This window comes from Anomaloglossus baeobatrachus, chromosome 1 (assembly GCF_048569485.1).
Source record: "Anomaloglossus baeobatrachus isolate aAnoBae1 chromosome 1, aAnoBae1.hap1, whole genome shotgun sequence".
Lineage (NCBI taxonomy): Eukaryota > Metazoa > Chordata > Amphibia > Anura > Aromobatidae > Anomaloglossus > Anomaloglossus baeobatrachus.
The window spans coordinates 846,724,901-846,796,989 of record NC_134353.1 but is presented as its reverse complement, the minus strand read 5'-3'; the positions used below and the strand labels follow the sequence as shown (position 1 = coordinate 846,796,989).

General features: G+C 45.7%; 1 protein-coding gene across 1 annotated transcript; it reads left to right on the top strand.

The window, feature by feature from the left end:
- The first annotated feature begins 23,508 nt into the window (after positions 1-23,508).
- Positions 23,509-63,613, top strand: TMEM171 (transmembrane protein 171). Its single transcript, XM_075342166.1, has 3 exons — positions 23,509-24,136; positions 47,082-47,217; positions 61,058-63,613. Exons 1-3 carry the CDS (start codon positions 23,509-23,511, stop codon positions 61,272-61,274), a joined length of 981 nt encoding a protein of 326 aa, XP_075198281.1. The 3' UTR covers positions 61,275-63,613.
- Positions 63,614-72,089: the final 8,476 nt, after the last annotated feature.

The following is a 72,089-nucleotide window of genomic DNA, read 5'->3' as shown; positions in this document are numbered from 1 at the left end:
TCCTCCAGACTCCCTCTACCTCTCTCTCTCTGCCCTGCTTCCTAGCAACCAGCCCCTGAACACACCCCCAGCTGGGAATTGAAAGTTAACTCCTTCTGGCTACTCAAGGGTCCCCTCTGGTAATGTGGGAGGCCTGGTCACTATATGTTTGTGTGTGCACCTCATCCTGGCCTTTGGAGATTACCTGGAAGCATTGTCCCCGCATGGGTGCAATACTCTGTGGTGCCTGACCAAGTCAGGGGCGCCACATTCCCCCTTAGTTATCATCAGCACGTCCTCGGGCTGCAAAGACAAGAGAAAAGGTAAATACAAACTTTTCCCACACAGGGGCAATTATTTACATTTAAACATGCCAGGTACCATTTCACCACCAACCACCCACATGTCCGAAACCCACCCAAAAACCTCCAGGAGGTAGGTCGCCGGTCCTTTTGGTGACCAGGTCTGGGCCATCACATTCCCCAGACCTTTCCTCCAATCTTCCTCTCCTGAGGAGAGTGGTGTAAGGTAGGCCCCATAAACAGGCGTACCCGCTTCCGAGTGTTGGAGGGCAGGCCCCATAAACAGGCGTGCCCCCTTGTTGGTGCAGAGCCATGCCCCTCAACAGGCAGACTCTGGGGTTGATACCAAGGAGGCAACTTTTTACAGTGCAAAGTTTGTGGTTAAAGCCAGTTCATAACCAGTGGTCTAACATTTTTTTTTTTTTAAAGTGCACGTGAACTAGTGCAAAGAAAACATTTTAAAGAGGTCTCACAATAGTCCTTGTGGGCACATTTCGCTTAAACGTTACTTAACTATAAACAGGTTAAACATTACCTTTCATACCGTCACTTTGAACTAAACTGTACTTTCTCTATAGCGTAATGGGAGCTGACCAAAGTTGCTGCGGGTTGATCTACGCAGTACTATACTGTCATCTGTCTGAGGTTGTGTCCTCCCACCCGATGTATGTGTCTCAATGTGAATAATGGGTGTACTGGGTATTGATACCAATGCATGGTCTTCTGCTTCAGCTACATTTGGCTCTTCCAGGTTCTGAACAGGTTCTTCTGGGTCTCTTACTTCTCCAGATTGAGGGAATGTAATAACCGGAATAACTACTGCTCCATTGTATTGAGGCCAACTTGCTGGAAAATCTCCAAGTACAGTATGGATCATCTTTTCTTTTGGTTCTTGAACTGGCAAAGGGTTGGGAATTTCTTCAGGGGTTCTTAGTTGTTCAGGACATTTCTTTAAGCGATCTCTAGAAACGACAGCTGTTGTTTTTCCTCCATCTTTGCTGATAAGGCATGTCTTTTCATTGCTAAGCGTCGATGGTAACACAGTATAGGGTTCTTCTTCCCAGTGATTGTCAAGTTTATGACGTCTTCTCTTTCTTTTGAGAACTATATCTCCTGGCATCAAAGGAACAGCAGGTGCTTTTCGATTGTAGGCCTTTTCTTGTTTCTCACGCTGCTGAGTCAGGCTTCGCTCCACACACTCTTGTACTTTCTTGTATTGGGCTTGGCGGTTGGAATCCCAATCAGCACCTTGTTGATGGTCTTCAGGGGTCTCAACTCCCATTTCCAGATCTACTGGCAATCTCCCTGGTCTGGCCCTCATCAGGTATGCCGGTGTGCAGTTCGTGGAACTCACAGGGATGTTGTTATACATGTCCACTAGATCGGGCAGTTTTTCCGGCCACTGACTTCGTTCTTCTAGTGGGAGCGTCTTCAGAAGGTCGAGAATGATGTGGTTCATCTTCTCACACATGCCATTGGTCTGAGGATGGTAAGGCGTAGTACGGATCTTCTGGCAGCCGTATAGGTTACAAAACTCCTTAAACACTTCAGCTTCAAAGGCTGGTCCTTGGTCAGTGAGCACTTGATCTGGATAGCCATGTGGTCGACAGAAGTGTGTCTGGAAAGCTTTGGCTGCAGTTTGACCTGTCAAGTCCTTGACTGGTACTACCACCAGGAATCTGGAGTAGTGGTCAACCATAGTGAGAGCGTAGTTGTAGCCTTGTCTGCTGGGTGCCAACTTTACATGGTCCAGGGCCACGATCTCCAGGGGCCGTTTAGTTTGGATTGGCTGGAGTGGTGCTCTCTGGCTGTGCTGGTCTTTTCTTCTAAGATTGCAGGGCCCGCAGTTTCGACACCGCTTCTCTAGGGCAGATCTCATGCCCACCCAGTAGAATCTTACTTTAAGTAGGGCCTCCAGTTTCTTCCAACCAAAGTGGCCTGCACCATTGTGATAGGCTTCTAGCACCATCCTCGTATCCTTCTGTGGTACAATCACTTGCCACACCTTCTCATGCGTCCTCGGGTCAATGATGCTCCTGTAAAGTTTGTCTTGATAGATGAATAATCGACCCCTCTCCTTCCATAGGTACTGTGCCTCAGGTGGGGCTCCTTTGTCAAGGCTGGCGCCCGGCTGGCTGATCAGTTTCTTTACCAAGCCTACCGCTGGATCATTTTCCTGGGTCTCCTTCCAGTCGTAGTGAGGTAGTGGGTTCAGGGTCACCTCTTGGCGGTTGGCACGCGACTGCCGACACTGTTTTGCTCCATGGCGATGGAACGCTGGCAGCTCAATCTCTTCAAGATCATCTACATCTTCACCCTCGTCTGCTAGGTGAGGCATCCTGGACAGAGCATCTGCGTTGCCGTTCTTGCGGCCAGCTCGATACTTGACAGTAAAGTCATAATTCGCCAGTCGGGCTACCCAACGCTGCTCCATGGCACCCAATTTAGCAGTATCCAAGTGGGTCAGGGGGTTGTTATCCGTGAAGACAGTGAATTTGGTGGCTGCCAGGTAGTGCTTGAACCGCTCTGTGATAGCCCATACCATGGCCAGGAACTCTAGCTTGAATGAGCTATAATTCTCCGGGTTTCTTTCAGTAGGCCTGAGCTTCCTGCTGGCGTAAGCAATCACACGCTCTTTGCCTCCCTGCACCTGTGAAAGCACTGCTCCCAGTCCCACATTACTGGCATCTGTGTACAGTACGAATGGCAGACCGTAGTCAGGGTAGGCTAGGATCTCTTCACCCGTCAAGGCCCCTTTCATTTGTCTGAAGGAGTGTTCTTCTGCTTCTCCCCAGTGAAATGGCGGGCCGGAGATCTTTCCTCTCTTCTTTGGGTGGCCTACCAGGAGCTCTTGCAAAGGCGCTGCCATTTTCGTGTAGCCCTTGATGAACCTTCTGTAGTAGCCTACCAAGCCAAGGAACTGACGTACCTCCCGGACGGTAGTAGGTGTGGGCCATTCCTGGATGACTGTGACCTTCTCTGGGTCCGGTGCTACTCCTTCTGCACTGACCACGTGACCTAGGTACTGGACCTTTGGCTTCAGTAAATGGCACTTGGATGGTTTCAGCTTCATTCCATATAGGGATAGTGCTTCAAAGACTTCAGCCAGGTGTTTCAGGTGGTCCTCGTAGGTCTTGGAGTACACGATGACATCATCCAGGTATAGCAGGACGGTTTCAAAGTTGAGGTGCCCTAGGCAGCATTCCATAAGCCTCTGGAAGGTCCCGGGGGCATTGCAGAGTCCAAATGGCATGCTGTTGAACTCACAGAGGCCCATTGGGGTGGTGAAGGCCGTCTTCTCCCGATCTTCTTCTGCTACAGATACTTGCCAGTAGCCACTAGTAAGATCTAGGGTAGAAAAGTAGTTAGAGGCTTTCAAGGCAGCGAGGGATTCCTCTATCCTTGGCAAAGGGTAGGCATCCTTGTGTGTTATCTGATTTATCCGTCTGTAATTCACACACATCCTCATCGTGCCATCCTTCTTTCTTACCAGGACCAGGGGAGCCGCCCAGGGGCTACAACTGTCCCTTATGACGCCTGCCTCCTTCATGTCCTTCAGCATGTCCTTTGTGCGCTGGTAATGGGCTGGTGGAATAGGCCTATGTCTTTCCTTAATGGGAGGATGACTGCCTGTGGGTATGTGATGTTGCACCCCTTTGATCCTACCAAAGTCTAGCGGGTTCTTACTAAAGACCTGCTCGTATTCCTGCACGACCCTGTAAACCCCATGTTTCTGGTAGTCGGGTGTAGAGTCAGTCCCCACGTGTAGTTTCTGGCACCAATCCTCTAACTGCTTTTGGGAGGTCTCGCCCTCTTTTGAGTCAGCTTGTGTCAGGGGACCTACAGGTGTTATGGCGTCATCTGAGCATGTAAACAGTTTGGCTATGGTAGCGTACCTTGGTAGTCTGGCTTCCTCCTCCCCACAGTTCAACACTCGTACAGGCACTCGTCCCTTGTGTACATCAACTACCCCCCTGGCTGTCAGAATCGTGGGCCAGTGGTCTGAATGAGTGGGCTCTAGTACAGCCTGGTAATCCTGTCCTCTGAGACCTACCGCTGCTCTACACCACATCATCATTTCACTCCGTGGGGGTATCACAATGGGGTTTGCATCCATCACCCGTACACTACCAATCTCACCGCCACTCTGTTTTACCTGTTGCTTCCTCAGAATGATTCGGATCTCCTTTTGCAAGGCCCTTTTCGACCCGCCCTCAGCACCTTCAACAATCTGGTGAAGCAACAACAACACTTCCCCTAGGCAATTTTCTATGACATTAGTGCCTAAAATCATTTGCGGGTTCCTTTCTCTAATATCAGTGTCCACAACAATCAGTCCTTGTCCCTTCATTTCCTGCCTTCCCACCTTTATGGTTACCTCTTTGACCCCGATCTGGTCTATAGGTTGTCCGTTGGCAGCATAGATGGTGAGGGAGGGGTCCGGTGGTCGGAGATCGTCGTCCGACCAAAACCTCCGATAAAGGACATACGGGATCGTGGTGACCTGAGAGCCGGTGTCCAATAACGCCGGGGTAGGGATCCCGTCCAGGACGATGGACAGGACAGGACGTCCACCCACGTACTGATCACAGCAGCGACTTGGGCCTGATCTTCTTAATCCTGAGGACTGGCCCCCGGCCCCAGGTTTGGCTCGTTTAAAGGACAGGCCCTTGCATAGTGTCCTGCCTCCTGGCAACGACGACAGATGGGTTGTCCAGATGAGTCATAGCGATCACTGCTCCTGCCTCGGGTTGGGGGACCTCTTCTCCTCCGCATCCAAGGGACGTCCTCTGGGTTGTCAGCTAGCAGGATCCGATGAGGGACTTTGGTCTCTGAGGGCAACTGTATTGCTTTCAGGATTTGTGCGACGTCCTTAGTGAGCTGTTGCACCTGGGAGGATAGTGTATTTATGGTCTCTGCTGGCGTGTTGAGTCCTTTTGCAGTTACCAGGGCCTGCGAGGAGGATTCCGCTCCTGCAGCCGTGGAACTGGCAGGCCATGCTGGTGCGACGGGGTCTGTGTCCACAGGAGGTTGGAGTGCTTTCACTGCCCTGTCTTTCAGAATGGCAAAGTCCACGTCAGGGTGTTCCAGGGACCACAGCTTCATCTGCTTCCCATCCTCAGGAGAGCGCAGGCCCCGCAAGAATTGTTCCTTCATCATCCGGTTTCCTTCCTGATCACTGACAGGGTCCACCAGCTTGAGAGCCCGCAGTGCAGCCTGCAGCCTGAGGGCATAGGCTCTTATGCTATCTTGGGGCTTCTGCCGGCAGTTATAGAAGTCCGTCCTCAGCTCTCCCTCGGTGCGGTGTTCAAAAGCAGCTGCTAGTTTGGCAAAGATGGTCTCAACAGAGCTCCGGTCATCATTGGTCCAGGACTCAGCTTCCAATTCTGCTGCTTCAGTCAATTGTCCCAGCACCACAGCGGCCCTCTGCTTACCAGTCATCGCGTGCATGTCTAGCAGGGTGTTGATCTTCTTCTTAAACCCGGTCAGCGTGTCTATTTTACCGGCGTATTGGGGCAGCCATTGCGCTCCTGGGACATACAGCAAGGAAACTGGCATTATGGGGGAGATTTCGGCCGGCGCGGCTGCGACCGCGGCACCGGCACCAGGCGCTGCTGCGTCCAGCGCGACGGGGGCTGGCATCGCTTGGGCTGCGTCGCCCTGACCAGGGGCATTACCTCCTGCAGCGTCCATTTTTCTTCAAAAATCTGCGCGCTCCCTTTCCACTTCCTGGGTCAGTACGCTCTCTGAATTGTGTGGGTTCTGGGGCGGCCACACCTCTTCGTGGGCGGTGCTCTTCTCCCTCGCGCGGGCTGCAGCGCGCGCTTTTGAAGATGGCAATATGGCGGCGGTTCAATTTTTGCGGTCGGACCTCTGAGGCACACGGTCACCTGTCTGAACAGGTCTAGTCCTTATCCTGTTCGTGACGCCAGAAGTTGTGAAGCCCCGCTAGTATGTGTCGGTGCAGTACCTTCAGGGACTCCACGTGGATGGAACAGTCTGGTCACAGGTAGGGAACCTTCTTTTAGGATTGTCGTGACGCCACTCTCAGTATTGCGGTCAGCGGGGACCGCCACTGCAGATTAAGGGATGCCTGGGGCTGATGGTGGGTGCAGTCAGTATATTAGCCCCCTGAGAGTGAGGCAAGCCCCAGGCCCCGGTGTATGTGTGTGGGACCACAGGTCGCAGAATGACTCAAACACAGTCCAAGAAGTCTTTCAACGTGTTTACTCACTGTTTGGAGGTCACGGTGAGATGCCCGGGCGACACTGTGATAACCAGGTTGAACCAGGAATTCCAGGAGGCCGTTCTGAGGGTAGCTGTCCACTCGCCTTCCTTGCACTCTTTCTGTTTTAGGAGGATCCTTTGCTTGAAGCGTGGTAGGACCCCTCCAGGGAAGCTGTTACCACCCTGCTCCCCTCTCTCTGGCTCGTCTGCCGGCAGCGTGGCCTTGGTGGGATGGCTTCTGGCCCTGTCCCCTTATGGGCCTGGTGATTGCTGCTTGGCTCAAGCTCTGTGTAGTCGTGGTGAGGGCATGAAGTACCCCCCCCACCTGTAGGTTAAGCAGCTCTGGATGATCTGCTGCCTGTACTGGGGACCTAGTTCCCCTTGTGTGCTCGGATACCGGGATCTCCGTACTCAGCCACCCTTCTCTCTGGATGATTTTCAGGCCGACCGACGGTACTCCTTTCTCCCCCGCTTTCAGCTACTGCACTCCTCAGGACCTGTCTCACACTCTAGAGCTCCTCTGCCCTGCTTCCTCACACTTCAACTTCTTCCTCCAGACTCCCTCTACCTCTCTCTCTCTGCCCTGCTTCCTAGCAACCAGCCCCTGAACACACCCCCAGCTGGGAATTGAAAGTTAACTCCTTCTGGCTACTCAAGGGTCCCCTCTGGTAATGTGGGAGGCCTGGTCACTATATGTTTGTGTGTGCACCTCATCCTGGCCTTTGGAGATTACCTGGAAGCATTGTCCCCGCATGGGTGCAATACTCTGTGGTGCCTGACCAAGTCAGGGGCGCCACATTGGCTGATAGTGTCACCCCTTTGGCCTTCATCTGGACAACCTCCTTCTGGAGAATTTCAGTCACTTTGGAGCAGCACACCATTTTTGCAAAGTCAGTGCAAGCTGGAAAGTTAGGCTGCCAGTTATATAGGGTTTGTCAGATAAGGCAATTAGCACCAGGTGCCAGATTAACACCAATAACTTGCAGGTATCTGAAAGTGTTCTCTAATTTTGATCAGTGTTCTTTTTCATTTCTCATTTACATTTTTATTATGGGCTTTAAAGTAAATTCAATTTATGAAATAAGCTCAAAACACTGCCAGTTTACTCATGTTAGGATACAATCACATAGCATAACATTGCATCCTTATACCATATTGATAGAAACTTTTCTAAAAGAGGACATTATATAATGCAACTCCTGCATAAACACAAGGCATAACATAACTAATTATATAATTCCATATCTGTGATTTAACAAAATGTAAGTGTAAGGTTGTCTTGATTTGTTATATTGTGCCATGTGTTTATGCATAATGTTTTATTATATAGTGTCCCCTTCTAGAAACAAGCTAGAAAGTGTATTGTGTCTTTACTATGGACTTTAGGCTTCAGTGATATGTCAGGGTTTGAAGTCCATTTACTGTCCATTATTACGGATACTTTAAATTAAATGGGTGTTAAAACGTAAAAACGTATGTTTCTCTGGTGTATTTGCAAAAACAATAATAAAAAAAAACAACAGACTTGTCCCATTTTAGTCTTATTTATTTATGGACAGGAATCGCCTATTCAAGTGAATAGTTCCACAAACAAAATGGACAATGCATGGAAGTTTCATCATTCTGTATCACTTTTTTTTTGCATAGGAAAAAAAATGGGTGACGCATGGATAGTAAAAAGGGAAACTCTGACGAATAACAGTTGCCAAGTGGATTCCATATTTGAAAAATGATCTGTTTGTTGTGGAGATAAGATTTTTTTTTTTTTTTTAAATCATGGGCTTGTAGTGACTACTGGGGTTCCCCCAGGTATAAGGGAACCAACGGTAAGTGTCACAACACAGAGGGTATACAGGGAACACAATACAATGGTGAACCCACGTGCTAGGGAGAGGGCAGCGGGGTCACCTCCTGCCATTGCCTGAGGCTGATCCCTGCACTCCCTAACATCGCCGATCACGTGCCTAGGCCCTTGCTTGCCCTGAACTCACCCTGGCTAGTGAGAAGGAAGGCAAGAGCACTAGTCTCACCACTGCAATAATACAACACAAGGGAAGAGAGACAGACAGGGGGGAAATTAGACACAAAAGTAAAAAAACTCCAAGCTCCTCCAATGCAGCTAAACACCAAGGCTGCAACTGTCATAACTCCTAAACTTCATCCAGAAACTAGCTCCTTCCAAAGTTGTCAGCATAGGAATGAGATTGTATCACTGGTGTCACATGGTAAGACACTTTGCTTTTTATAGCAAACAGGAGTGGTCACAAAACTGCTGCACCTGGAATTAAGACTACAAAGGACAGCCAGATAGGAAAGAGTCCATAAACCCATACAGCATTAAAAGCAAGTAGATTTCACTCAAATACAAGTAGTGCATCTGCAAGCAATATGGCATTGGGAGCTTTTGATCCCAGACTCGCCAGAGGTCTTGCCAGAGAGGGACAGACTCATAACAGGAGTATAGTGGACATAGACAAGCTTTTGTGTTTGATGTAGGCCATGTAATATGTGTTGTAGCATATGAACTATTGTGTTTTATGTCAGATAAGGTTCCCTGTGGTGGAGTCTTGTCCTCCTGAACCTCTCAACACTAATGATAACCGTGTTATTTGATCAGTTCCTACAATAACACTATTATATTGCTTCCTTGTAAGGCAGTGGCAGTGACCTGAGGTGTGTGATGAAGATTGCAAACAAGGAAGCAGGAGAGGCCATTACAGTTTAAAACAGGATTTAATTCACTGTAGTTTTGTAAGAAGAACAATCATAACTGACAGCAGATAAAGTGCTTGATTCTTCTCAAACGTGGCGGCACTTCACTTAGGTTCTTCAGCACAATCTCAGTGATACAGATCAGGCATCATGTCTGTCATTCACAATCTGACTACAGCAGCTGCCCTCTCAAATGAGACAAGGTTAGAATTCTCTCCAAATTTCTGCACCAGGTTGGCACCTATGATCAGTCCACCACTGTTACAGGGTGACATTCTCAAGCCACAGCGTTCAGGACAGCTCCGCTCCACCAATGCACCCGCTGATACAGCTCTCCTCACTTTCCAGCTTCCCATTGATTTATACTCACTTGCATCTGATTTTTGGTTACTAGTAGTTCACTGAACTTTAGTTATTGGCACATTGTGTCTGTTGGTCTCTACAGCCCCTCATATAACCTACGCCACTCACCATCCTGAAATATTTTGTATCCCATCTAACTGTTAGAATTTCCATCCACCTTTGCTTCTTCCATGTTGTCGAGGTAAACTACCTCGGCTAGCAGCCTGGGAGAGAGCAGAGTTTGGATTAGCAGTACAATCAATGCTCTGAAATGTCAATCTTTAGAACTGTATTGACTTTGGCAAAGCAGGTTATGGAACACTTTCTAAACCCCAAGATTTGCTTTGGACTGCACTGTATATTGGGCCTGCTGAAAAGAGTGCCAAGGAAGGAAAGGGACACCTGTATCCCGCCTATACCAAAACATGGTATCCATCCACAGCTGTATCGGGGTATTTGCCCCTCATCATTACCTATGTAGTCTTCTACTAGGCATTGCTCCCACTAGCCAGTTTCCTACTCCACACTGATGAGGGGCAAATACCCCGAAACAGCTGTCTGTGGATGGATACCATGTTTTGGTATAGGCGGTTTCCTTGATTGGAGACTGCCCTTCCCGTGGTTGTTCCTTCCCGGTGAAAGACCTGGCTAGTTTCCTGCCAGCGTTGAGAAACATGTGATGGTGTCTCCGCGGCATTCTTTTTTTTGCATATTTTCCCAGGGGGCCTTGTTCTAGTGTCACTGCGTTGAGAATCACGTGATGGTGTCTCCGCGGTGTTGGATGTTGATCTCCCCGAAGTCAACCATCCTTACCTATGTATACATCTGATTTACAACTAGAAGGGACACCTAGGCAAAGTTCGTTACTCCTTGTCCTAGTGCAGCAAAGAAGTTCCCATGAACTGACCTGAGGAAGTGTTGAGGGAGCAAACATGTATGTCTGCAACCACCTGTAGTGAAATATACTTCAACTTGCACAGATGAGTAATATAGTAGACTGCACCAAGAATACAGTGACAGTGCTGTCAATTGTGATAAGTGAATCTCTTGATTCCTATACTGTGAGGTTGTGAATCTTGCAATTGCCTGTGAATTATATTGCGAATAGAAACCACCTAGATTTATGCCTCTACCCTAATGTGTAACTGCCTAACCTATCATCAATTCTATAATCAATTGTGTAACTATCAAGCTTGATGCCACTATTCGGTGTGTAATCATCAAGCTCTGTGCCACTATTTGGTGTGTAACCATCAAGCTCTGTGCCACTATTTGATGTGTGACGGTGAAGCTCTGTATCAGTATTCGGTGTGTAACAATCAAATTTTTAATTTCAAAAATACCCCAAAATTGTTAAAAAACCTTTTTATTACTTTTCGCTAAAATTTACCCATAGACAAACAAATACAATCATATTGGTATCATAATTAGGTATGAATGTACATATCAGAACTGATATAATAATCAGACTTATGGTTATACACTTAAATCCCCAGAGGTTAATATCCCTGTTCCCATTAACCTCCAATCATACTTAAATTAACCAATAACCCAATCCCCTTTAAATCTCCAGTAGCTACACACAGTAGTATAATAAAGAGATATTAATAAGCAAAAAGAAAAGGGGAGGAAAAAGAATGAAGGTAAGAGATGATTAGGGTTGTGAGAATGTCTGGTATAAAAATAACCTTATTGTACAAATATATACATTGATAGACAGGGTCGGATTGGGGTGTGAGGGGCCTACCAGGGAAATTGCCTCTAGGGGCCCGCACTATAGCTGCTGTAAACGTTTTTATTACTTGTACATTTTCGGCTTCTCTCAGTAGAACGTGCGCCTATTAGTAAACTCTACAGTGCGCAGAAGAGCCCTGTCCTGGGCCTGCAGATAGCGCAGAAGAGCCCTGTCCTGTGCCTGCAGATAGCGCAGAAGAGCCCTGTCCTGTGCCTGCAGATAGCGCAGAAGAGCCCTGTCCTGTGCCTGCAGATAGCGCAGAAGAGCCCTGTCCTGTGCCTGCAGATAGCGCAGAAGAGCCCTGTCCTGGGCCTGCAGATAGCGCAGAAGAGCCCTGTCCTGGGCCTGCAGATAGCACAGGATTTCTTGTAGCCTCTTATTTATTGCAGTTAATAATGGAATCTGTTATTTACAATCAGTCGCAGTTTTTCTTGCACTCGGACATTCCTTGTCCTAGGAAAACCACCGAGTCCATCAGCCAAATAATATTCAAAGAGAAGCAGAACGTTATCCAGCATCTTCATATGGAAACATTTACTAACATTAATCCCCCTCTGCCGCCATCTATCTGGGAAATCCCCTGTAAGGGTGCGTGCCCAGCCGTCCACGATCAGTGTTTGCAGCATGTTGGCTGTAGCATGGTTCAGCTGCATCCAAAACGCTGCGTTGTAAGTACAAGCACAGTGGATGGATTTCTAGAAATCCCGTGCCCAATGTGATTCTTTTTTCCGCAGCAAACACTGACCTGCGGATCTTCTTTCTAGACCGCAGCATGTCAATTGTTTGCTGCGTAATCACATGCTCCTCCGTATGGAGAACACAAGTGAAAGACCGCAGCGCACTGAAGCCTGATCGTGGGTACTGACAGCTGCGGTCTCCTGCGGAGGAGACTCGCGGCCCCGCAGGTCAGGACCCGCTCCATGCAGAACACAGTGATAAGAGTCAGTATGTGGAGGTGTGAAGCATTACCACCCAATACACTTTACCATTTGGAGACTGTGGTGAATATTTGTCTTCACTATGGTTTCCAAACTAGTGTTACATGTTGGATAAACCCTTCACTAGTCCTGTGTATTCTGACAATACTGCTCTATAGACAGATCAGGCTTTTTTTTTTTTTTTTTTTTTACATATACAGTATTTATACTGAAACTCCTCCTGTACTATCATCACATATAGAGGCCCCCTCAAGAGTAATTACATATAGCCTAAGATAATAGCACTGACACTGGGGGTACAGGATAATGACACTGACACTGGGGGTGCAGGATAATGACACTGGGGGTACAGGATAATGACACTGACACTGGGGGTACAGGTTAATGACACTGACACTGGGGGTACAGGATAATGACCCGTACACTGGGGGTACAGGATAATGACACTGACACTGGGGGTACAGGATAATGACACTGGGGGTGCAGGATAATGACACTGGGGGTGCAGGATAATGACACTGACACTCGGGGTACAGGTTAATGACACTGACACTGGGGGTACAGGATAATGACACTGACACTGGAGGTACAGGATAATGACCCGTACACTGGGGGTACAGGATAATGACACTGACACTGGGGGTACAGGATAATGGCACTGACACTGGGGGTACAGGATAATGACACTGACACTCGGGGTACAGGATAATGACACTGACACTGGGGGTACAGGATAATGGCACTGACACTGGGGGTACAGGATAATGACACTGGGGGTACAGGATAATGACACTGGGGGTACAGGATAATGACACTGACACTGTGGGTACAGGATAATGACACTGACACTGGAGGTACAGGATAATGACCCGGACACTGGGGGTACAGGATAATGACACTGACACTGGGGGTACAGGATAATGACACTGGGGGTACAGGATAATGACACTGACACTGGGGGTACAGGATAATGACCCGGACACTGGGGGTACAGGATAATGACACTGACACTGGGGGTACAGAATAATGACATTGACACTGGGGGTACAGGATAATGACACTGACACTGGGGGTACAGGATAATGACACTGACACTGGGGGTACAGGATAATGACACTGACACTGTGGGCACAGGATAATGACACTGACACTGGAGGTACAGGATAATGACCCGGACACTGGGGGTACAGGATAATGTCACTAACACTGGGGGTACAGGATAATGACACTGACATTGGGGGTACAGAATAATGACACTGGAGGTACAGGATAATGACATTGACACTGGGGGTACAGGATAATGACACTGACACTGGGGGTACAGGATAATGACACTGACATTGGGGATAGCAATGGGCCCCCCAGCCTTGTGTACTGTAGCAATGGGCCCCCCAGCATGGTGTGCTGTAGCAATGGGCCCCCCAGCCTTGTGTACTGTAGCAATGGGCCTCTCTTCCTGTCCCCCATTATGCCATTGTTCACACACACACACACACACACACGTTCTCACCTGTTCTCCATTCCTGCGCTGTCCTTACCTTACCAGTCCGCAGGCTCATGGACCCCTCCATGATCTCGTCCAGTGCACGGAGCCGCCGCCGCAGGATGCCATCATGGCTTTGCTGAAGTTAAATGCTTTGCGGCTCCGTAAAGCATTTAACTGCAGTAAAGCAATGAAGTCAGCCTGCAGCGGCAGCTCCGTACACCGGACGGGTCACTGAGGGGGTCTGTGGCTTGCGGTCTGCAGCACCGCGGGAACCGAGGAGAACAGGTGAGAATGATTTTTTTTTTTTCTTCGGCTCCTTCTGAGCGCTTACCTCTCCTCTGCAGCCCTGCGCGTCCTCTCCTCTGCTGCTCCGGCGGCGGCAGTGTGATGACGGCCGCTGTGTCGGTGCGGGGCTGAGCAGCTCCTCCGCCTCCTGTCACGTACATTTGAATAGCGCGCGGTGCAGGACCTATGGTGAGTCACATGACTGTCTGTGATGTCACCACAGGTCCTTCTGCACCCGCAAAAACTGCAGCGATAGTACAGAACTTGTGCTATCGCTGCGGTTTGTAATTGAAAGGCTGGGGGCCCTCAGAGTGTGGGAGGGGGGGCCCATCAGAGCGTGGGGGCCCTGCCCAGTCTGCCGCACATAACGCCGGCCGTGAAAAACCGGCGGCCCCGCAGCGCTGTACACAGCGCCGCACTAATTAAGGCATGTGGGGCCCACTGAGGGCCCGAGGCCTACCGGGGGATTCCCCGGTACCCCGGCAGGCCAGACCGAGCCTGTTTATAGACCAAAGTTGTAAGGCAAAAAATAACTTAACCTCTTTAAGCTGTCTCACTATTCATGATTGTAATACCCAATTCATGATACCTCAATATGTTAAGAACCGAAAATTAGAAGGGCACCTTTCCAAAGCTATATTTTTTCACTGCCAGTAACCATTAATTCATTAATCACATTTGTGTTGTCATCATAATAGAGACTAGTATAGTCTAGACATTTGCGTTACCCTTCCATATATATTTTAACTCCATGATGGAATTTTTTAAAGATTCCCAACAGGTCAATGGCATAATCATAACAACTGCCCTTTACCTGACCTATCAGCATAAATTGTTTGAAACCAGCCAATTCATCAGTATAACATAAGTCCAGTTAGATAAACAGTTGTTAATACAGGTTAGTAATGTCCGAATTCTTGATAGATGGATCAGATACACATTACATATCCACTTGGAACTCCTTCTACGTATATCTGAGGAAGGAACTCCACCGGTCTTAATGGGGTTAGTAGGATTAAGGTTTAGTATATCCAACTTCAATCTCCCTTAGTCTGACCAGAAGTATACTGTGCTCGGTTGGCAACAATTAAATACCAAGATAATCTTCACCTGGACGCGTTTCCCCCTTGCCTATTCAAAACACGAGGTTCATAAGGAGGATTTATCAATAGGATCCATGGGCATGCCAAATTTCAATAATTCATTAAGAATCCTGAGCACCTCGGATCTACTCCAAGAAAAGATAGAACCCAATAAATCGATAGTTTAAAGGCTCATCATCCCTCCAACATGATGGACTGGCTAAACGCTATGTTTCCACAAGTTATCCTTACTTGTGGAAACATGGCGTTTAGCAGGTTATCCCAAAATACAAAAGTAAAACCTGAAGGTAAGAAGATGTTCTAGGAAGTGGAGATTCTTTTACAAGTAAAACAGACCGTGCAGGTAGTGGATCCAGTACAGAGGACTGCGATACCCGTCCCTTTTCAATTGTGATTTCACCCTTGATACTTGAATGCAAATTGCCTCTGCTCAAGGTCAGGGTGTGCCAAGTCTGTGACGTGATGCACGTCTAGCCCTGCTCCTTACAGCTCACATTTCCTGCCTGTAATCATTCCTTCACATTCATATTCCAATAAAGCATAGCATCACCTGGAATCTCACCCCGAGCCGCAACATCATCAAAGCAAAGTAAGCAAATAATAGAAACTCCATGTAAGCAATAGAAAAAGTGGGAACAAGGAGGACAAGACAGTAACATATATAGCAATCCCCGAATATACTTCTCGCCTTAACTGCACCCTATAAAGGGAATGAGGAAGGTGTGATACCACTAACAATCTGTGGATAGGGCTGGTGCTGTGTTTGGCAAAAAGCAGGTTTATTTTTCTAATCCTGGACAACTCTGATCACTAGAGATGAGAGAATCGATTTGAAACTAATCGAATTTGTTAGAAATTTCCCGAAAAATTCACTTTTGTCAGAATTCTACTTTATCGGGATTTGATTTGCACAAATCAAGTAAATAGTGTAAAATCAGCTGCCAATTGATTATCTTCTGTGATGGGAAGGTATAAAAAAAAAAAAAAAAAGATGTTTCCTCATCTGTTTTTACCCCACCTTCGCGGCTCACTGGTCCTCTGCACCGGTCTTCTCTTCTGGTGCTCCTCTCAGATCCCTATGCCAGTTATTGTCCGCAGTACTGGAATGGAGCAATGGAAGAACAGAAGAGCAAGAAGTGAACTGCGAAGGCAAGGAGAGAACAGGAGCGTGTCATTTTTTTTAACCCCTTTCATCATCTCTTGGCAATAGGGAATTTTGATTTTGCCCATGTCAAATCTACCAGCTAATGTCATGTAAATGTAAATTTTGCCAAATTTATTCATCTTTCCTGATCATCAGTACAAATTGCATACATCATTAAAAAGGTCTCTTTGACCTGATGCGACTGCTCTATTAACTATGAAAAGTTATGTTAAGGCTATATAATCCTTTGTGAAAGTTTAACATGAACATCTTTTTGAAGTGTTTTAGAATAGTCTTTTTTTTCTCCTTCTCTGTTTTATAGTCTTCTGAATCGAAAATGCCTAGTTAGGATCTTTTGTCATCAGGAGATGCCTCAAAGAAGTGACATCACATGCACTTTCTTTTATTTCTTACCAGGCATTTTTGAAAACTTGAATTTGTAAAAAAAACAAAACCCTGAACATATGAGCAGTGGTAATGAGCGAGCGTGCTCGCCACTGTTTTTTACTCGTTTGAGCATCGGGGGGCTCAGGTACTCTCAATGTTCGGCTGAGTCTCATGGGTGCTCATTTGAGCACTCTCAGAGTGTCTGACCTGCTAAACTCGAGGGTCGAGCACTGTGCATTTGAGTGCTCGCCCATAATGAGCAGCAAAGTGGTTTTAAGATAGCAATGAATAGGAAGAGTCTTTGAAGTGTTTTATTTTTTTTTCTTCACACATGTTTAGAAGTAGATACGCTCCAAAAGACTCTTTAAAAAGCTGAGAGCGGTTGTAGTTGTGACGCCCTGGACTAGCCAGGTAGTCACAGACATGACACCACACACACCCCCTCCCCTGGATAGTTAACACCAGTCAAACAAAACCCTTGTTGCCTCCCTCCAGGGTCTGATGTCCACACCAGGTGGGGTGGAGCAAAGCGGTTGGCCCCACCCACCGAGGAGTTCACAGGTCTGGAGGCGGAAAAAGAGACAGATTTGAGTAGACAGTGGAAGTGTGAGGAGGAGAAAACTGTCTGTGTCTGGGTAGGGACCCAGACACAAACAGCAAGGTTGGCAGACGGTGGTGGCCGTCTGCAGGAGTTAGTGGACCTCTGCGGAACCGTAGGACCGGGGTCAGGTGGCGGCCCGCCGGTACCGAACCGGGGAGCGGAGTGAAGCTAAGCACAAAGGCAGGGCCATTGCACCCCGACTAGGCTAGGAGCCGCCGACAATGGTCAAATCCGAGAGTGACCGGAACCCCAGTGGTTTCCTTACACCCAAGACCCGACAGAAGGCAACAGTCCACCCAGGACTGAGGATAAAAAGCCACCGCCATAGGCTAGAGATCCAAGGGACAGCGCCTGCGGGCAAAACAGGCTCCTTCGGTACCTATACGCCGGGGAGCGGACTACCGTTGGGAAACCATCGGAGTCAACACATTCTACACAGGTGCAGGGAAAGACAGCCACCATCAACCTGTCCGGGGAGAGCAAAGACACTGCAGCCGGCTGCGGGACCCGTCCATCCAGCCGTTTGGTTTACCAGAGACTCTGTGAATTTGTGCCTGAGTGAGTACCACAGTGCCATCCGGCACCGCGCCGCGCTGCCCCTGCAACCCTGCACCCCAGCCATCCAGCCTCCCCGTTCCACAACCAGGCCCTGGGATCACCAACCCCTACCCACGGAGGGGACAACATCCTAGCTGCTCCCTACCATCGCTCCCGGGATCCCTGTCACCAGCATCGGTGGTGCCCATTATCACCACGACCCGTGGGTGGCGTCACGAACTATCTCCCAAAACAAACCACCCCCTTTTCACTCGTGGGCGAGGAGTGCTGCTCGAGTCCCCGGGTCCGGCCCACCGCTCGAGCCACCGAGCAGCAGCAGAAGCCCTGGACCCGAGCGTAGCGAGCGCAGCCCCTCTGCCAGCGACATAGCCTCTGCATTTTTTTAAATTGATTGTTAAAGGGGGAGGAGGTTGTAGTAGAAAAGTTTCACCTGCAAAATTGTGCAGCCGACTGTAAAGGCCATAGTGGAGTCAGGCAGCTGTAGGAAAGTCAACATCCCATCTGCTGACCAGTCAGTATGATAACACAGGTTGCATTTAGTAGATTAACTAGTGATGAGTGAGCACTACCATGCTTGGGTGCTCGCAACTCTAGTACCGAATATAATGTAAGTCAATTGGGGGCTGGAGAATTTCTCTGGAAGATTTTTCAGAAAAATATTAGAGTCTCCTATTGAATTCCATTATGCTAGGGTAATCATTTTGCGTCCATCCAAGCATCCAACTGCTCGTTACGAGTACCAAGCATCCGTGTTAGTAGTGCTCGCTCATCACTAATGATGACATATGGAATTACACCATTGAGTCAAATACTGATACAAAATACTTACTAGAAAGTGGACTTAGGTTAGCACTATAAGGTGAAATATTGCTTGTGATGAACTGCAACTAATGATGGGCAAATACTACAACGATGAGCGAGCACTACAGTGATAGGTGAGCACTACAGTGATGGGCGAGCATTTCAGTGATGGGCAAGCACTACAGTAATGGGTGAGCACTACAGTGATGGGCGAGCACTACAGTGATGAGTGAGCACTACAGTGATGATGGGCGAGCACTACAGTGATGGGCGAGCCCTACAGTGATGGGCGAGCACTACAATAAAATACTTAATAGAAAGTGGACTTAGGTTAGAGCTGCATGGTGAAATATTGCTTGCGATGAACTGCAACTAGTGATGGGCGAGCACTATAGTAATGTGTGAGCACTACAGTGATGGGCGAGCAGTACAATGATGGGCAAGCACTACAGTAATGGGTGAGCACTACAGTGCTTGGTGACAAGTGAGCACACCAATGCTAGAGTGCTCTTTACTTGAGTTGAGCAGGTCAAGCGTGCAGACGGGCTCAATCAAGTAACAATTATTATGGAAGTAAATTTTTGGGCAGTTTGTCTCTCTGCCCACATATAGCCAGACAAAAACACAGCATTTCCAGATGTAGGCAGGTGGTTTTTTTTGAGGGGGATATTACAGGCGAAAATGTTGTTTTTACCCACAGTGAGATCCATTATGGCTCTCTCTGGGGTGCCGGCTCGTATCATTCAGTGAAGGTAGCCGGGGCTTTGTGTTTGTTGTTTTACGAACGACACATTTGAGCACCCATGATACTCGACTGACCACCTAGCGTACCCAAGCTCCCCGATGCTTGATTGAGTACCGAGCAGTGCCGAGCAAGCTCTCTTATCATTAATTGCAACCTCGTACAATATGCACAGTACTAACGTAGAAACTATAGGAAGGGAAAACACTAATAAAACTCAAATCGTGGACAATGTTGCACGTTTAGTGAAAAGATAGAATTTTTTTTCTTCCCTCCTAGTTAATATACAGTTTTGACTAATAGTGACAGAAAGTAAGACTTGTTTTCAGGCTGTTGCATGTAGCTGATGATGCTTTATGACAGCTTACACTGGCTTTATTGTACTGTTTGCACCACCCAGGTGACAGGTGATTCAGGAGCAACTGGCTGCGCTATTGGTCTGTGGGTGGGAGCACCCTCCACACACCCTGTGCAGCAGCTCTGCTGGGATCAGGCGTGACTGCAGGGTGCCGAGCGTCCAGGTAAGAGGGGATCACATTTTCTACTTGTTTCCTGTTTAATGATCAACACCTTTTCGGCAGAGGACAAGTCCTATAATATATGGTCTGTTCTGAACCAGGAACCAGTTACTGTTTGCATAGGAAAAACAAAAGCCAGTAGTTTGGCAGAACTTCCCTTGATATGTGCTCTTTACCCTGCGCCATGCAGCTACGCCGATATACTCTACTGTCTATGTCTCCGATATCTTATTGAAGGTTAGTCTATGGATTAAATCATTCTGCAGCTACGTTATGTGATTCTGCTAGAACTTTATATTACAAATGAAGGAAGGGGGTTAGTTCTCAACTTTCTGACAAGCAGTAGAAATCTCATGATGTATGAAGAATAAAATACATAGGACGCCGTAGTATTTGGATTAAAGTTTTTGTCAGAGCATTTTTTTTATGAAACGTTGCAAATACATAATTCTCTAAGTTAGTGTCACACGGGTGTAACAAAGCCCCATTTTAGGATTAGTTTGTACCCCCATGATGCCCTGAATGTCTGTGCTTCCACCTTACCATCAGGTATTTTGGTGATCCAGAACAATCAAAGGAATCTGGATTTTGAAGCCATATTATAACTGCCTAAAACAACAATATTCAGAGAATGAACCATAAAATGCTTAGACCTCAGCTCCGCCACTGCACCGTATGTAAAACTGGAGCAGACACCATGCCTTATACCGTTTGTGGTATATTATCTTCAATAAACAGAAAAAAATATTTCAATCAAGGTAAACTGGAAACTTTTAGAATCTTAACAATAGAACATAATGGTTCGTTAACCCTTTAGGTATATCTGAAATAATTTCTTTCCTATTACATCTCTGTTGCTGAGTAGGACATGTCGGAATTGGCAGTGATCTGCCTTCCTGTAGCTGTGCCCATAAGATGGCAGGGCCAGATCTATTGAAGCACGTACCCGTATGTAGTTATTACTGTACCTTGGTCCTTTGCAAGTGGCCTGTCTTAAAAACACACGTCATTGTTTAGTATCATTTTTCTATTGTTTGTACTATAATAATAATCTTTATTTTTACACAGCACCAACATATCCAGCAGTGTTTTACATACAGAAACACTGTCCCCATTGGGGCTCACAGTCTAAACTCCCTATCAGTATGTCTTTGGAGTGTGGGAGGAAACCAGAGAACCCGAAGGAAACCCACGCAAACACGGGGAGAACATACAAACTCCTTGCAGATGTTGTCCTTGGTGGGATTTGAACCCAGGACCCCAGTGCTGCAAGACTGCAGTGCTAACCACTGAGCCACCGTGTTATTTTTATTAATATTATTTATTATTATAGTGCCATTTCATGGCGCTTTATATGTGAAAGGGGTATACATAATAGGGACAAGTACAATAATCATAAACAATACAAAACACAGACAGGTACAGCAGGAGAGAGGTCCCTGCCCATGAGGGCTTACAATCTGCAATGGATCGGTGAGGATACAGTAGGTGAGGGTAGAGCTAGTTGTGCGGTGCTGTATCAGACAGAGGGTTACGGCAGGTTGTAGGCTTGTTGGAAGAGGTGGGTCTTCAGGTTCGTTTTTGAAGCTTGGCAAGGTAGGCGAGAGTCTGATATGTTGTGGCAGAGCATTCCAGAGTATGGGGGAGGCACGCGTTAGAAATCTTGGATGCGATGGTGGGAAGAGGAGATGCATGGGGAGTAGAGGAAGGAGATCTTGTGAGGATCGAAGGTTACGTGCAGGTAAGTACCGGGAGACTAGGTCACAGATGTAGGGAGGGGACAGGTTGTGAATGGCTTTGTATGTCATGGTTAGGGGTTTTGAACTGGAGTCGTTTGGGCAATGGGAAGCCAGTGAAGGGATTGGCAGAGAGGAAAGGTCGGGGAGTAGCGGGGGGACAGGTGGATTAGCCGGGCAGCATAGTTTAGAATAGATTGTTGGGTGCGAGACTGTTAGAAGGGAGACCACAGAGCAGGAGGTTGCAATGATTATATTCCTGCAGGAAATAGATTTAAGTTTGCTAAATTGTATAAATAATCCAGCAATCGAAGTGTAAATGTGGGTGACTTGATAGCTTAGTATTTATATTGCAATACTTTCCTTTTGGTGAGTTTTAGATGCTCAGTATTTTTGATGAGTCATAAACGCAGCGTTTTACAGTTCAAGAAAAATGGATGGGATTTGTAGTAATCTCCTGCCCACTGAGCTTCTTTTTTAATGTTGTGTAAACTGACCTGTGCTCCGCTTTTCAAATCCACAGCATGTCAGTCTCTCTTGTGGTTACGCTGAGTTTTCTATGCAGATTTTTCCCTTAGGGTATGTGCCCATGATCCCGACATGCACACAGGGTGTCCTCTCCTGCAAGGCCGCAAGTGTTCTCTGCAGGATTTCTCAGCGATCTGTGCCCACAATCAGGTTTGGGCCGCCGCGGTCTTTCTCTCTGTTCTCTCTGCTGAGAACACTCGCAGCTCCGCAGCATGAGTTGACGAGCTTCGGCCCATGTCAGTTGACGCGGTGGGAAAAACAAGGAGAGTGGGCACGGGATTTCTATAAATCCCATCCACTGTGCTTGTACGGTAGAACGCAGCATTTTAGATGCAGTGAAAAAAACCTACAAAACACTGCAGTGTCAAAAACATGATAAAAATGCTTGATAAAATTACGCACACAAAAATGCAATGAAAAAATATAAGTATCCTAATTTACGTAATAAGTGAAGAAATTCTATAACATCAAAATCTCACCAAAACCTCATTGTGGGAACGTAGCCTTAGATTGCAATTTACATCAGCTCCACCTAGATTTATCATAACCTAAAGCCCACAAACTCTATACCCTTCTATTTGTCCTGGAAATCCCGTTCATGTACACCTCAGGTTCTGGATTTTAGCATGCAGCTAAACATGGTGGATTTTTGAGATCCATATACCTCCGTGGGGATAATTTTCAGACCATTAGAATTTTGTAGTGATCACAAGTGGGTCGCTGGAACCCCATCTTAAATGGAATCGGGGGTGCACATGTTTGGTATCTGCACCATTCATTGTCAATTGGATTGCCCTCTGCGTTCTGCGAAGGTCCCATCAACAGTGTATAGTGCAGAGGGTTGAGCATGCGCATTACTATTCCATTGAAAATAAGACTGCAGAGCCCAGTTTTGGGGTCAAATAGGGTCCCAAGTTATCTCCTATCCTGTGGATAGAAGAAAATTTGTGATTTGGGGAATAATCCTTTAATTATATGATACAACTATTGCAGGGGGTTCGTAGAATTTCAGTTTCACTTATTCAAAAGATCGATGACATGCACCTGATCACTGGGAATTCCATCATTGAGACCCATATTGATCCCCAAGTCTGGGTACCAGCATCCACATGAATGGAGAACATTTTGTACTTGTATGTCACCATCAGTCCCATAGAGAATAAGTGGAGTTGCAGTCAGCATGAGCAACTTCTGCTCTATTCAAATGGGGGACAAAAGGACCCTATTCTCTTGATCAGTGAGGGTCCAAGCAGTGAGGCACCCAGTGCTAAGAAATATATTACCGATCCTATAGTTAGTTGATAAGATTGTAATTGTGGGACTCTGCCTTTTTTAATTTCTTTCTATTCATTCTTCCAACAGATCCCTGTGACCAAACCTGAAATGGACCCTTCGCGCTGCTTCAGGCATGGGGCAAGCAGCTATGCCACGATCAGCAGACTTATATTCACTATGTATATACTTGGAGGGACCCTCTTTTGTGCTGGATTCCTATTATCGCTCTATGTGTTCCAGGCCTGCAAAGTTGGTGTCATACATTACTGCACAACAACTTTTAAAATTTTGGGACCTTCACTTTCTGTGTTGGGACTGGCTTCTGTTGTTTTAGCAAAATCTAGAGCAAGGTTTGAAGCCTCTAGAAGGCCATTACCAGATGGAGAAACTGATCCGGACCGGTATTTCCTCTTTGGAGAAAGCCGCCAGTTTTTTCAGTGTTTAATATTTGGCTTCTTGTTGGTGTCTAGTGGAATACTCGTCAGTATTTTGGGTGCCTGGATACCTGGTTGTAAAGAATATTTTCCAGATCAAAATGTTACTGGCACAATCTCGCAAACTAGAACATGTGGACTCCTGTCACTTCAGATCTTGGGACCTGTGATTATTCTGATTGGATTGGGTTCTTTTGTGATGGGTCATATAAAAAAGAAAACTTGTCGTCAAAATCATGAAGATCCGATTAACGATGAAGAGCCCCAGGCACCATCAGATGGGCAATTTCACGTTACTGTTGGTGAGGAATTTTTAAGAATTATTGCATATCTTGTATTCACAGTAGAGTTTTGTAATTATTCTGGGCCCAAGGATTTACCGTACGTATAATTCAAAGCCCACTCATGCCCTGTATAAAGCTCCTGCAGGGTTAATGTTGTGACAGTAGTATATCACTGTCTATTGCACTTTCGTGTCCCTTTCTGGCTTGTTGGCCCTCGTCAATTTAATGCATATTAATGATGGCTCTGTGACACAAAACGTGGCGTATACGATTATGGGTTAGTTTGGAAAGTCAGTGTGAATTATCTTCTGAAAAAGATGTGAGCCCTCATAAACATACCCAAAATAAGATAAAACTATTAGAAATAAGTTTCACTATTGGCTTTTAATAAGCTAAAAAAAAAGTAGTATGGGGAGAAAACTAAGGCAAAAAACAAACGCAATAGGGTCTTCACTGATTACAATAGGTGTATATTGTGTGTGACTACTAATGTATGTGAGACAAGCTGCTGCAGATCCACGGGTGATACCCACCGATATAGGAGACGATCAGGATAAAATGCGGTTCCTCTGTGCTGCCTCAATAGACGAGAAGGACTCCAAATGGATTAAGTTGAAAATGGTTTATTTTTCCACGTGTTTCAAGGTAATCTAGCCCCTTCCTGAGGACAGCCCCTTCCTTTGTCCTGAGGAAGGAGCTACGTTGCCTTGAAAAGAGTAGACAAATAAACCATTTTCAACTTAATCCATTTGTAGTCCTTTTCGTCCATTGAGAGAGCCCAAAGGAATTTTATCCTGATCATCTCCAAAAAAGTAATGTTTCCTTTTACACTACCCCCCCACCCCCACGACATCCTATTACATCATAGAAAGGAGCTCATGAATGCAAAATGATGCCATAGTAGGTCATTGTCATCAGGATAGATCACCTGATAAAACTAAGTCCAGTAATAACAGGCAGGATTGAATATAGAAACTCTATACATTTGGCATCGCTGTAATCCTATAGGTCAGCAAGAATAAAGTTAATATGTCATTTATAAAAACAAGACCTGATAAGGCAACATTGGCAGATAAATGAAAGAGGTATACATAGGTGGTTTTACTAATTTACTGCTACTTGGCCAGCTGCAAATTTTCTGTTCCGGGAATTGTTTCCCTGTTTGTGGGTGGGCGGGAATTGTTTCCCTGTTTGTGGGTGGGTGGGCGGGCGGGCAGTGTGGGTGTGCCCGAAGAGCAAGAGACTTGAAGAGCAAGGAACAATAACCTATTGCAAATTAGTGGGGTGATTCTTTATGAGTTCTGATTCACTTTGGGGTCAAGTCTGGGCTCTGGCATAACTTAGGGGCCTGTTCTGTGATCTGAAAAAAATGGAGTGGTCTGGTATTTGATTTAATTTTGGTGCTTAAGTTAGCTATGGAGTGCAGCATTTTCAGGTTATGCCATATACTCCAGCAGTATTTAGGGCACTAGGCAGCTCATTAGGTGCAGTAATAGGGGCACCTGGGGCTGCAGAAAGCAAAGGATTGACGTAGAAGCTGGACGTCACTGTAAGGGTGAATAATGCACACAATCAGTGTCGGCAGTGTTTTGGAAGCAGCATATTTTCCCTGCATCCAAAGCGCTGCGATATACAGTACAAGCACAGTGGATGGGATTTATATAAAGCTCCTGCTCACTGTGCTTCTTTAAGGGTACGTGCACACGATCAGCTTTTGCAGAGTTTTGGATGCAGCGTGTTTTCCCAGCATCCAAAACGCGGTGATGTACAGGACCAGCACAGTAGATGGGATTTATAGAAATCCCATTGCCTACTGTGCAAGTACAGCCCACAGCGAAATCTGACCTGCGATGCAGCTGTCCGAACTGCAGCATGTCAATTCTTTGCTGCGGAGACACAAGCATTCTCCATAGTGAGAACACAAGCGAGAGACCGCAGCACCCTGAACCCTCATCATGGGCACGGGAAGCTGCGGTCTCCTGTGGAGGAGACTCGAGGCCCCACAGGTCATGACCCACCGCATTCAGGACGCTGCAGATTCTGATTGTGGGCACGTAAATAAGGGCATTGAGGAAGTGTTGAAGCATAAATCAGACGCGGACTTTAATAGGAGAGAGGTTTCTCTCCAAGCATCCGTGGAGAAATATCAAGGGTTTCTAAAAGAAAGAAAACATCTACAATTCCAAAGGGACATTAGGGAATTTAGTAACAATCAGGCATATAATTTTTCTAACCACAAACAGTCGGACGTATCATCATCTGACTTTGAGGTATCTGATACGGAGAGAACGGAGGGGGCTTCCTTTAGGGGGAGGGGGCAGAGGAAAGGAAGGAGGAACAAGAGATGGCAGAGACCCGGGAATCAAAGCGGAAGGGCACCAAATCCTGGTTTAGGACAATCCGGTGCCTCTGGGCCCTCTCAGCCTGGTGGATTTTTACAGGGTGCCTCATCCTCCCATTCTGCTCCCCCCGCTTCCTCTTTTTTAGAGAAAACGGTGGGGGTACCCTACGACCTGAGGAGCAGAGTCCAGTAACAGGAGACACATGTGGGGATAGTCTCTCTCTTAATAGGGGCCAAATTATCAACCTGACGGATACTCGTTTTAATGCGCATGACTATGGCATCTTGACGAAGGGGTTATCATTTATCCCTACCAACAAGTTCAATTGTTTTCACTGGGTCGAGGACAGTAATTTATTTTGTAGGAAATTAAAGTGGAGGAAATTCTTCCTAAGAAATGATAGAGAGAAATGTAGAGAGATGGGACTAACAGAGGAGGATATTGATTGCTATCAGACTCTTATGGGACTGGCACAGGAGCAGACAGGGACGCATCATGGTGGTCTGGGGCCCTTCACTGATCTGAGAGCTAGAAGTACTAAGATGCCACCTGTTGGGGATACCACAAGTGTCGATATTTTCCTGACCCTCGTGGAAAGGGACCTTTGCAAAATCCCTAGTAAAAATAGGGGAGTAGGGTCCAATCTATCCGAGGATGAGTGGGGAGCACTTGAGAAACTAGAGAGGGACCAAAATCTGATTATAAAACCCTCTGATAAAGGGGGAAATCTCGTGATAATGGATCACAAGAGATACGTGGACATGTAATTCTATCTTAAATGACAAACACACGTATGAGATTATCCCAGGAGATCCCACCCAAGAGTACTTGGAAGTTCTGTCTCACATTCTGGAAGTAGCTAGGGATGAGGGGATATTGTCATCTAACGAATACAAATTCCTCAAACCTACCTACCCAACAACCCCCACTTTTTATTCCTTGCCTAAGGTACATAAGGGGTTGGAGACCCTTAAAGGGCGACCAATCGTATCTGGGATAGGATCCTTGACCCAGAATTGTGGTATATATGTGGACCGTATTTTAAGTCCCTTTGTTGATGCCTTACCATCATTCACCAGAGACACGATGGACCTGTTGAGAAAGTTGGATGGGGTGTCTGTGGACAGGGGTGTACTGTTAGCCTCCATTGATGTGGAGGCTTTATACAGTAGCATCCCACACGAGAAAGGACTAGAGGCAATGCGGCATTATCTTGGTAGCCGCAATAGTGAGTGCATTAGACACAATTGCTTCATGGTCGACCTAATGAATTTCATCTTGCGGCACAACTTCTTTATCTTCAACAGGAAGTACTTCCACCAGCTCAGGGGGACAGCTATGGGGAGCCCCTTTGCTCCCTCGTATGCTAACCTCTTCCTGGGCTGGTGGGAGGAAACCACTGTCTTTGTTGACGAGGAGGCCTGGTGGCACTCACGGATCATGTTATGGTCCAGGTACATAGATGATGTGCTTGTATTATGGTCCGAGTCTGAGCAGGAATTTTTGGATTTTGTGGAGGTCCTCAATGTGAATGATCTGGGACTTAGGTTCACATCAGAGCATGACTGGACACGTCTCCCATTTTTGGATATCCTAATTACACGTGGGACTGATGGGAACCTTGAAACGAAAATGTTCCGAAAACCGACAGCCACAAACAATTTACTTAATTGGGAAAGCCACCACCCCCCTCCTCTGAAGAAAGGCATCCCAAGGGGCCAATACCTCAGACTACGTAGGAATTGCTCCAGGCTGGATGATTTCAGAAATCAGGCAGATGACATGACCAGAAGATTCCGGGCTAGGGGGTACCCAGGGGATGTGCTATATCCAGCACGACAACATGCAGAGGGGCAAAACAGGGAAAGTCTGCTGAACCCTCGGGGATCACACGAGGATGGGGACGCCCTGACCAGATTGATAGGCACCTTTGACTGTCAGAACAGCCGTGTTTTTGAGATTCTTAAGAGACATTGGGGGGTTCTGTTGGCGGATCCAGACATCAATAAGTTTATCTCTCAGAAGCCAAGTATAACCTATAAGAGAGGTCGCTCACTGAGGGATCACCTTGTACACAGCTTTTATAGGAAGCTGGTACCATCAGGAACGTGGCTGGATAGAAAGGTGTGTGGTTTTTATCGCTGCGGGAACTGCTCCTACTGTGGATATATGAGACCTTCTAAGTTTGTTAAGAGTTCAGGGAATGGAAAGGAGTTCTTTATCAGAGACTTTGCCAATTGCAAAACTGCGGGTGTCGTCTATGTGGTTACCTGCACCTGCCCCCTGGACTATGTGGGGAAGACGAGGAGGGAGTTCAGGAGGCGGGTGGGGGAGCATTTGGGGGACATCCGCAATAAGCGGGATACCCCCTTGGCCAGACACATAATTGAGAAACATGGGGGAAATCCACACCAGCTTTCCTTCTGTGTCATGGAAGTTCATAGTATCATAGTATCATAGTTTTAAGGTTGAAGGGAGACTCTAAGTCCATCTAGTTCAACCCGTAGCCTAACATGTTGATCCAGAGGAAGGCAAAAAACCCCAATGTGGCAAACAAGTTCCAATGGGGAAAAAATGTCCTTCCTGACTCCACATCCGGCAATCAGACTAGTTCCCTGGATCAATACCCTGTCATAAAATCTAATATACATAACTGGTTATATTAAATTTTTCAAGAAAGGCATCCAGGCTCTGCTTAAATGTTAGTAGTGAATCACTCATTACAACATCATGCGGCAGAGAATTCCATAGTCTCACTGCTCGTACAGTAAAGAATCCTTGTCTGTGATTATGATTAAACCTTCTTTCCTCAAGACGTAGCGGATGCCCCCGTGTTCCAGTCGCAGGCCTAGGTGTAAATAGATCTTTGGAAAGGTCTCTGTACTGTCCCCTCATATATTTATACATTGTGATTAGATCTCCCCTAAGCCTTCGTTTTTCCAGACTAAATAACCCCAAGTTTAATAACCTGTCTTCGTATTGCAGCCCCCCCATTCCTCTAATAATCTTGGTCGCTCTTCTTTGCACCCTCTCCAGTTCAGCTATGTCCTTCTTATATATCGGTGACCAGAATTGTACACAGTATTCTACGTGCGGTCGCACTAGCGACTTGTACAGAGGTAGAACTATATTTTTTTCATGAACACTTATACCTCTTTTAATACATCCCATTATTTTATTAGCCCTGGCAGCAGCTGCCTGACACTGTCCACTAAAGTGAAGTTTACCATCCACCCATACACCCAAGTCTTTTTCTGTGTCTGTTTTACCCAGTGTTCTACAATTAAGTACATAATCATAAATGTTATTTCCTCTACCCAAGTGCATGACCTTACATTTATCTACATTAAACTTCAATTGTCACTTCTCAGCCCAATCCTCCAATTTACATAAATCTCCCTGTAATATAAAATTATCCTCCTCTGTATTGATTACCCTGCAGAGTTTAGTATCATCTGCAAATATTGAAATTCTACTCCGCATGCCCCCAACAAGGTCATTTATAAATATGTTGAAAAGAAGCGGGCCCAATACTGACCCCTGTGGTACCCCACTATGAACTGAGACCCAGTCCGAGTACGTACCATTAATAACCACCCTTTGTTTCCTATCACTGAGCCAGTTTTTAACCCAGTTACACATATTTTCCCCTATCCCCATTATTCTCATTTTATGTACCAACCTTTTGTGTGGCACCGTATCAAAAGCTTTTGAAAAGTCCATATACACAACATCCACTGCATTTCCCTGGTCCAGGCTTGAACTTACCTCTTCATAGAAGCTGATCAAATTAGTTTGACAGGATCGATCCCTCATAAACCCATGTTGATACTCTGTCATAAGGTTATTTTTCTTGAGATACTCCAGTATAGCATCTCTCAAGAAACCCTCAAGGATTTTACCAACCGTAGAGGTTAAACTTACCGGCCTATAATTTCCCGGCTCAGTTTTTGTCCCCTTTTTGAATATTGGCACCACATTTGCTATGCGCCAGTCCTGCGGTACCGACCCTGTTATTAAGGAATCTGAGAAGATTAAAAATAATGGTCTATCTATCACAGAACTCAATTCCAGTAGTACTCTGGGGTGTATGCCATCCGGGCCCGGAGATTTGTCAACCTTAGTGATTTCGAGGCGGCGGCGTACTTCCTGCTGGGTTAAGCAGGTAATATTCAAGGGTGAATTTATGGCATCACTGGTCATGTCATCTGCCATGGCATTTTCTTGTATAAAAACCGTAGAAAAAAAGTCATTCAGCAGGTTGGCTTTACCCTCATCCCCTTCCACCATTTCACCAAGACTATTTTTAAGTTGTCAAGCCCAATCCAAGAGGGGGTGATTTTGATAGGTGTATATTGCAGAAAGAGAGGGAATGGACCTTTAGACTGGACTCCCTAACTCCTAAGGGGATTAATGAGCAGATATCCTATACGTGTTTCTTGTAACAGGGTGATACTATAAGGGGTCCTAAGATGGAAAGTTTGGCGGTAGCTGTCTGGTGTAGGACAGCATTTATTAGTGTTTTATTTAAGTATCAAATCGGGGGTCCTCCATGACCTAGAGTGTATTAGGGAGGTATCTGTATATTGTGATACCCCTAAATAAAATTCTCCACAAGAGGCCCGTTTAGGATTATTCTCCTTAACCACCCCTCCCCCTCCCCCGGCCTGGAAATCGGCTGGAATGTTACTCCCTCCTAATACATCTATAAGATGGGTTATGAGTAATTTTGGCACTTCCTTTTTACACCACTATCTATTACCTTGTTAATACTCATGCTTTGAGATCGGTTAAATAATCTATATACCGATGTCTATAATACAGGAGTGCCATAGGCATGCGTTCCACTGTGGAACGCGGAAGTAATGAGGGTATTATGTTGATTTGTCCCTCTGACATGTGCCATGGATCTACCCGGCCTGGGGGAGGAGTTGGCTGTGCTGTGCTTGTATGTGATCTGCGATCCGCCCCCTGGAGCGTGCGCATAGACACGGCCCTTCAGGTTATGTGGGGGCGGGTCGCATGTGCGTCCCATCTTGGAACGCGGAAGTGAGCATGGGCACCGCCAGTGCATCCACACACCACAGTAGTGATTATGCCTGTGTGCGTTCAGGTCTCCGCCCCTTGGAGCGCGCGCATTGACGCGGCCCCACATGTATGGGGGCGGTGCAAGCGTGCGTTCCACTGTGGAACGCGGAAGTGAGCACGGGCACCATTGCCAGAACATGTGAAGGAGTGGGAACGGGCCTCTCTCGGATAATAATTAAGGTGACGCTCTAGTTCATTGGTCAGTACCTGGTTTGGAGGACCCCTGAGGGGTTATAAGGTTGATTGATCACCTGGTGGCCCCTTAGTATCATGTGAATCTGGCAGCACGGTTACTGCCACAGGTTTATCATACCACAGCATATGGATATCGGCCTCCTGATGAACCATGAGATGGGGAAACGCGTTGAAGCAGTTTAAGCTAAGTCTATATGTCCCTGCTATTATTGAGTGTCTCGTTTGAGATAGGATTGTGGCCTTGTATCGTTTGAGGCTATTTATGAGCTCTATTTATGCACAATATCACTTTATATATATGATTGCACTGCACTTTATTTACTTGCACTGCACCTTATCTTTTGGCTAGGGGCTCATAGGGTCATTAGCAGGGACAGCCATCGAGGAGTGGGGGCGCCACTACGTATCTTTAGGGTGCCAACCTCCACGGTTAGGTAGTGCACAGGAGGGAGTGGACATTGTAGGGATATATTTCCCTCTCTCTTCTGTGCACTATTTCACTTTGATCACATAGTGTGGTATTGTATTTTTTAATATCAATATTAAATGTTAAGTTTTAAGAGGGTTTAATGTTAATGAATCCTATAGGTCAGCAAGAATAAAGTTAACATGTCATTTATAAAAACAAGACCTGATAAGGCAACATTGACAGATAAATGAAAGAGGTATACATAGGTGGTTTTACTAATTTACTGCTACTTGGCCAGCTGCAAATTTTCTGTTCCGGGAATTGTTTCCCTGTTTGTGGGTGGGCGGGAATTGTTTCCCTGTTTGTGGGTGGGTGCGCGGTCGGGCAGTGTGGGTGTGCCTGACGAGCAAGAGACTTGAAGAGCAAGGAACAATAACCTATTGCAAATTAGTGGGGTGATTCTTTATGAGTTCTGATTCACTTTGGGGTCAAGTCTGGGCTCTGGCATAACTTAGGGGCCTGTTCTGTGATCTGAAAAAAATGGAGTGGTCTGGTATTTGATTTAATTTTGGTGCTTAAGTTAGCTATGGAGCGCAGCATTTTCAGGTTATGCCATATACTCCAGCAGTATTTAGGGCACTAGGCAGCTCATTAGGTGCAGTAATAGGGGCACCTGGGGCTGCAGAAAGCAAAGGATTGACGTAGAAGCTGGACGTCACTGTAAGGGTGAATAATGCACACAATCAGTGTCGGCAGTGTTTTGGAAGCAGCATATTTTCCCTGCATCCAAAGCGCTGCGTTATACAGTACAAGCACAGTGGATGGGATTTATATAAAGCTCCTGCTCACTGTGCTTCTTTAAGGGTACGTGCACACGATCAGCTTTTGCAGAGTTTTGGATGCAGCGTGTTTTCCCAGCATCCAAAACGCGGTGATGTACAGGACCACCACAGTAGATGGGATTTATAGAAATCCCATTGCCTACTGTGCAAGTACAGCCCACAGCGAAATCTGACCTGCGATGCAGCTGTCCGAACTGCAGCATGTCAATTCTTTGCTGCGGAGACACAAGCGTTCTCCATAGTGAGAACACAAGCGAGAGACCGCAGCACCCTGAACCCTCATCATGGGCACGGGAAGCTGCGGTCTCCTGTGGAGGAGACTCGAGGCCCCACAGGTCAGGACCCACCGCATTCAGGACGCAGCAGATTCTGATTGTGGGCACGTACCCTTACAAACTCCATTAACTAATATGCACAGTGACTTTCCAGGTTGCAGCATGTCAATTTATTCTTGCGGAGACCCTAGGGGCACTGGGTTGGAGAACATAGCAAAAATATGCTGCGCAGAGCATCCTGGTCGTAGGCATGGAAGCGGCATTCTGCCACCTAGAAAGCAGTGTCTCCTGATTGTGGGGCACATACCCTTAAAAGAGGGTATGTTGTGTTAGTCTCAGGATGGCGGCAGGAGTACAGGGCCAAAGATGTCTGCATAACAAACTCAGGATGTCTGGGTTGGATACAGAAGAAAGGGAACATAGACAAGACAACTCAAATCATTAGTTTAAGTCGCCTCATTTTATTGTATATAACCCTGTATCAACTGCGCATGTGAACAGCAAGTCACAGAACATTATATGGTTACCGTATGGAATATTATTGTTTATACTTGCAAGGGGTATTACAATCTGAAAAAGTGATGGGGTCTAACCTCTTGCATCCTCACAGATCTTGGAAATGAAGGGGCTGACGCATGGTTTTGCATCCACATTGGCATTTCCAGTCACCTGCCTGTTGCTGGCTGAAAATATAGGGTTGTTTTCCCTGTAGTTGTTAGGCTCTGTCCAATACTGTGTCAATTTTTTGCTAAAAGTAGTATTAACACTATTTTATATATATATATATATATATATATATATATATATATATATATATATTTAATTTGCATGGCTCTTGCCTTATTGCTTTTTTCAGATCTTTATGCAACAACTGGAAAAACAATTTATTGACTCCTCCATTTGAACCTTAGACTTTCCAAGTGCCTGGTACAGAGAACTGATAAAAAAGAATAAAAATGATTCCCTTGTTATAGAGACATGCAGTAATTATTACACCCAACTCCTATAATTACTTCTAAATGTTGTTCGGTGACATAACAGGGCCATTATGCAGCTAATCAGTTATATAACAGGTTATTTGTACGCAGAGGTGCAGAGACTTTAATCTTAAAGGGGTTATTTTATTAAACGGATAAAATTGCAAAATGCAAGACGCCTTGTTGTAATATAGCTCTCATTAAAAATCCTCTCTGTTATCAATAAGGGATATATTTTTAATTCTATAGGTTACAGACACAGTTCATGGACGCTGTCCACCTCTGCAGGTTTTTCTTTTTTCTTTAGAAAAGGAGCATGCCCTTGTAAACGGTTTGCAGGACAGTTTGCCAACGCTATTTTGAAGCTGGCAGAATTACTGGATCTGGCCAATGTGAGACTTCACTTACATTATGTGGGTCACTCACTTGGCTGCGTCTTAGAGGTAGCACACACAATAAAATTTCAAGCGGTTTATTAATTCACTACATAAACCGCTTCCTCAGCAACACAATAACATGGATTTACTTTCCATTACTGTCACATATGACTATGGGGATAGCGGGAAACCAGGGCCCCTAAGCTGACCCTCAGCCTAGAAGGCCCTGTGCTATCTCTCTTCCCAGATATACCCCTTATGGTGGGGATGTCAGAGTCTCCTTCCTGGCCCTGTTTCTGGCCAGCCCTGATCTTATACCTCGTCCCCCAGGGGAGGGCCGGGACAGGAGTGTGATTTAACCCACATATAATAGACTAACAAGGGAAACGTAAACTCTGTCACACAGCACTTACACACAGAGGTACAAGACAATAAGAGTTTAGGAGGAAAACAAGAGTAGGTAACTCTTTCTCCAGTTTCTCCAGTCCTGACAATCAATGAGCAGACAACAGGTCATTGCCTGGGTCTTCCTGAGTTGATCAGAAACACTAGAAAGAGCATCGGACGGAGTGTCAGCTCTGCAATGTGAACAGAGTCTGGCGTCACCATGACAGTTGGCGAGTTTTGTGCAAAACTCTGTGTGACAGTTACATCTGCGGATCTCCCCCACAGGTTCAGATACAGTTGTCCATATTAGTATCCCACTGACCCCAGCCAGTGTTCACACACAGATTTCATGTCCGTTACCTCACGGTACACCCGCACAGGTCTGGATACAATTCTTCAGCATCCTACTGGAGCTACGTCCGGCTCCAATCACTGACCTGGTAGGTCAAAGAGAACCCTCTCTTCTCCAGGGGCACCCTGAAGAGAAGCTTCACTACCTCTTTCGGCAGTTTGGTAGCCTTTTCACACTGACTCCTGTCAGTCCTCCATACCTCTCTCACACACTGCTTCTCAGACACCGCCATGTGCCAAACAGTCTCATAAAGACACATATCAGACACGCCTATGGGTGGGCTGTGTTGACAGCCAGACCCACCCATCTCTTCAGCTATCTGCAAACCTGGCCCTGTAAATACTTTAACAAAAACTTGTGGCTCTTCAAGTACCAAAATAGACCTCCAGGTTTACACCACTTCTGTTGTAAATACTGATCATTTATAATGTAGCCGGTCACCATCTTACACTGGCTTCAGGGTTACTGCACTCCTCTGATTCTGCAGAGGTAAAGTTGCCTCTACTTCAAGTATCAGAGAGAGCACAGCTTGAACTAAGGAACTCCGCCATTTCACTGAGCCTAAATGTCAATCATCATGAGTGCACCACCCCTGAGGAGACGGGAAGTCTGAAAGCCGGGGAGCGGTGTGCTCATGAAGATAGTATCCTGAGATAACCCCTTTGACTAGATACATGGACTAAAATAGATCAATGGATATGTTTCACTAATTTAGGGCTTTTTCACATATAGAAAATCAGATTTTTCAATTCATGCACATCTAACATTTTAGGACATGTATAGGAACGCCTTTATCGGAGTCCATTTACAAGATTTGTGGTAAATTTCTGTGTCTGAGAATCCATTCCATACAGTTGCAGTCTAGGATTGTTTCTATACCACGCATTTGGATTTTTACAACCTTTCTTTCAAAGGTATGACAAACGTTTGCAACAAATCTGCTACATGTGAACATAACTTTAGAAATAGGCAATTAGGAGACTCCAAATCTGTTCTATCAGCTCCCCATACTCTCTCTGGTCTACACATCTGACCCTATTGTTAGTCATGGCTGAATATCCCTGGTAATGTGCAGTAATAGTGTTGTCGCTCCCTGCTCACAGTGACGTGATTTGAGCCTAATCTAGCAGATGTCAGAAATCGATAATACCGTTCCTCTGTCTTATCAATTGAGGTTTCTAACGGCCAGTTCTTACCTGTCTATTCTGGATGCACTGGGAAGTGTTTTCCCCGGTGTTCACTGCACGTTGTGAGGCCGGTAGTATTTCTAATTACAGATTTCCACATATCTACACAGTATCTCTCTCTGTTGCGGACATTGTAAGCTGTGTTGTATACAGTGTATCTCTGTTCAGAATGTTTAGTATAAATATGGGATATCCCTGAACCGTATCATACAGTATACACCGTGCACAGTACAGGCTCAGATTTGACAATTTAGCATTGGGTTTATTCACGGCACAGTGTTGCATATGGGTTTTTGAAAACAAACCCTCCCTTCACAGTGTGGACTGTTCTTGTGGTGCACAATGGGTTTATCTAAAATACAATGTGGGAGGTTGGAGTTTTATGAAATTATTTGATTTTTTGCTGAGATTGTGAAAGCAAAGGGAATGGAAAGGGATTCATTACTTGAATTACAGTACATGGGCATATCATGACACCATGTATGGGCTGCTTGTTTAAAGGGATTTTCCAGAGTGAAACTACATTTCTTTATGACTGCAGTTTGTCAAATACTGTCAGTGAGCATAATGCACACTGTCAGGATTCCCCTCTATGGCCAACATGAGCTGTCGCAATGTGTCCGCAAGTATATGATTTGAGGACATTGAGAGAAGCAGGAAAAAAATTGACCACTAGTGATGGGCGAACCCGAACTGTAAAGTTCAGGGTCTGTACCGTGCACATTGTCCCGAACATGAGTTTTTCTGGGAAACTTGTGTTACAGTTTGGGTCCAGGGGCTGTAAAAAAAAGCACATTAGTAAAAAAACATTATGATTATACTTACCTGTCCCACGACGCGTCCTGTAGACCCGCTCGGCTGCTGTCTCCTGGCCACTTCTGCTTCCGAGTCCGATCGCTAACTTATGGCGGTATTCACTACAGTGCTTGTCACACGACAATTATCGTCTTTTTTCCGACCGTGTTCATGGTGACGTTAGGGTCCACCTGAGTTCATGAGCCATGGACACAATTGAACTCTGACTGTCATTGTGCGAGTCTCGCATCGGTATCACCGGGCACAGCGCACACTCTCCTGACAGGAGTAGGTCGGCTGCATGTATTACCATGCAGCTGAGTGTGCGCTATGTCGGGTAATACCGATGCGAGACTTGCAGGAGTCATACGCAAGTGGAATTATACCCTCACTGTCAGCCTGCTTCTCGCTCTGTATAGACGCTTGACTGTACAGAAAGATTAAGCAGAGCTGACATTGCTCTCCCTGTGGACTGTCAGACTAAGGTTTTTTTAATAATGAAGATGGAGTCTCTCAATGTTTTATTTTGTTTTATTTTGTAATAAAAAAAGTCTGTGTTCTAATTTGGCATGACACCATGAATTTTGGGCTTTGTACCAGCTGAGAATATAAAGTTGGCATTAATCCCTTTATTACCCAGCGTGACACCTCTATCAGGGCCGCTGGACGAGCCAGGTAAAGTGCCTGGAAATGGTGCTAAGTAACAATGCGCCATTTCCATGGGCGGCTGCGGGCTCTGGTTTTTAGTGTGGGGGGTCCAGAACGCTTGGGCCTTACCACGCTGAGAATCCCAGCCCCCAGCTGCCTGGTTTTATGTGACTGGTGATCAAAATATGGCGGGAGCCCACACATTTTTTTTAGTTATTTTTTAAATAATTAAAAAAAATAATAATGGGCTTCCCTGTATTTTGACTGCCAGCCAAAGTAAAGCCAGACAGATGGGGATGGCAGCCCGTAGCCATCCGCTTGATCCGTGCTGAGTTAAAAGTATCACAGAGCGTTATGTCATTTTTTAAATTATTTATTTATTTTTACACTACTACATGTGTGAGGGACCCAACAGCCAATCACAGACGCTGTCACGCAGAATGGGCATCTGTGATTGGCTGTTGGAGTAACCTAGAATCTGCCCATACATTCTAGATGCTAAAATGTATGGGCTGGTTTCAAGTTACTCCAGCATCCAAGCACAGACGCCCACTCTGTGACAGCGTCTGTGATTGTCTGTTATTTTAACAGTAAAATAAAACAACAACACAGAGAAAAAAATATTTTATTAGAAATTAAACTGAAGACATTTTGGACTCCATCTTTGTTACCCAGACAGGCCTCGGGGCACAAACCTGAGGAACGGTAGGGCAGCAGCTCCTCTTCTGTGGGATGAGAGCACATTGCTGGCTTACCCCACCCACAAAGTATGTCCTCCGGTGTATGTGCATGGTTGAGCCTAGAATGTATGGGCTGCTTCCAGGTTGGTGGGCATGTATTGCATGCGGGGTTTAAAGGGCCATCAGCTAGCAAGACATGGCTGCTGCCTGAGCACTGCTGTCCCTGAGAATCTGCCTGGGGCCGCAGGAAAGGTCACCCACCCCTGCTCTCTACAGAGCGAGAAGTAGGCTGACAGTGATAGGGTTCACCCGATTGAACTTTGACTAACATCACCGCGAACATGGCCGAAAACAGCCGAAGACTGCCGAGTGATGAGCAGTGCAACCCCGGAAGTTAATGTTTGGACCCGGAAGCAGAAGCAGCCGAGAGACAGCGGCTGAGTGGGTGTGCAGGGTGTATCACGGGACCTGTATGTATAATGACGGTTTATTATTAACTGTATTCTTTATTTTACAGCCTCCCCGCTCTCTCCCATAACTGTAAAGTCCAAGCTCGGGGTTCGGACGCAAGTTTGCGTTATCTCCGACCCCGAACACGGACTTTAGAAAATGTTCGGGCAAGGCTCCTGATCCCAAACATGGGGGGTATTTGCGCATCACTATTGACCACAACTTTGCAATTTGCATACCTGCAGGTACGTCAGACTCCTGACTGATCAAGCTGCTGCTTGGCCGAATCCTGACATTGTGCACATTGCAAACAAAGTGATTGCAAAAATATTTGTTTAACCTGGAAAACTATAGTCCGACATATACCTCTAAAACCAAAATACTTTCTTCAATTAATTTAAAAAGTAGTAGGTAATTAATGTCACAAAAACCACACGCCTCCACAGTCAGAAGCTGAAAAAAAATTCCATATTAGGATGTATACACATATGAAAAAAACATGTGATATAGTGTAGATACAGTATAGGCAGGTGTTTAACATTGCTGGCCTAGAAGTGTCCTATAAGGGCCACAACTCAGTCATGATCTTGAAAAATAAAGGCTAAATATCCCGTATATTTACCCTGCCTTACTTACATTGAAGGTTATACACCATACGTTTTTAGGTGTCATCGCGGTCTTAGTTAATTACCCTCTTTTTTGTGATTATAATATGGTCAGAATTTAACCTGGAAAACCCCTTTTACCACTCAGAATCTCATCACAAATCAGGAAAACCATTCCCGAACAATTTTTCGTTTTTGATCAAACCCCATCCTCTATATAAACTGTGCTATTGTTATGTGCATTAGTTGGTACAGAAACCTTAAAGGGAACCAATCACCAGGATTTTCCTATACAGCTAAGCTAAAGCCAGTGCTATACTGGCAATATCAGGCTGATTCTATACATACCTGTAGTGGTCAGCTCGAATGTTTAGGTTTTGAAATCCAAAAAAGTAAAGTTTATAAAATTAGCTGCTTGTTGAGTGGCAGCAGCAGAGGAGCAGATAATATATTCATAGTTATCCCCTCCCCCTGTTAGAATTAGCATAAGTATTATGACTCTCCCCAGGGCTATGGGGTACTCTGTCCCGGGCAGTGTACTATTTGGATGTGTCACTGGGTGGCCGTTGCCCGTTTCCGTGACCCTGGGTGTCGCTTTAAAAGGGACTAGCTGTACTACCCAGCTTCTCCTGGGTTAATAACTGTTGTTAACAAAATAGAATGTATTAACAAAAATTTATTCTGCACACAATAGCCGCTGCCCGGGATAGTAACTGTCTCTCTGTTTCTCTCCCATTCTCTGTCTGTCTCCCCCTCTGTATATATCTCTCGGTCTCTCTTTCTATCTCTTTGTCTGTCTGTCTCTTTCCCTGTCTGTCTCTGTCTCTTTCTCTGTCTGTCTCAATCTCTTTCCCTGTCTGTCTATCTATCTCTGTCACTTTCGCTGTCTGTTTCTTTCCCTGTCTGTCTCTGTCCCTCTCTTTCCCTCTCTTTCCCTGTCTGTCTCTTTCCCTCTCTTTCGCTGTCTGTCTCTTTCCCTCTTTCCCTCTGTCTCTTTCCCTGTGTCTGTCTCTTTGTCTGTCTCTTTACCTGTCTTTGTCTGTCTCTTACTCTCTGTCTCTTTCCCTCTGTTTCCCTGTGTCTGTCTCTTTATCTGTGTATGTCTCTTAACCTGTCTCTCTCTTTCCCTCTCTATCCCTGTCTGTTTCCCTGTGTCTGTCTCTGTCTCTTTGTCTGTGTCTGTCTCTTACCCTGTCTATGTTTGTTTCTTACCCTGTCTGTGTCTGTCTCTTTCCCTGGCTGCATTGTGACACGCCAACATTCCATATAAGGGCATGGCTGCGCATTCTTCTGAAGTTCTGGCTGCACTGTAGCTCCCAGCTCCATTCACTTTAATGGAGGCAGGTTTTTTGGCGAATAACTGTAAAGTGTGGGGTTAAAATTTCCCCTCAAAACGTAGCCTATGACACTTTCTGGGTCCAGACGTGTCAGTGTGCAAAATTTTGTGGCTGTAGCTGCGACGGTGCAGATGCCAATCCCGGACATACACACACACACACACACACACACACACACACACACACACACACATTCAGCTTTATATATTAGATAATGTACAGGGGAATATTTAATAAAGTTTATGTCGTGACACCACTTGCGGGTTGCGGTTATGGATATAGAACCGCCGCTGCACAGTCTCTCTCCTGGGGCTGATACTTATGGCAGCCTGGATGTTGGGCCCTCCGCAAGTAGGGCCAGGGCCCCAGGAGGTAGGTGATGGAGTTAGGCGTGGAAAGAAGGTAGGCCACACAAGGGATTGCAGTGTAACTGGTTCTCTTTACTCACAGCAGTTGGATGGCTGGTACCCGGAGGAAAGCTGGTTCTCACCGCTGGTCCCCTTAGTCCCAGTGCCAGTTTGGTGACCTGTTGGCTTCTTTCCCCTGCACCTTTCTCAAGCTGGTGGGTCCCTGTGGCTTGGAACATCTGGGGGTCCCCTCCTGATAGTCTCTCAGTCTCTGGTCCATACGGCGGGCAGTGTGAACCCTATAGCGTTGGTGTTCCGTTCCGGTCCCTGACTCATCTGTTACTGCTGGTGCCCCGGCCACATGCCTGGACACTCTCCTATCAGAGCAGTTACGTCCATCTCCTTTCACTTCCACTTACTAACTGTCTGTTTGTCCGTCCCCTCCCACCAAGTTTTCGTCTAGTGGACTGGATCGGCTCCACCCCTGGGTGGCCATCCATTGGGGATAGGGGAAAAACTGGGATTTTAATGTGTTTTGCTGTTACCAGCACTGGTCTCCCAGGTCCCTGGGGGTAGTCCCCGCATCTTTGACAGGATGCAGTACCTTGTAGTGCCCTGATGGCTTCAGGGGCTCTACAATTATAGCAACAATTCACTTTGTCTGTTGCAGGACCTGTGAGGTCATACCCATGTGACCAGAAGGGGCAGGGTCTCAGCCACCAAAGCTGGATACAAGGTCACATAGGTATGACCTCACACAGGTCCTGCAACAAAGTGAATCGTTTGTATAATACTTATGCTAATTCTAATGGGGAGGGGATAACTATGGATATATTATCTGCAACATTGCAACTGCCACTCAAGCAGCTGCCGATTTTTTTAAACTTTACTTTCTTGGATTTGAAAGCCTAAACATCCGAGCTGACCACTATAGGTCTGTATAGAATCAGCCTGATAGTGCCAGTATAGCACTGGCTTTAGCTTATTTACGAAAATCCTGGTGATTGGTTCCCTTTAAAGCCTTGACGTAATCTAATCATCCATATTCATTATATGTGCTTATTACTAAGGGACTGGAAGTAGTAGAGGTGGATATTAAAGTGGCTGCAGACCACTTCCTTTTGTACTTTTTCCAATTGTACCACAAAAGCATCATCATTCTCACCATTAAGTATCACCAGAAATAGTGTCGCAATTGAGTCTACAATGTGTCTAGCATTTTTCAGTTGAATTACTGTGAGTTGTTTTATAACCTCAAAGCCTCTGCTACAGGCTAGCCTCTGTACCATATATTGTAACCACAAAGCTAAGAGCCATTAGTTGGAACCACTAAGTGTTGCACTCAGATCTGGAGTAAAATTTCAGTTGTTTTCAACTGAACTAAAGGGGGTTTTACACGCTACGATATCGTTAATGTTTTATCGTCGGGGTCACTTCGTTAGTGACGCACATCCAGCGTCATTAACTGTATTGCAGCGTGTAATGTAACACCAGCGACCTTAAACGTCCTCCAAAGTGGTGAAAATTGTTAATCGAAAATCACCTTACCTGCGTCCCGCCCGCAATGAGGAAGGAAGGAGTTGGGCGGTATGTTCGTCCCGCTCATCTCCGCCCCTCTGCTTTGATTGGCCGGCCGCTTAGTGACGTCACGGTGACACCAAACGCACCTCCCCCTTGAGGGAGAGATTGTTTGGCAGTCACAGCGTCGCCGCCGACCAGGTTAGTGCGTGTGACGCTGCCGTAGCGATAATGATCACTGCGGCAGCGATCACACGATATCGCATGCACGACGGGGGCGGGTGCTTTTGCGTATGATATCGCTAGCAATTGCTAGAAATATCGTAGCGTGTAAAGCCCGCTTAAGTCTTTCTGTCCTTGCCCCATCCACAAAAGTTGAATAAAAACTGATAAAAATACAAAAATTGTATTTACCACAAATCGGTACCAATATAAAACACAGCTTGTTCACAAAAAATAAAGTCCTCATACAACTACCTAGCATAAATGTATAAAATGATGGCTCTCAGAATATGGCAACACAAAGACCCCAATTCATCAAGACTGGCGTTTTTCACACTGATCTTGATGATGTGGCAGAGTGGAGTGCATTCCTCTTAATGAATGAGATGAAGAGTGACGTGCGCCTCAGTAGTAAATTATAGTAGGATTTGTGACACAAGGAATGCCATTGCTCATCATGAATTCGATGATCGGACGTCACCACACACCCGGTCACACCCCAGTTTCATCTCAGCTTCGTCCATTTTGTCACAGTTGGGAGAAAATAGTATGAAACCGCCAAAGTTTGCAAAATTATTGGGCAGCCTTCCATTATGCATCTTTTTACGCCAGTTTTCTGGCATAAAAGCTTTGATGAATCTGGGCCAAAAACTTTTAGAAAAAGTGGTTTTATTGTGCAAAAGTAAAAAAACACTTTATAATAATCATAAAAATAAAGGTAACCTGTTATTCATGCAGCATGGTGAAAGGCATGATATTTAAATCCAGCAAAAACAATAGCAAGGTTTCTACATTTTTCATTATTGCATAAAAAATGAATAAAAAAAATGAAGTATCAACAAATGCAAGTCATCAAAATAAAAAAACAAGCTCTCATGCGGTGCCTTGCAAAAGCATTCACCCCCACCACCCTTGGCATTTTTGTGTTTTGCTATATCACAACCTGGAATTTCAAAGTTTGGTGTTTTTTGTAAGGTTTGTATCAGTTCATGTAAAGGATATTCCTGCAACTGTTTTAATTTTCTTTTCATTTTATTGGAAGGTACACAAAAAATAGGACAATATAACTGAAAACTTCAGTGTGCATAACTATTCACTTCCCTAATGTCAGTACTCTGTAGAGCCTCCTTTTGCGGCAATTACTGCTGCAAGTCGCATTGTATATGTTTCTGAGCTTTCCACTGGGATTTTTGCCTTTTCCTCAAGGCAAAACTTGTCCAGCTCCTTCAAGTTACAAGGTTTCCTCTGGTGAACAGAAATCTTCAAGTCTGACCACAGATTCTCAATTGGATTATAGTCTGGGCTTTTACTAGGCCACGCCAATACATTTTCAATTTCCCCTTACATCACTAGAGTGTTGCATTAGCAGTATGCTTTGGGTCATTGACTTGTTGGAAGATGAATCTCTGTCCCAGACTTAAATCACTGACAGACTAAATCAGGTTTTGCTCAAGAATATCCTTATATTTTGCACCATCCATCTTCCCCATGACTCGCACCATTTTCACTGTCTCTGCTACCGAAAACATCTGCACACCATTATGCTGCTACCACCATGTTTCACTGTGGGGATGGTGTTCCTGGGGTGATGAGCTGTGTTGGTTTGGTACCAGACATAGCACTTACCTTAATGGCCAAAAAGTTACATTTTGGTCTCATCTGACCATAGCACCTTCTTCCTTATGTCTGGAGAGTCTCCAACAAGTCTTTTGGCAAAATCAAAACAAGCCTTCCAATTTTTGGCTGTAAGTGAAGGCTTTTTTTCTGGCCACTCTTCCATAAAAGTAGGCTCTTGTGGCTTGGCTTATTGTGGTCATACTGACAGATATTCCAGTCTCTACTTGTGAACTCTGCAACTCCTTCAGGGTTGCCTTTGCTCTTTGTGCTGTCTCTCTGATTAATTCACACCTTGCCCAGGCTGAGAGTTTTGGTGGACGACCCTCTCTTGCAGGTTGGTTGTGGTACCATGTTCTTTCCACTTAATGATAATGCCGTTGATGGTGATCCGGGGATCAGCAGAGATTGGGATATTTTTTTAGACCTCCAACCCTGATTTGTACTTCTCAACACATTTGTTTCTGGCTTGTTTGGAAATTTACTTGGTCTTCCTGGTGTTGTTTGATTTGTGGTGTCTCTTAAAGGGGTTGTCCAGTGAAAAATGATAAGTCTGACGTCACTCTATGTGAGTGCAGACTTATGAATCCTCCCAGCGCACACTGTGCATTACAGGATTTGCTACTTTCTAAGTCTGGAACGTTGGTCACATGATGAGTTGTGCGATATGCATGGTCTCAACTAGAATCTAACTAGTGGGCTTGGCCTCCCTCAAAATAAGTGTATAGAATAGGCACATCCAACAATAGTCAAGGCAATCTAGTGGGAAGGGCCTTGCTCAATGCACTTGTATTGAGTGAGTCCACACCCACTAGTCATGTTCTCATATCACACAACTAATGTCACGTGACTGCTGTTCCAAGCTTAGAAATTGGCGAATCATTGCAGAGCACAGTGTGTGCCGTCGGAGGGATTCATAAGTCTGCAGTCACATAGAGTGACACAAAAGGGTGCTTTACACGCTGCGACATCGCTAACAATGTATCGTCGGGGTCACGTTGTTAGTGACGCACATCCGGCGCCATTAGCGACATCGCAGCGTGTGACACCAAGGAGCGACGATCAACGATCGCAAAAGCGTCAAAAATCGCTGATCGTTGACATGTCGCTCCTTTTCATAATGTCGTTGGTGGTGCATGCTGCTGGTTGTTCGTCGTTCCTGCGGCAAGGAAGCAGGTGGGCGGCATGTTCCGGCCGCTCATCTCTGCCCCTCCTCTGCTATTGGGCGGCCGCTTAGTGACGCCGCAGTGACGTCGCTATGACGCCGAACGCACCTCCCCCTTGAAGGAGGGATTGTTCGGCGGTCACAGCAACGTCGCTGATAAGGTATGTGCGTGTGACGCTGCCGTAGAGATAATGTTGCTACGGCAGCGATCACCAAATGTCGCACGAACAACGGGGGTGGGTGCTATCGCGCACGACATCGCTAGCTATCGCTAGCGATGTCGCAGCGTGTAAAGCACCCTATAGAGTGAATGCAGACTAATCACTTTAGACCAGACAATCCCTTTAATTTTATTGCAGCCTCTGTGGCCTTTCAGAAAAGGTGTGTATGTACTGACAGACCACTGGACACTTAAGGCCCCGTCACACACAGAGATACATCTTTGGCAGATCAGTGGTTGCAGTGAAATCATGGACATATTGTTCCATTTGTACACAGCCACAAACCTGGCACTGATTGTCCACAATTTCACTGCAACCACAGATCTGCCACAGATCTGCCACAGATCTGCCACAGATCTGCCACAGATCTGCCACAGATCTGCCACAGATCTGCCACAGATCTGCCACAGATCTGCCACAGATTTATCTCTGTGTGTGACAGGGCCTTTAGATTGCACACAGGTGGACTTCCTTTCACTAAGTATGTGACTTACGGTATGAAGGTAACTGCTTGCACCAGAAATTTTTAGGGGCTTCATAGCAAAAGGGGTAAATACATATGCACATGGCAGTTTTTATTTATTTTATCCTACAAATTTAATTTTTGCTTATATTTTTCATTTCATTTCCCCAACTTAGACTATTTAGTGCTGATGCTTCACACAAAAATCAAATTACAAAAATATGTAAACGCAGTAATGTAACAAAATAGGTAAAAAGGCAAGGGGAGTGAATGCTTTTGCAAGGCAATATATCTATAATGATGAAAAAATAAAAATGAATGCCTCCTGGAATTTGACAAAGAAAAAAACAAAAAGGCCCAAAATAGACCTTTCATAAAGAGGTTTAATATTTGCCATGCATAGGATGCATTTTTAATCATGTTAGTGTATTCTATTTTTTTTTAATTGTATTATTTTTGTTTAACAGGTGACACAGTTATTATATTCCCATCACCACCACCTCCCTATTTTGAAGATCCTTTATCACCAGCATCTGGTTCAGATGGGGCACCTTTACCCAGAAGAGAGAATCCCCCCGCTTACAGCAGTATTTTTAACATAAGGTATAGCATATTATCTAGAGATTTGCCGTGACGTTGGCGAGGTAGCTCGAAAAATTGCAATTTTTTGCTAAAAATCTCATTTTTCAAAGTACAGGTTGGAATGTTGGTACTGTGCACACTTTGCAAAACATAATATTTTGAGTAGAGGTTGCTGTTGTGCTGTTTTTAATTGCTATATAGGTTTTTTGTTGGTCCCCATATTGCAGTGCACTTCATTGTTATTTTTCCATCTGTCTTGATTTTTGGCGATTGGTGGCTGTTCACACATTGCCATCTAGCCTTGTCCACAGGCTATATATTCCAAGCAGCATGTGCCTGGGCCTGTCCCGCCCACAACCATGAATGAGTCATGGAGACGAGACTGAAAAGCACCAGGTACGTGCTGTGCAGTCCTATTGTGCATATGTGAGGCCGTTTGGCACACTTTAAATAAAAACATTTTAGTGTAGGACTGCCTCAAGAGATTTGCCGTGACGTTGGCGAGGTAGCTCGAAAAATTGCAATTTTTTGCTAAAAATCTCATTTTTCAAAGTACAGGTTGGAATGTTGGTACTGTGCACACTTTGCAAAACATAATATTTTGAGTAGAGGTTGCTCTAGCATATTATCTAGCCTGGTCCTCTAATACCGGACCGGCTGCCGAGCTCTCAGGAATTGAGATCTTAGATCCTGCCAGATGGACAGTCAGGAACATGTCTATGGTCACTGCAAGAACGATGTGGTTTTGCTGCCACTTTGAAAAACAGCAATAAAAAGGCGCTAAGACTGCAACATGATATCCTTAGGCCGGCTGCAGATGAGCATATAAAAACTCGGGCCAGTCACCTCCGCAAACCACAGACATGACTCCGAGTGCAGATCCGTGTAGTGTTCTGAATATCAGACAACTGCAGGAGCTGGCAGTCATTTATGTGCACTATTCTAGTCCATAACTCACATTCTGCCTTTTTCTTTTTGTTTTCTCATGGATGGTTGGACCGAGTGAAAAATCCTTAATGTGAATAGCCCTTTTGAATATATGGGTCGGTGTGCGGTCTGCGTGCTAGCTGATCAAAAAAATGGACAGACGTCTAATTTATATGCTCGTCCTCATAAGCCCTTAAAGGGAATCTGTCAGCAGGTTTTTGCTACCTCATCTGAGAGCAGCATAATTTAGGCAAAGTGACTCTGAATCCAATGACGTATCACTTAGATTACCAGCTGCAGCAGTTCTGACACAATCAGAATTTTTAGCTTTAGGGGTGCTTCACACATAGCGAGATCGCTACCGAAATCGCTGCTACGGCACGGTTTTGGTGACGCAACAGTGACCTCATTAGCGATCTTGCTGTGTGTGACACTGAGCAGCGATCTGGCCCCTGCTGCGAGATCGCTGCTCGTTACACACAGCCCTGGTTCGTTTTCTTCAAAGGCGCTCTCCCGCTGTGACACACAGATCGCTGTGTGTGACAGCGAGAGAGCGACGAAATGACGCGAGCAGAGAGCAGGAGCCGGCATCTGGCAGCTGCGGTAAGTTGTAACCAGGGTAAACATCGGGTAACCAAGGTTGTTACCCGATATTAACCTTAGTTACCAGCCTCCGCAGCTCTCACGCTCCCTGTGCTGCCGGCTCCGGCTCTCTGCACATGTAGCTGCAGTACACATCGGGTTAATTAACCCGATGTGTACTGTAGCTAGGAGAGCAGGGAGCCAGCGCTAAGCAGTGTGCGCGGCTCCCTGCTCTCGCGGTTATGATCGCTGCTTCGGCTGCTGTGTTTGACAGCTAAGCAGCGATCATAACAGCGACTTACAAGGTCGCTGTTACGTCACAGAAAATGGTGACGCAACAGCGACCTCGTTGTTGCTGTCGCTTAGTGTGAACCAGTCCTTAGTCATGTAGCCCACACCAGGCTCTCAATAAAGATTGTACATTGACAGTGAAGTGTCAATCACAGGAGGGGGCGTGCCGGACTGTCTAGCAGTATTAGCTAGACCTAGGAATGATAATCACCAAGTGATAAAGCCTTTAGTTTAAGTAAACAACAGCATGGAGCCGGATAAGAGAGGTATAGTTGATTTTAGTTTTTTTAACCGCTACAGCATAGCAAACTACATAGCAAAAACCTGCTGACAGATTCCCTTTACACACACATTTTATGAAACTATGCCTACTTTTATATACCAATTGTGGAGGTTTCTACACCACTCTAAACGCTTGGACACATTTGTCATTGAGAGCAGTGGTTTTCTAATTGCAGCTCTTCCGTGGAATCTAGATTTGTGCAGCTCCCGATGAACAGTTTTCGTGGAAACTGGGTTCTGTAGGTGTTCATTGAGCTCAGCAGTGATTTTCAGAGCCGTGGTCTTGCGATGCTCTCTCACAATTCACTTTAGAGTCCGACAGTCTCTCTCACTCAACTTCGACTTTCGTTCAGACCTGTGCTTTGTTGCAGACGTTTTTCCTTCTCTTTCAAACGCAGTCATTGCTTTGGAGACAGTAACTCTTCACACGCCAAGCATTCAGGCACTTTCTGTTACACTAGCGCCTGCCATGCGAGCACCAACAATTTGGCCTCTTTGAAAATCCGAGATGTCTGCCATTGGCATCTGGTTCTCATCAATGTTCTTACAATTCTGCAAAACAAACAGTTAATCTACATACACACATCACAGAACACAAATAATCAACCACAAAACATTAACATAGGTCACGGTTTGCATGTTAATAACATGCCCGAAAATTATGCCAAAACGTTAGGTGTTTCCATTATTTTGTCCAACCCCTGTGTATGTATGTGTATATATATAATATATATATAAAATTTCCCAAAATACTACTATATTGATCACAAGTTGTATATATGACTAGCTTATCTCACCACAACAAGAAAATGGACCCCAGACCTAAACCCAGTATAAATGCAGACTCTGAACTCAAAGTAAGTGTAATCTCTAAAATCAATAAGTCCCCTGTATGACAGATTAGACCCCAGAATAAGATAAAACAAAAAGCCAGCACCAAATGTGCACTACAGCACTAAACATTCCAAACTGTACTTATTATAAAAAATTTTTTTGAGATTTTTGGCAAAAAATTGCAATTTCTTGAGCTGCTTCGCCACGTCACGGCAAATCTCATTTGAAGCAGTCCTACACTAAAATATTTTTATAAAATGTGCCATACGGCCTCACATATGAATAGTAGAACTGCTCTTAGCAGCACTCACCTGGTCTATTTCAATCCCGTACCCATGACTGAGTCATGGCTGTGGGCGGGACAGGTCCAAGCAAATGCTGCATGAAGTAAATAGCCTGTGGACAAAGCCTGATGACTTAATGTGAACAGTCACCAACCGCCAAAATCCAGACAGATGGAATACATCCCAAATTGGGGTGCATAGCAAGGTGGAGGTCAACCACCGACCAATTCAATGAAGAAAAAACAAAAAGCCAGCACCAAATGTGCACTACAGCACTAAACATTCCAAACTGTACTTATTATAAAAAAAATTTTGAGATTTTTGGCAAAAAATTGCAATTTCTTGAGCTGCTTCGCCACGTCACGGCAAATCTCATTTGAAGCAGTCCTACACTAAAATATTTTTATAAAATGTGCCATACGGCCTCACATATGAATAGTAGAACTGCTCTTAGCAGCACTCACCTGGTCTATTTCAATCCCGTACCCATGACTGAGTCATGGCTGTGGGCGGGACAGGTCCAAGCAAATGCTGCATGAAGTAAATAGCCTGTGGACAAAGCCTGATGACTTAATGTGAACAGTCACCAACCGCCAAAATCCAGACAGATGGAATACATCCCAAATTGGGGTGCATAGCAAGGTGGAGGTCAACCACCGACCAATTCAATGAAGAAAAAACAAAAAGCCAGCACCAAATGTGCACTACAGCACTAAACATTCCAAACTGTACTTATTATAAAAAATTTGACGTGGCGTGACGTGACGTGGCGAAGCAGCTCAATAAATTGCAATTTTTTGCCAAAAATCTCAAAAAATTTTTTATAATAAGTACAGTTTGGAATGTTTAGTGCTGTAGTGCACATTTGGTGCTGGCTTTTTGTTTTTTCTTCCCAGAATAAGATAGCAGACTAGTTCGGGTGAGAGAACTGATATATAGTATCCATATATTTGGTAAAACAGAAGTGGTACTGCGCGCTGCCCATATAGACAAGACAACAGAAGTCATATTGTGTAGTGTCCATACAGGATGATACTATACATGATACTAAGTTGTACTGTATAGTGTCTGAATACTCAACATAGGAGAAGCTGTATTACACAGAGACCGTTATATTGTGGATATAAAAAGTCTACACACCCCTGTTTTTTGGTTATATGAAAAAAATCATACCAAGAATTATTTCAGAATATTTCCACCATTATTGTTACTTATACTCTGTATAAATCCATTGAGAAACAAAGAACACTTTTTGAGGGAGAAAATATAACTAAAACTAATTTAATATGGTTGCATAAATCTGAACACCCTCTTATAATTGTGGATGTTGTTGTGAATTAATCAATCAGATTTGTACTCATGGTAAATAGTAGTCAGTACACAGCTGCCATCATTTACAATGATTACTTCCATATAAAGTTTAGCTGTTCTAGTAGGATTTTCCTGCCCTTTTCTAAGGCCCATTTCACACGTCAGTGAAAAACACGCACATGTCCCTCCGTGTGCCGTTATTCACGGCACACGTGGGTTGTCCAAGAGAAATCCGGGCTCCGTTCTCCGTGGTCCATGATTGCACATAGAGATTAACTCACCTGTGCCCTCTCCCGCTCTCCATGGTGCTGATCGCTCCCGCGGTGCAGCATCTGGCCGGCGGTGACCCCTGCAGCAGCTGCTTCCGGGTCGGCTGTGTCGCGCATAATGAATATGCACGACAGTAATGAGCCGGCTCAGAAGCAGCAGGCTGCACGGGCTGCAGAGGACATCGCTGCAGCCGGGTGAGTAAAAATGATTTTTATTTGTTATGCACGTTTTTTTCTGGCACGTGTTTCACGGACCACACCACTGCATGGTCTGTGGGACGTCAGTGATGCCAGAAAAAAATTGACTTGTCTCCGTGCGGCAATCACGCACACGCGGTTACGCCGCACGGAGACACGGTCAGTGAAAAATTACTGATGTGTGAGCAGACCCATTCATTATAATGGGTCTGTGTATGTCAGTGTCTGGTACGTAGAAAAAAAAAAGCACAAACGTACCAGAATCACTGACGTGTGAAACAGGCCTTAGTTGCACTTTACAGCTAAATCCATGGTCCGTAAACTGTTTACAGCAAAGTAAGGCTGGGTTCACATGTGCCGTAGTAATCTGTTATCACAGATCTGTTAGAAATCTGTTTGCAAAAAAGTTCTGCAAACACAACTTTTTTGTGCATTGTTAAATAACAGATGTCGGCTGGATCTGTTTTTAACATGTGTAGTCAATGGGAACAGATCCATTAATGGATTGCTATTTATCTTCCATTTGTAACGGTTCTGTTAAGAAAATAACGGATCCGTTACAAATGAAAGTAGAATGGATGGCTAAATAGCAATCCGTTAACGTATCAGTTGTCCACAGACTCCCATGTTAAAAAAAAAAAAAAAAAAGGACCCGGCAGAAATCAGTTTCACAACGGATCCGTTCTAATGGATGATTACAGTGCATGTGAACTTAGCCTAAAGGGTGCTTTACACGTTGCGACATCGGCAACGAGATATCGTCGGGGTCATGTCGTTAGTTGCGCACATCCGGCGCCGTTACCGACATCGCAGCGTGTAACGCAAATGAGCGAAGATCAACGAGCACAAAAACGTCAAAAATCGTTGCTCGTTGTCACGTCGCTCATTTCCATAATATCGCTGCAGCGACAGGTACGATGTTGTTTGTCGTTCCTGCGGTAGCACACATCGCCTGCACCGGAAAAGGAGGAAGGAAGGAGGTGGGCGGCATGTTCTAGTCGCTCATCTCCGCCCCTCCTTTTCTATTGGGCGGCGGTTCAGTGACGCTGCTGTGACGCTGAATGAACCGCCCCCTTAGAAAGGAGGCGGATCGCCGGTCACAGCGACGTCGCAGGGCAGGTAAGTGCGTGTGACGCTGCCGTAGCGATAATGTTCGCTACGGCAGCGATCACCACATATCGGCCGTACGACGGAGGCGGGTGCTATCGCGCTTGGCATCGCTAGCATCGGCTAGCGTTGTCGCAGCGTGTAAAGCCCGCTTTAGTGTTTTCATTGTGGAAAGTTATCATTCAGGAGTAGGATACAAAAAAAAAATGTCCAAGGCATTAGATACATTATGAGACACTGTGAAGACTGTCATCATGAAGTAGAAATAAATTTGACAAAATAGTGATATTACCTAGAACTGGACATCCTTCACAAATTGCTAAAAAAAAACCCAAGCAGTAAATGGGTCTGGGAGGCTGCCAAGAGGCCTACAGCAACATTAAAGGTGCTGCAGACGTTTTTGGCAAATACATGTTGTGTACTGCACATGACAATAGTCTCCTGTTTTCTTCATTTTTTCTGGCCTGTGGGATAGAGTGGAAGTTTGTCTTACAAAAAAAAACATCCAAGCCCTGCAATGTGTGCCAAAACCTGTATCAAGTCTGCCAAAATCACGTGGAAAAATGTTTTATGGTCTGATGAGATCAAGGTTGAACTTTTTGGTTATAATTCCAAAAGTTGTGTTTGGTGCAAAGCCAACACTGTGCATCAAAAAAAGAAAACTATACCCACAGTGAAGCATGATGGGGGCAGCATTATGCTTTGGGATGTTCTTGGGCAGCTGGAACTATGGCTTTGGTCAAAATGGAGGGAATTATGAACAGTTTGAAATAGTCAATTTGGCATCAAAACCTACATGCCTCTGCTAAAAAGATGAAGAGAAATGTCACCCTTCAGCACAGCACTGACCTGAACTATTCCTTGAAATCGAAAAAGAAAAAAAAAAAAAGGTTTATCCAGAAGAAGATCAAAGTTTTGGAAAAGCCCTGCCAGAGCCGAGACTTGATTCAAATTTAAAACCTTTGGTTTGACCTAAAGAGGGCGCTGTACACAAGAGATACCCTCGCAATCTGATAGTTTTGGAACACTATTGCAGGGCAGAGTGTGCAAAATTGCCAATTCTAGATGTGCCATGCTGACTCCTAACCAAAAATTCTCAATGCTGTCATAAATTGAAAGGTTACTTTAACAAAGTAATAGTTTAAGGGTGTGTATATTTATGCAACCACATTTTAGGTTTTTATTTTCCTTTTTCTACTTGGAAAGTTTTCAGTTTTTTTCTCAATGGATTTATATAGATTAGGTGACATTAAAGGTGGAGAAAGTTCTGAAATTATTTTTTTTGGTATGATTTTTTTTTTTTTACGACTACAAAAATGTTAAACAGGGGTGTGTAGACTTTTTACATCCTCTGAATATGGAATAAGAGAGACATCTACTGTACATGCTAAATGAACCTACAATGCTTACTCTACATAACTCAATCCCTCTTTTCCATTCTTCATTTGACATCAGTGGCTCTGGTTTAGAGAATGCAAATGCTGTAGTCAAATCCATGAGCCAACATTTTTATGGATACCATTTCGGGTAGATACAATTTTTTGATCACTTCTTATTGTATTTTATTACAATGTTGCAACAGCCAAAAAACAACAACATATTTCTGGTGTTTTAAATTTTATTTTTGTTACACTGTTTACCGATCAGATTAATTTGTTTTATATTTTGATAGATTGGACATTTCTGATTTCAACGATACCAAATGTGTATTTTTTATTGTTTTATTTTCAATGGGGCAAAAGGGAACTAATTTGAATTTTTTACAATTTTTTTTTATATTTTTAAAACTTTTTTTGTTTTGTTTTTACTAGTCTCCATTGGAGACTTGAAGCTGTGATCTTTTGATTGCTTGTGCTGTCCAGAGCAGTGTATCTGCATCAGCATCAGCCTCAAGACTGCTCTGTACAGCAGAAGTGATTAGTGATGAGCGAGTATGCTTGTCACTACTCGGTACTCGCACGAGTATCACTGTACTCGGGCTACTCGGCGGGGACCGAGTAATTTCGCGATACTCGTGGTCTTCATCCCTGCATGTTGGCGCTCTTTTGAGAGCCAGCCCTCATGCAGGGATTGGCTGGCAGACCACTGATATGCCACAGCCCTGTTAGTTGTGGAATTGCAGTGATTGGCCGGCCCGCACAGCGTGACCGAGCCTTTATACCGGCGAGCGCGCTGTGCTCTGCACACAGCCATCTCGTATTCCCTGCTTTCCCGGCCCACAGGCGCCTATGATTGGTTGCAGTGAGACACGCCCCCACGCTGAGTGACAGGTGTCTCACTGCACCCAATCACAGCAGTCGGTGGGCGTGTGTATACTGTGCAGTGACATTTTTTTGAGCAGCGGAATCCTTAGGATTTCACTGCGCATGCTCTCTCTGGCTCCCTGGACCCGTAACCAAGATAAATATCGGGTAACCAAGGAAAGTGCTTTACCCGATATTTACCCTGGCCACGTGTGCAGGGAGCGCGACACTTCCCCGCTCGGCTCCGCCCCCTCCCGCACTCCACTCCGCATGTATATATATATATATATATATATAATACACACACGCACACACACACTCACCTGTCCTCAGCGCCATGGCCCCGCTCGGCTCCACCCACTCCTCACTCCTCCCCCGCACAGATTCTCGGCGGCCGAGCGATCAGCTGATCACCCGGCGCTGGGAGCGATCAGCTGATCACCCGGCGCTGGGAGCGATCAGCTGATCACCCGGCGGCCTGCTGCAGGGAGCGATCAGCTGATCACCCGGCGGCCGGCTTCTGGGAGCGATCAGCTGATCGTTCACAATAGTCTGCCGCCGGTAAAACTGTAAAAAATAAATAAATAAATAATTTAAAAAAACGGCGCCAATTTTAATACCAGCCAGATAAAGCCAGACGGCTGAAGGCTGGTATTCTCAGGATGGGGAGCTCCACGTTATGGGGAGCCCCCCAGCCTAACAATATCAGTCAGCAGCCGCCCAGAATTGCCGCATACATTAGATGCGACAGTTCTGGGACTGTACCCGGCTCTTCCCGATTTGCCCTGGTGCGTTGGCAAATCAGGGTAATAAGGAGTTAATGGCAGCCCATAGCTGCCAATAAGTCCTAGATTAATCATGTCAGGCGTCTCCCCGAGATTCCTTCCATGATTAATCTGTAAATTACAGTAAATAAACACACACACCCGAAAAAATCATTTATTAGAAATAAAAAACACAAACCAATTCCCTCGTAACCAATTTAATAAGCCCCAAAAAGCCCTCCATGTCCGGCGTAAACCACGGACCTCCAGCGTCGCATCCAGCTCTGCTGCATGGAGGTGACAGGAGCAGCAGAAGACACCGCCGCTCCTGTCACCTCCACGCAGCAACTGAGGTGAGTAGCGCGATCAGCTGCTGTCAGTCAGGTAACTCACGGCCACCGCTGGATCCAGCGGTGGCCGCGGATAACCTTAGTGACAGCTCAGCTCATCGCGCTACTCACCTCAGTTGCTGTGTGAAGCTGACAGGAGCGGCGGTGTATTCTGCAGCTCCTGTCACCTCCATGCAGCAGAGCTGGATGCGACGCTGGACCATCCTGGATTCCGCCGGACATGGAGGGCTTTTTGGGGCTTATTAAATTGGTTACGAGGGAATTGGTTTGTGTTTTTTATTTCTAATAAAGGATTTTTTCGGGTGTGTGTGTTTATTTACTGTAATTTACAGATTAATCATGGAAGGAATCTCGGGGAGACGCCTGACATGATTAATCTAGGACTTATTGGCAGCTATGGGCTGCCATTAACTCCTTATTACCCCGATTTGCCAACGCACCAGGGCAAATCGGGAAGAGCCGGGTACAGTCCCAGAACTGTCGCATCTAATGTATGCGGCAATTCTGGGCGGCTGCTGACTGATATTGTTAGGCTGGGGGGCTCCCCATAACGTGGAGCTCCGCATCCTGAGAATACCAGCCTTCAGCCGTCTGGCTTTATCTGGTTGGTATTAAAATTGGGGGGACCGCACGCTGGTTTTTTAAATTATTTAATTATTTATTTCACTGCACAGTATACACACGCCCACCGGCTGCTGTGATTGGGTGCAGTGAGACACCTGTCACTCAGCATGGGGGCGTGTCTCACTGCAACCAATCATAGGCGCCGAAAAGCAGGAAAGCAGGGAATACGAGATTGATTAATGAGCGGCCGGCTTTTTCAAAAGAGGAAAAGCCGCCGGAGTTTAGTGAACAGCTGTGCAGCGCCGCGGCAGTGATCGGGGAACGGTAAGTAAGAGAGAGGGGGGAGAATGACCGACAGACTGTGAGAGGGGGACAGACAAGACAGAGAGACCGACCGACGGACTGAGGGAGATAGAATGGAAAAAAAAAAATGACCGACATCGCTAGTAAAAAGCACAAAACATGCGTTTTGGACATCGGAGTGCCACACAATGTTTTTATGTAAAATCTTTCATATAATAATCTCAAAAAGTAACACACACCAGCTCTATCTCACTATTGGGTATGTGCCCTTAACATTTCTGCCATGAAAATTCATTTTGGTGTCATTTTGGAAGGTTTTCTGGCGAGTCCGTAAAAATGGCGTAAAACGCGGACAAAATTGTTCACAGCTGTGACTTTTGAGTGATAAATGCTTCAACAGGTCTTCCCCATGCTGTTGCCATATCATTTGAGCACTCTTCTGAGACTTTTGTGACATTTTTAGGGTTTCTACATGCTGCCGGGGGTCATTTCATAAAAATACTCAGGTCTCCCATAGGATAACATTGGGCTCGGTGCTCGGGCCGAGTACACGAGTATCTTGGGATGCTCGGCCCGAGCCTCGAGCACCCGAGCTTTTTGGTACTCGCTCATCACTAGAAGTGATGTCTTCTTATGAACGCCTCTGCAGCCACGATTGTTACTCCCTTGTTAAAAAGGTAGTTTCCTACTCTTAAAGGGAACCAAACATCAAGATTTTCGTATATAAGGTAACGCCAGTGCAGTACTGGCACTACTGGGCACAGTCTGTACATACCATTAGTGGGCAAGTCGGATGTTTAGGCTTTGAAATCCAAGTTTGTGAAGTTTCAAAATTCATCATCTTTTTGACTGACCGTTGCACCTCTGCTGATAATATCCGGGCGGGTTATGCACATGGATCCCCCGCTGCCTGTTCCTTCCTCTCTCTGGCTCTATGCAAATTTTTCTATTCAGTAACATGGCGTTGAAGTTGGCGCCTGCGCATAGTGCTTATCTCCGGCGCCATGTTTCTGAAGCCCGCATTGCCTAGTCTTGTGCCTGAGAGGGCGGCGCATGCAAAATTCAGCCAGACATGAAGACAGTTTGCTTATAGATTGGGGATAATCCCTCATTGTTCTACAAGACTCTTGGGAGTTTAGTATTGAAGTTTTTGTTGACTCATGAAATTGTTTTGGCCACTGAAGGCCAGACACCCATTGTATTGCTAATCCAATGTAAATTACCTCAGTGGCCATTGCCTAGTCTGTGGATTTCAGACTACATGTAAATATCCTCAGTCTTTCTATCCACATCATTTAAATTAACATTATCCATGCAGCTTGAAATTCATCCAATAAGAGAAGCAACCTTGCACAACCAATCCGATAAGAGCACAGTATATCTTAAGGGAAGGCTATAGCTATAAAAGGGGACTTCTTGGAGTCACCAGTGTTGATGGATGTTGCATGATCCAGTCTAAGCTCTTAGGAGCTGGCTAGGGGATCAGAACCAGAATGCCTTGTGGACTTGGTCTAGTGACTTTGGCTCCAACTAGAGGATCACTTGGCTACATGGCTTCAATCCAGGGACTCCGATTCCGATTGGAGACCATAACTACAGTCTAGGGATTTTGACTCCGGCTGCCAGGATTATATCATCATACCAGAGACTACTTAAGGAAGAAACCTAGGTTGGGACAATTTGGTCACCTGACTACAGACTTTGCAGACCTCAGCCAGCTTCCTAAATCTGGCGTTATTCCATTCTCGGTGGGTGCCTGCCGAAAGCGGGGTGCTGCTGGATTGGAGTAAGTAGCCCTGGAAGCTCTGAGGCACAGACATTCTAATCTCTGGTGAGCCAGCGGAAGGGGGAGACTCTGTTGCCTGTTACATTTGTGTGTTTTGCTGGTTATGTGCCGTTAATTGTTTGGGGATCCAATAGTCTTAATATTGTGATTCCCTCACCCTGTGTTGTCTGAGTAGAGTTCCGCCCACGGTTAAGGAGGTCGGGCATTCAATTGGGATGAGCCCTGGGCCTTGCTGTCTTTCTAAAGGTGGCCGGGCCAGCGGACGAGAGCACCCACTGACCCCCGTGTCTCCACACTCACTTCTTCAGATCTCGTTGTGACCGCGGGAGCGTGCGCAGTAACAACAGGACTGGAGAACAGCTGATCTTACCGATTAGCTGCAGCAGACGATATCGTAGCAGACGTCTGCTGCAGCTAATCAGTAAGATCAGCTATTGTCCAGTCCTGTTGTGACTGCGCACGATGCCGCGGTCACAACAAGATCTCAAGAAGCGAGGGTGCATGCGCCGCCCTCTCAGTCACAAGACTAGGTAATGCGGCCTTCAAAAACATGGCGCCGGAGATGAGCGCTATGCGATGGCGCCAACTCCGACACCATGTTACAGAATAAAAATATTTGCATGGGGCCATAGAGAGGGAGGAACAGGCGGTGTGGAGGGGGGGGGAATCCATGTGCATAACCCGCTCGGATATTATCAGCAGAGGTGCAACTGTCAGTCAAAAAGATGATGATTTTTTAAACTTCACAAACTTGGATTTCACAGCCTAAACATCCGAGCTGCCGACTAATGGTACTGTATGTACAGACTGTGCCTGATAGTGTCAGTACTGCACTGGCTGCACCTTATATACCAAAATCCTGATGTTTGGTTCCCTTTAAATTTAAAAATTGCAAAGTCAAGCAACGTTGCTATTTATTTCTTATGAAAAATCCTCTATGTTTTTAAGGACAAAAGAGATTTTTATTAGAGATGAGTGAACCCGAGGTTCGGTTTTCGAACCGAACACTAACTAAAAAACCAGGGCTCGGGGTTCGGAGTTCGGATGCTTTACGTGCAAACTTAACTCGCATGACCAACGCTAAGCTCAGGTACGCTTGGTGCTCAACCCATGCGAATCGCTTGCAGTGTGTGAATGACTCACACTGGGGGTAACAACACTGTGATTACATGTAGTGTACAAACCAAAAAAGAAAATATTTCTGCCCACCCGCCCCACAAGTGATCTGCTTATGGCTGGCTGTATATGAGCGGAGACTCAAACTGCCAATCATTGTTTCCGAACCTCCCCGGCAAGGTTCCGTCACATAGAGGTTCGGTTCGGTTGCTGCAAGTGAACCGAGCCTCCACAGATTCACTCATCTTTAAATTTTATCTCTATAGTTTACTGCTTGTTGCCTAGGTTAGAGGCCACTTCTACATTCTTCCAGAGGTGGCTGGTCTCCTGGGCTAGGACTGCTCTGAATCTGGCTAGATCTGGACAACTTCAGTCCACCTGCGCTTCTCCGATGCTGCACGGTTTAGGCCAATGGCACAACCTAGGTTCAATCTATCAGTCATAGGAAGTGCACCGCTGCCGGCAAGTAGGAAGCCAGCAGGCAGGGGAACGTGTTGCACTCCTTGACGATATAGCGAGAGTCATCCTGAGGTGATTTAGAAACATCTGTCTGACATTGATGCATTCTCATGTTTAGCAAAAGAGCTAAATTACTTGTATTGTAAATGAAATTCAGTTTACAGTTTCTATTTTCCTTTTTCTTTCCGCAGGGCATATCCAAACGATAGAGGCCAAGATTGTACAGTATACACAATTCCATTACCAAGTTACTCCAATGAATCATATTCCAATGTGTATTTTGCTTCTGAGCCTCCACCAAAATATGAAGAGAAAGATTCTGCTTTACCTGAAGCCTCCACATCGTCACCCATTGCCCCAAGGGGCCCTACGGAATCGTCATCCAACCCCGCATCAGACCATGTCTAGGGAAGACAGTGAACTGTTATCAGAAGTAACATAAATACCATGACGTGTTCATGGCATAAATATATGACATCTCTGCAGATGTCACCCATTGAATCACTTTCATTAGTGGCAAATCATGGGCCATATGTTAATAGCATATTGCTGTAGCCATTCAGGCTTTACATGGAGTATTTGCTTCCAAAAGAGAAGCCTATAAAATGGTGCCATATAAAGCATTACATGGTGGAACACAGTGCAAATAGCTCAATGGGAACACTGCGATCCATTGTGGAGTCTATACAGTCGTGAGACCTTAAAGGAATACTCTAGGAAAAAATGACTTTATTTTGGTATTCCTAATGTAGGACCTGAGGGGCAGTGCAAAACTCTTCCCATTTGTGTTCTTTAAATGTCTCAAGTCTAGAGCGTACTGTTTCTCAAGACGTTGCTGCTAGTTGACAGATGGAATCTTTTATGCTAGGTGATTTGTGGGAAAATGCATGCGTATTAGGTCTTCTTCAGGAGGAACAAATCTGACTCCTCTAGTGCCATCTATTGGAGAAAACTGCCCTATAAGTCAGTAAATGACCCTTTAATGAGCATTGTTGTATTACTTTGAATATTTAATGGATGAATGTCTTTTCCTTAAGAGATACTGGTCTGACAAATATCATTACAGAATTGTCTTGTAGAGTAGTTACCTATTATTAGTGCCTCTAAAGAGCCTGGTTTCGGCCTCAGAGCAGTCTCTGACCAAAATAACTACCTATGAAAGCTGGGAGCATCCATAAACAGAACCTCTAAACTTGTCATAGCCTCTGACCCAGCCCAAACAAGTACCCTGCTCTGCACTAATGAGGGGCAAAAACTGTGAAACAGCTTTCTCTGGATGGGTGTCTTTTCCTTTTGAAGAAGGTTCATCAAAGTCTTATAAAAAGTCCCTTTAAAAGGGTCAGACATTAACTTTTTGGGTAACATAAGTTCACATGTTGCATTTTTATCTGCGCCCTTGCAGCATTTTTTTAATTTTGTCATCCATTCATTTAAGAATGCAGCAGGGCTTACAATACAAATAAAAAATCCAGCATTTGCACGAGATTTCAAAAACCTCATTGAGTATGCTGGTATTGTAAAACACTACATATTTTACCCAATGTATACTCTGCGTAAAAAAGGCATCAAAAACAACATGTGTGAACATGCACTAAGGTGCCAGCAGTTTTTCTCCCGGAGGAGAGTTAGGTTGCTTGCTCAGGCCCTGAGCTAGACGTAAAAGTATACTTATACGTATCAGATTTGCTGCAGAACTTTCTGCAACATTCATATTCATCTGAATGAGGCTTGCAGATATCCATGTGTTCGCCATCTAAACAACCCTATTAAAGGGAATCTCTCAACAGGTTCTTGCTATGTAATCTGAAAACCACGTTCTGTAGTGGTTAAAACACAGATTTCAGCAATTCCCCTCTTATTAAGGTCCCTGCTGTTGTCTACCTGCAATGTTTGTTTTAGCTTCAGGAGATTATCATTGCCTGACTAGGTCGGCTAGTCCGGCACCCCCCTCCTTCAGTGATTATCAGCTCACTCTCTATAGACATTGTACACAGAGAGCCCAGTGTGGGTGGGAGCAACTTTGTCAGCTCTGCTGCATTGTCTAAAAACTCTTAGGGCGTCTTTGCACGTTGCGACATCGCAAGCCGATGCTGCGATGTCGCACGCGATAGTCCCCGCCCCCGTCACAGGTACGATATCGTGTGATAGCTGGCGTAGCGAAAATTATCGCTACGCCAGCTTCACATGAACTCACCTGCCCTGCGACCGTCGCTCTGGCCGGTGACCCGCCTCCTTCCTAAGGGGGCGGGTCGTGCGGCGTCATAGCGACGTCACACGGCAGGCGACCAATAGCGGTGGAGGGGCGGAGATCAGCAGGATGTAAACATCCCGCCCACCTCCTTCCTTCCGCATATCCTACGGAAGCCGTGGTGACACCGGTAGGAGATGTTCCTCGCTCCTGCGGCTTCACACACAGCGATGTGTGCTGCCGCAGGAGCGAGGAACAACATCGGACCGTCGCGTCAGCGTAATTATGGATTACGCCGACGCTGCACCGATGATACGATTGCGACGATTTTGCGCTCATTAATCGTATCATCTAGGCTTTACACACTACGATGTCGCATGTAATGCCGGATGTGCGTCACTTTCAATTTGACCCCACCGACATCGCACCTGCGATGTCGTAGTGTGCAAAGCCGGCCTTACTGTCTCAGAACCGCTGCACTCAGTAAACTAAGTGATACATCGTCGGATTTAGGATCTCTTTACCTACAATATGCTGCTCTCAGATGAGTTAACAAAAACCTGCTGACATATTCTCTTTAAGGTAAATGGAAGCCACTATCAGCCTGCAGCATATATTTATACTGTATATATGTGTATATATATATATATATATATATATATATTTTTTTTTTTTTATATAATTTTATATATATATATATATATATATATATATATATATATATATATATATATATATATATATATATATATAATATGCTGCAGACTGATAGTGGCTTCCATTTACCTTAAAGAGAATCTGTCAGCAGGTTTTTGTTAACTCATCTGAGAGCAGCATGTGGTGTGCGTGTGTGTGTGTATATATATTATATATATATATATATATACACACACCCCAGCACAATGTCTTTGCTTTTTGTTTTTCACTGGAGAGTTTCTTTATATAAGTAGATAAACTTGTAGTAAAAGTCCTGAGTCCTATATCAGCAATTGGATCAAGGCTGCCAGTTTGGCCTCTATTGTCTCATGTGTGTAATTTCATGTCCAGTATCTGGATTATGTGTTTTCGGAGATTAAATTAAAAGCTTTGATTTTAGTCAGAACTTTTAGTACCCTCTATGGTCTCTTAAAAGCAGTGCAGTAGAAGAGATATTAGATTCCTCATTGTTGCGTCATTTTCCTCAATGTTGCGTCAGGACATCAAATGTCTTAATTAGCACCTTTCAAAAATATATTTTTGACTTTTGTTTTTTAAATTAATTTTAACAATTCTATGTTCTTATTCATGTGCAGCTATTTATTAAACAAAATGCTTAACAAATAGATATTAAAAAGTACAAATAAAACTATTTAAATAAAGCAGATGTATGAATGTATGTGCAATGCTGTCACATGATTGTATTAGGTACAGTCATGGCCAAAAGTGTTGGCACCCTTGAAATTGTTCCAGAAAATGAAGTATATCTCCCAGAAAATTATTGCAATTAACACATGCTTTGTTATACACATGTTTATTTCCTTTGTGTGTATTGGAACAAAAAAAAAAATTGGACATAATTTCACACAAAACCTCAAAAATGGGCTGGACAATATTGTTGGCACCTTTCCAAAATTGTGGGTAAACCACTTTGTTTCAAGCATGTGATGCTCATTCAAACCCACATGTGGCAAGTAATATGCGTGGGCAATATGAAAAATCACACCTGAAACCAGATAAAAAGAGGAGAAGTTGACTAAAACTTTGCATTTTGTATCTGTGTGCCCCACTAAGCATGGAGAACAGAAAAAGGAGAAGAGAGCTGTGAGGACTTGAGAACCAAAATTGTTGAAAAATATCAACAAGCTCAAGGCTACAAGTCCATCTCCAGAGATCTTGCTTAGTGATGGGTGGACTCGCAGATAACCAAGACTGGTGGACCTAACCGGATTTTGAAAAAGAAAAAAAAATCGGTTCCAGCACAGAAGTGATCCCAGACATCTGGCCATACACCCGTCCCCATATAAGTCTATGGGGAAGAGAATCTGGTGTTTAAAATTGGTGGTAGAAGGGATAGGGAGATAGGAGCAGGTGCGCTATACTTACCAAGCTTCCGACGTGGCTGTAACTGCTCCTGCGGCTGCAAATTCACTTCTGGGACGCTCATTGGGCTAATCCATATGCACTGCTTTCCCACCCACCGGCATCTGCAATTGGTTGCATTCAGATGCACACCCACCCTGAGTGACAGTGTGTTTGATGTTTCCAATCACAGACCCGGTCTGCGAGTCTATTGTGGTATAAACATAAATAAATTAGGGGAGGGTCCCCCCATATTATGATACCCAGCACAGATAAAGCATACAGCTAAATGCTGCAGCCCCCAGTTGTGCGCTTATCTTGGCTGTGTATCAAAATAAGAAGAGCCGCATGCTGCTTTTTTTTTTTTTTTAAATTATTTAAATAATTTAAAAAAACGGGGGTGCAGTCCCCCCCTAATTTTGATACCCAGCCACGATAAAGCCCGACAGCTGGGGGCTGGTATTCTCAGGCTAGGGACACCCATGGTTATTGGGAGCCCCCTAGCATAAAAATAGCAGCTTGCAGCTGCCCAGAATTGTCATATCCATTAGATGCGACAATCCCAGCACTTTACATGGCACTACCACCGCACCAGGGCAATCTGGAAGAAAGGGGTTAATCGCAGCTCTCAGCTGCCACAAAGCCCTAGATTAGTAATCTGATGTGTCTATGAGACCCTCCTTTTACTCATCTGTAAGTATAAGTAAATAAACACAAATACTGAAAAAAAATCCTGTTATTTAAAATAATAGACAAAAAAACGCCCTCTTTGACCACTTTATTAACCTCAAAACACCACTGCAAGTCCAATGTAATCCACACAAGGTTCCACAATGATTTCAGCTCTGCTACATCTGAAGGCACAGCGCGTGATCACAATACATGACCGACCGGTGTGAGGTTCAGGCAGAGACTGAGCCGCGATGAGGGGTGTCGTCACTCAGTTTAGTTGTGGTCACAGATGGAGGTTCCCATGGTTCTCCACCTGTGATCGCAGATAACCTGACCCCAAGTGATCTCAATGAACTCTCACTGAGTTCACAGACCTGTGTCCTAAGTCATAGGTCTTCCAGCAGGGCAATGACCCAAAAACATACTTCAAAAAGCTCGCAGAAATGGTTGGAAACAAAGTGCTGGAGAGTTGTGAAGTAGCCAGCATTGAGTCCAGATCTATATCCCATTTAACACATTTCAAATGATAAAAAGAGGAATTAGGGCCTTGCTTGTAAGCTTACAATCTATGAGGAAAGAGGGGAGGCACAAAAAGTAAATGGTAAAAAGTGCTTGTATTCTCTGGTCCGGCCATCAATATAATTGAATTCAAATAACACTTCATGAACCGGTCAACAGCCAGTATGTGTACAAGTACAGGTAGAGAGTGATATTGGGTGCATGGAGGGCATGTAAAGAAAGGATCTGATTTTAAAGAAAACATTGTAAGGCAAAATGAGAATAGTTATGTGACGCCCCAGGGCTTTGGTGTACTCGGTCCCGGGCATGTGGTGCATAGTGTGGAACAGTCGTCGCGGCCGAAGCCCGGTTCTGTGACCCTGGGGGTCAGTTCGAATAAAAAGGGGTTAAAGTAAAAGAAAAGGGAGAAATAAAATAAAGAGTTTTTCGACTACGTCACTTGCGGTATGCGGCCAGGTTATTGAAGCCGCCGTTGCAGGGTTCTACTGGGGCTGATGGAGTAGTGCAGTTTAGGTGTTTTGGGCCCTCTGCAAGCAGGGCTGGACCCCAGCAGTGGATGTTGGGGATTGTAGTAGGGATCAGTCAGTGTATGTGTACGGAGGCGATACGGAAACAGTCCACACCAGTATTGCAGTGTTAACTTGCCTTGTCTTTACTTGGTTTCAGTATTTGGACCCGCTGGTGCAGGTTTCAGGTGTTCCCGTTCTCCTTGTTCTCTGTGCCAGCGGTGACCTGGGTTGGCTGTCCTCCATGCACACTTGTTGTTGATGGGCTCCCGTGGCCGAAAGCTGCTTGGGAACCCCTCTGTTTCTGTCTTGGTCCTGGCAGCCTGGACTATTTAAGGGGTTCAATCCCTGATCCATTCTTTGCTGCTAATGCTTCAGAATCTTTGGTTGGCGATGGACCCTGGAGATCTTTTCTCCTGGCAGATTTAACAGTTGACCATAAAGTGTCCCTCTGTCCTAAGGTCTGCACCCCAACTGGTGCTGAGTCCTATGAGCCTAGGTTCCAGACTTCCACCGACGCCCCGTGGTCCCTGGAGTATTTCATTTCCACAGGTAACCCACAGTTCCTGGAGTCCTCGTTCCTTACTCCACAGTCCCTCACTCCTGCTACAGCACTCCGTTGTTACTTCAGGTCTTTTCTTTCTGCACATTCACTCTTTCACTCCTCCGACTACTACTCTCAACTCTCCTCACTCCTAACTCCACTGACTGAACTCCTCACAAAACTAAACACTTCCTCCTGCCAACTTCCCAACTGACCACTGGCCCCTCCCCTTGCTGGGTCTCTCCCTACAGATTGGGTGGCGACTATCCAGTCAGTGCCCATCCCTTTTTCCTATTGCTATGTAGTCTCCCAGTTTGGTGTTGAGTGCTGGTGTGTTGACTGGCATGGATATTCCGGGGTTCGGGTTTCCACTTACATTTTGTGGCACCTGGTACCGCAGGGGTGCTACAGTTAGATAAGTGAAGTGTTCAACTAGTCTAAAGAAATGCGTTTTAGGGCACGCTTAAAATTGTGGATATTGTGAATGAATCAAATTATCCTGGGTAGTGCGTTCCAGAGAATTGACGCAGCTTCCGAGATATATTGGAGATGGGAAGTTTGGTTTATAGAGGTTGTCAGGTTAGGTCATTAGCGGAACGGAGGGCACGGGTAGGATAATAGCACAGATGAGAAAGGAGATGTATTGCGGTATAGAATTGTGGAGAGCTTTGTAGGTGAGAATAATAAGTTTATATTGTACTCTGCAGCAGATGGGCAACCAGTGCAATTACTGGAACAGGGTAGAGACATTGGTGTAGTTGTTGGAGGGTTATATAATCCTGGTTGCTGCATTTATGATGGATTGAAGGTCTGAAGGTAGAAGGTCTGCAAACCATGTCATATGAACGGATAAAAGAACTAGGGATGTTTAGTTTAAAAAAAAGAAGGCTGAGAAGAGTCCTAATAGCGGTCTACAAATATCTGAAAGGTAGTCACAGTGCAGAGGGAACTACGCTATTCTCATCAGCACAAGGAAGTACAAGAAGCAATGGGATGAAACTTAAAGGAAGGAGATTCAGATTAGACATTAGGAAAAACGTTCTGACAGTGAGGGCTGTAAGGGAGTGGAACAGGCTACCACAGGAGGTGGTGAACTCTCCATCAATGGAAATCATCATGCAGAAACTGGATAAACATACTGTATACCTGGGATTATTTAGGAAAACCTACACTTGCAGGGGGTTGGACCCGATAGCCCTTGAGGTCCCTTCCAACTCTACCATTCTATGATTCTATGATTGGAGAGGTGAGAGTTTTGTAAGAGGAAGACCGATCAGTAGAGTTGCAATAGTCCAGATGAGAATGAATAAAAGCAATGGTATTAGTTTTTGCAGAGTCAACGGTATGAAAAGGTAGATTCTAGAGACGTTTTTGAGGTGTAAGTGTAAGCGCGCAAGTAAGGTGGAGCTGGTGATCAAATGCAGCAAAGAAATCCAGGAGAATCAGCAGAGGGTAGTGACTATTAGATTTAGCAGTTAGTAGATCATTAGAGACTTTAGTAAGAAATTAGAGACTGGTCTGTAGTTAGCAACATAGTTTTGGTGTAAGGAAAACAGGAGAGTCCAGTTCAAATGAACAGTTGCTTCTTTATATCTTGAGAATTTCAAGTACACGGGACATCAAATTTTCACAAGAAAACTTCTATAATGGCATATGCATCAACACCTTTCTGGTGTATTTCCACCCTTAATCATAAAGTTCTGGTCTACTGATTTTTTATTTTTTTTTAAGTAATGGGGGTATGCTGGCATGATTGAAGGAGGAGAAAAACACCAGATGGGAGAGGTTAAATACTTTAGTTAGGTGAGTGGGGAAATCTGGGGAAAGGGACTGAAGGATATGTAAGAGACCAGAGTCACTGGTGCAGGTAGTAGGCTAAGAAGATGCAAGGAGCCTTGTCATTTATTTTTCTGTGACTTCTTCATAAGCAGAAAATTAGCTAGATGAAGTGCATGACGGAAGAAAATGCATAATATTAAGAGACTGCAAGAAAATTTCCTGTCCGATATGGTTATTTTTTTATGTAAAATGATTGGGCAGATAATCCGTGCTGAGGTTGGAGGTTGGGGCCTGCACTCTTGGACCCAGGAGGGAATGAAAAGTGTCAAAGTGTAATTTAGGATTGGTGGATAGTGAGAGTGTAACGGGGTACCAGGGGTGCCTCGGGGATTGTAGTCGTGGCCCCTTCTGCTAGGCTTACCCCTGGTGCCGCCGTCACTTTGGGGACAGGAGATGACTTGGTGGGGCAGAGTGTGGTGGTGCAGACGCCGTCGTCAGTTGTACAGAGACTCTGCAGACATGGATCAATTGAACCAGCAGGCATTTTTATTACGCGCTTTTTCTTCACAGAGGCACAACACTTCAGATGACTTCACACTTTTTTGGCTGAGGGGAAAAACCTGCTCCTGACGTCTCCTCCAGTGGGGATGTGCCCGGCTAATCCACTTCACCTGGCTCCCACTACGGCTATCACAGACCGGACCCACACCAGTACTGCTTCACACTTGAGGTTCCGCCTTCTCCTCTTCTCTCCGGCTTTCCTATTCACCCAGCTCCCACACTCTGCCCCTTCTCTGCTTCTTCTCTCCCGTCCCGGACTCAACTGACTCTGACTCTAACTTTTTCCTTAACCACTCAACTTCTCCCTCCCCTTTCTGCTGCCGGCTCCTCCTTCCCTCTGCCCTGTTTCTGTGGAGACAGCCGTCCCACCCGGCCACTAGGGGAACCCCTAAAAACAGTGCATAAAACAATAAAACATTTTTATTAAATAACATCAACATTCCGGGGAAACTGTACCTCATTGTAAGGGGTCTGCCCACCCGTTACATACCTCCCCTCTTTAAGCCTAAGCCTCCCGGCAAGGCACAAACCTAAAAACACATTCATGTAATAAAGTCATGGTAATAAAACTATAAACATGTCCACCTTAGGGCACACGCAAGGGGCGTACCAGTCCGGCGCCCGGAGTCCCGCCTGGGAGCTCCCGGTCTTAGAAGAAAGCGTGCCCGGAGGCCTTCAGTAAGCACTCCCGGTCTTTGCAGGTCTTCCGCCCGGAGGCTTTTGCAGCACTCCCGGTCTTAGACGGCAGGAACACAAAATAGCAAAGTTTCCTTTAACCACACGGATGGATCCCCTGGCTCAGTCCAGCGTCAGGCTCCCTCCGGGCTCAGTGGCTTGAACAAATTGCAAACAGCAGAACTTCTCCGGCTCTGAACAATGCCGGTATCTAACATAAACAGGTTCACTATCTTCCGGTCATGACGGTTCACTCGGGGTGATAAGCACGTTGCCATTCCGCCAGTTGAGCCTTCACGTAGTCAGACAAGGACTGACCAGGCAACCGGCGCAGTCTCCGGAAGGGTTCATAGTTGACGGTTGGCTCCGGTGTCTCAGTCTCCGGTCTTGTCTCCTCAACCCCCGACGGGGGCGAGGGGGTCGCTGCACGGGACGGCTGGGGGCTGCCCATGACAATCACCGGGTGAGTAACCAGGCTCTGTTGGATAGCCAGCACCGCCGGGGTCCCCTTCTCTGGGTCAGCGCTCGGTCCGGTCATGACTTCAGGTGCCACTGCCAGTGTGCTTTTCGGGTGGGAAATCTCAGCCAGTACCGGTCTTTGCTGTCCACGCCGCCGGTATTGGCATTCCTCCCACTCGATTTCTTGCTGCCATTGGGCAGCCTCTTGGGTAGTGGGCATCCGGGTCACTCCTACCGCAAATAGGCCCCGGCATCCCACCTCTCTCATGAACCGCACCTTCTCTCCCGGGTATAAAGTGTGAAGGTGTTGTGGTAGGCCCTCAGTGTTCAGGTTCACCCGGTTGTAAAAGTAATGATCACCGGTCTCTTCATCCTCGATGAAACCATAGTCCTCTTTCTGGTTGAACTTTACCACAGTTCCGACGGTACACTGTCGTTCGAATTCTTCACTCCGGGGACCGGCCATCATTTCACGGGCTACGGTCTCGGCCAGTAGTCTCTCCTGCACCGGGTCGGGTTCAGGTGATGGGGACTTCCGCCGAGTCTGGGACGACGGCTGCACTGGATCCCAGAAGAACTCCCACTCGTCCGTTTCTAGCTCCCGGGCGTGTGGTTCTTCCGGGGCCGGAACTGTTGCGTGGGTTGAAGATCCCACCGCGACCGGCAGGGGTACCTCCGGGCACCGATAGGGAGTTCCCAGAAGTCTGTTTCCTGACGGCAGCTGTGCCGTGTAAGTAGCTCGGACCTCGGTCGTGGTCTCTCCGGTCGCGGCGTCCCAGGTGGTAACCCAGGTAACCTTCGTGGGCCGCTCCGGTCCTCCGGGCACAGCCGGTAAGTTAGGGGTGAGTCCTTCCGCCACCGCAGCCGCAGTCGGCTTCGGGTGTCCTCTGCCCAGGCCAGTCGCGACCAATGCAGCCATCGCAGCTTGCTGTCTTTCGGAGTTCTCCATCTTGCTTGCAGTCAGCGTTTCTGGTAAGGGCGTCCGGGTCAGTGGAGATGCTGGAGGAAGTGGAGGCGGGCCTACTTTTCCCGCTCTTGGGTATACTCCACCCCCAGTCTCGCACATCAGATCAACCCCTCCGCGGCGGTTGTTCTTTTTTTCTGGAACACCGCCCACTTCACATGTCTTCTTCAGCATCCTGGGGCCAGCACCTCCCCTCTTTGAGCGGCGCACTCCGCACTTCTTTTTCTTCACCGGCCAGCCCCAGGCTCTTCTTTTGGCGCCAAATCTTCGCGCTCTCACTCTGTCCATAAAGACGACG

Bases quoted from the DNA above. Each gene is read 5' to 3' on its own strand.
- TMEM171 (XM_075342166.1), top strand. From the start codon at position 23,509: ATGGACCCTTCGCGCTGCTTCAGGCATGGGGCAAGCAGCTATGCCACG. The intron at 24,137-47,081 runs GTGAGGAATTTT...TTTGTTTAACAG, and splicing joins GCAATTTCACGTTACTGTTG to GTGACACAGTTATTATATTC. The intron at 47,218-61,057 runs GTATAGCATATT...TTCTTTCCGCAG, and splicing joins AGCAGTATTTTTAACATAAG to GGCATATCCAAACGATAGAG.